Genomic DNA, 66,179 nt, shown 5'->3' on the forward strand with positions numbered 1-66,179 from the left:
GTGCCGAGTATGCAAATTAGCTAGATATGCGAATCCACAAACGTACGTCCGGCCGGCCCTTTTTTTTACGTATTTTCGGCGTAACGTTACCCCTGCTATATGAGGCGTAGCCAATGTTAAGTATGGATGTCGGGCCAGCGTCGAATTTTCCGTTGTGTACGTCGTTTACGTAAAACATTTGCGAATAGGGCTTTGCGTAGAATGACGTTCACGTCGAAAGCATTGGCTTGTTGCGGGTTAATTTGGAGCATGCGCACTGGGATACCCCCACGGACGGCGCATGCGCCGTTCAAAAAAAACGTAATTTAAGTCAGGTCAAGACATATTAACATAAAACACGACCCCATCTCATCCATTTGAATTGCGCGCCCTTACGCCGACACAGTTACACTACGCCGCCGTAACTTACGGCGCAAATTCTTTGTGACTACGGGAAATACGATGTAAGTTACGGCGGCGTAGTGTATCTGAGATACACTACACCGGACATAAAGAAGTGCTGCGCTACGTGGATCTGGCCCATAGTGTGTATGATTCACATCTATGCATTTTTAGCGTTTTCTTTTTTTTTTTCTAAAAGAATTAGATAGAATTTCCATAGTACAGTCTTTAATGAAATATAAACTTCAAACACATATAAACTGCACACTTTAATATGAGTGCAAAAGTATGCATATTACTCATTGTAATTTTTTTTACACGGTTGTTGATATTTCTTGATCAGCTGAAAATTTTATTTATATTGTTTACATATATTTCATCAGCAATAGGCTTTCTTTTACTTCCTGGGGCCAAAAACTTCTTAATTGTTGGGACTGAAGATATTCTTCCTTTGAAAGCCTGTAAAAGAAGCAATATAACAGTATATTAAAATCCATCCTTCATATAAATAAAAATGTTTGAAAAGGATGACATAAAAAGGGTATAAAACATAAACCTTGTAAACGCAAAGGCAATAATGGAATATTCTGAGAATCCGCTGTGATGTTCATGTAGTATATACAGTACAGAATAAATAATGGAAAACCACCACTTTTGAGGGGTGTAATTGACAAGACATAGTTTTCCTGTCCTGGACATTTTCCATCAATCTATTGCAAAATGATTCAGCACACGGTGTGTATTCCCTATAATTCCTCATCCTTCCTTAGCTATTAAAATCAAACCTCAGACGCAGTCAGGTCCCACTGTTTATTGCCTGCTCCCGGCAGTTTTTTCCATTCAATTTTCCCCCCAATGACTATGTTGCAGTGTGCAGGTAGGCTGCATGTTCTATAGAGATAAATAGAACAGCAAAGTTGGGCAATTTCGTTCATCTCTATAGAACTTGTAGTCATACCTGAGTACTGGCGCACAAGTGCAGGGGGAAAGTAAATAGTGCCTGGTAAAGGAGAGAGCTGGGCAATGTAGAGGAGGACAGTGTTAAGTGTGTGATTTTAATTCTAGTATAATAGCTAAGATCATGGGGGTGGTTAAAGGGTGTGGTATTTGGGGGGGGGATTATGTTCATGTGGTTTATGCTTTTCCAATGAGTTGCACCAGCTTAATCTGTATTTAGGGCATGGCAGCCCACTTTTTTGAACCAAATGAAAAGTGAACATAAACATTGGTTGTCCATGCAGAGGTTTCCACCATCAGCAATGACAGTCAACTGAAAATGCAGAGCCACCTGGCTCCCATGTCAGCAGCACCGCTACACTTCTTACCAGTCCCTCTGACTGTATTGCCCAGCTCCTCTGGTTCACTTGGCTCACTTAGCCTTTAGTGACAGCGCCTTGCTGCATGACCCAGACCTGGCAAATGATAAGTGGTTCCCCTTGATAATCCAATAGGAGCCTACCTGACTCCTGGAATGAACCCTCCTGTGTCCTGGCTGCCAGCAGGGCACCTCTGAGCCCTTGGTTGAAACCTCTTGTCTCTTTACTCCTGGCTGGGGCTCCTCTGACCCCTGGTTGAGACCTTCTGTCTCCCAACTCCTGGCTGGGGCTCCTCTGACCCCTGGTTGAGACCTTCTGTCTCCCAACTCCTGGCTGGGGCTCCACTGACCCCTGGTTGAGACCTTCTGTCTCCCAACTCCTGGCTGGGGCTGCTCTGACCCCTGGTTGAGACCTTCTGTCTCCCAACTCCTGGCTGAGGCTCCGCTGACCCCTGGTTGACTCCTTCTGTCTCCCAACTCCTGACTGGGGCTCAGCTGACCCCTGGGTGAGACCTCCTGCCTCCAGTATGGGAGCCGTCTCCAAACTAGGAGCTCTGAGCTATTGTCAGGCTTGAATATACCCCTGGGTGAGACCTCCTGTCTCCAGTATGGGAGCCGTCTCCAAACTAGGAGCTCTGAGCTATTCTCAGGCTTGAATATACCCCTGGGTGAGACCTCCTGTCTCCAGTATGGGAGCCGTCTCCAAACTAGGAGCTCTGAGCTATTCTCAGGCTTGAATATACCCCTGGGTGAGACCTCCTGTCTCCAGTATGGGAGCCGCCTCCAAACTAGGAGCTCTGAGCTATTCTCAGGCTTGAATATACCCCTGGGTGAGACCTCCTGTCTCCAGCATGGGAGCCGTCTCCTAACTAGGAGCTCTGAGCTATTCTCAGGCTTGAATATACAGTGTATACGACCCTGAACACGACCCTGTGTACTCACCCAGGCTGCAGGCACCTGGTAAAATCTGGACACAGGATTGAAGGTTCCTTCCCACCCAATATACTTTGGAACCTTCAAGCTTCAGGTCCCAATCTGGAGAAGCGGAGAAAGCTGTGTTTTTAATTTTCTCCAGATTCTGTAAGAATCTGGAGAAAATTAAAAACACAGCTTTCTCCGCTCGGAAATGACAGTCTGGAACTTTGCATTAACTGGTAATGCAAATCATGTGTCATTATCTCCTACATTATCACAGTGACAGGGTCTTGCACTATCACAAGGGTTTTTCATAAAAAGATAACCTATATTTTAAATTAAAAACAATAGCACAACTTGCACATAATGTATGTAATTTCTTTTACCTGTAAATTAGGAAAGTTTTGCAGGATAGTAGGATGTAGCTCTTCCACTGCTAAAATGACTTCCAGGAGCTGCACATCTGCTATACTAAATTTTTTTCCAACTAAATATTCCTGGTTTGCCAAAGCCTAAACAAATAAAACAGATTAGTTACACAAAAAAAGTAAATGTAATCACAGACATTGTCATGTTAGGAGTGCTTACAAAGTTTGGTCTCATTTCTCCCACCGTATAACAACCCGTCCCTGTTCTATGATCGGACAACATCTTACAATCAGAGAAAAGGGCACCAGTTGAAGTGTTGGGTGTTGAAGACACATACCTTGACCTGCTATGAGGTCCACAGTTTTTCTCTGTTCTAAAGAGGGTTCCCCCAGGAATTTCTTTGAGGATGCCTAAGAGACTGTTGTTGGAAATGACTGCTACATATCCAGAGATCTATCAACCAAGTTGATTAGCTTGAAGTGGAACTGATCCAACTGTTTCCCGTTCAAAGCATGCTGTGAATGATAACCATCACAGTTTCGCGTGCTCTCAACTGGACTGTCAAGCCATGAAATAGCTGGTGTCATAAATGAACACATTTGCAGCGCCATGGCAACTGCAAATCAAAGGTTAAGATGGCAACATTCTTGGCTGTAAAGCATAGGAGGGTTTAGTTCCACATTTATTTTATTGTTGTGCAACTGAGTGCATAACCCAAAGATCTAGATGCTATGTACTAACTTGAGATTTCAGCAAAGTGTGTCCATTCTTCATATCCAGCTGTACCAATATAGGCCCGGATTCACAGACACTGGCGCATATTTATGCCGCCGTATCGTATCTCCTTTACGCTACGCCGACGCAGCGCAGAGAGGCAAGCACTGAATTCACAAAGCCAGTGCTTCCAAATCTGCGCTGGGTTTCCAAGGCGTAAGTCGGCGTAAGTGGAAGTGGGCGTGAGCTATGCTAATGAGGCGTGAACCAATGCAAATGATGGGCCGAGCGCCAGACAGATACGTATCGCCAACTGTGCATGCGCCGTCCCGTGGGCGCATCTCAGTGCGCATGCTCACAATCACGTCGGAACAACTACCTAAGATACGTCGGATCACTGCCTACGGCGTGAACGTAACCTACGCTTAGTCATATTCACGTCCTACGTAAACTACGTAAAATACGTCGGTTTGAGTTCCCTGGTGCAGCCCTTTGCATGGATGCTGCTGAGTTACACCTCCTTTATGGGGCATAACTTTACGCCGGACGTAGGACTTTACGCGCACTGCGTCGGACGGACGGACGTTCGTGAATCGGCGTATCTCCCTCATTTGCATATGTGAATAGAAAATTAATGGGAGCGCAAATACGTCCAGCGTAAATATGCGCCCACTCTACGCCGGCGTAGGCAAGTTACGTCGGTCGGATGAAGCCTATTTTCTGGCGTATCTTAGTTGTGTGGGCACTAGGGAAAATCCGACGGCGCATATTTGCACTTACGCGGCGTATCTCGAGATACGTTGGCGCAAGTGCTTTGTGAATCCGGGCCCCAGAGTTCATGCTGTGAGAATTGAATAGAGTGCCAGTTGGGGGATCAAAACTGGGCAAGAAGCAAGGTGTTTAACAGCCAAACAGAAGTAGCTATCAAAGAGGACAACACGCCTCTCACATTTGGAAAAGAAGGGAAGAGGCCTCCTGTGATGTGCAATGAAACCAATGGGTGAAAACTGTTCTGTGTCTTCAGAGAATGGGCCTGTGTCTCAGATATCATTGATCAGAGAGTTCACAGGGCAGTGCAGGATGTATCTTGGGGCATGGGCTGATTGTGTAGTCCAGAAGCTCCCAGTGGTGTCCTAGAGGACTTACATGTGTATTGAAATCTATGTGTAATGACCTCCCCCTAAGGCTTTTTCAGGGCATAACATTGAAGTCTCCCACTCCCCAGTATGAGGCATTACAAACAAAATCATTTACTATATGTCAGGCTCATGTTTTATGAGATTGGTGAGATTTTCCCTCTATCCCTACTCAGTCTGACACTCATCACCTGAACAAAAGCAGAATCACAAAAAAAATCCACATGTCACTGAGGTCCTTATCCTTCTCTACTAATAACATTGTTTGTGTTTTTTAGTCACAGTTGGAGAATTTCCTATACTTTTCTGTTCTGTCTGAAATCCATCAAATAAATTGGAAATACAGGGAGCAATCCCTAGCGTGGAAACACAATGATAAAAACTTGACAGCAGTTTTAACATTTACCTGAAAAATAAAAGAACCCTGCACTATAAGTGAACTAGAATTACCATTAACTTTTACCTAACCTGTGCAAAGCTCAATTTTTTTTCTAGTGTTGGCTGGAGCTGGCTTTAAGTGGCACCCACTAACATCAGATGATCATGGTCATTTCTAGTCAACTTCAGTCTGACTGGATGGTGAGTGCTCTGTTTATACGTAGCAGAAGACACTGACAGTCAATTATTCTAGAAGTAATACAATATCAGTTCAGAGTGAAATTTTGCAGCCAATAATTGGGTTATGCCCTACATTAGATGGGTGCTTAGATTAGATCCCAGAGGGGAATGTTTTTTGCTCAACATAAGTGGAGTTACTCTTTAACTCACTGACCATAGAAGGTGTAGGCAGTGTGTAGTGATTGGGACAGATTTTATCCTGATTCATAATACATTATGGACAGCCTTCACATTCTTTTTAAATCTATGTAGACCATTGTTAAAAAAAAAAAAAAAAAAAATCATACCTTTTCATAAACTGGAAAATATCTGTTCAAAGCTTTGTGTTTCACAAGATCCCGTTGTTTCTGCTGTTCAGCTTCAGCCATAAAGAATAATTTAATGATCAAATCCATTAGGTCTACGATCCCCTCGGTATACATATCAATGCTGGAACATAAAAAATGCACAGTAATTATCACTTATACCAATGGACCCCTCTGTAAGTACAGCCCTATGTAGGACCGAGTCACAGAAGAACCTTGCTATTAAAGAGACACTGGGGTTTATTTACTAAAAACTAGAGAATGCACAATCTGGTGCAGCTGTGCATGGTAGCCAATCAGCTTCTAACTTTGAACGGCTTGTTCAATTAAAAGGGTTGTAAAGGTAAAAAAAAAAAAAAATCCCTAAATAGCTTCCTTTACCTTAGTACAGTCCTCCCTCACTTACCTCATCCTTCCGTTTTGCTTTTAAATGTCCTTATTTCTTCTGAGAAATCCTCACTTCCTGTTCTTCTGTTTGTAACTCCACACAGTAATGCGAGGCTTTCTCCCTGGTGTGGAGAAAGCCTCTTGAGGGGGGAGGAGCAAAGTGACAATGTCTCTGAAAATGGCCTCCTTTGTCCCTTTTACACTAATCAATGCCTGCTATTCTTTGTTGCCAGATACACCATCTTGTGCTTACAAGGGTGGAGGAAAATTCAACCTCATCTCTTGTGATAGTGCTTCTATCCAGTAGTCCTTTGCCGTGCCGAAGCATTGCCACATGACCAAGGGAGTTACACTACCACTTCCCCTGGTTGCCCACAATGCTGATTTTGGTATTGGCTGTGACAGAGGAAGGAACAGCGAGGGAGTGCAGGCAACATGAGTATAAGGGTGTGAGGGAGGCCTTTGTAGAGACATTGCAACTTGCTTCAGTAAGCGTTCTTTAAGCTGGTCACAGACACATCGCTTTTTAATTCTAATTATTTCACTTTCTAATTATACAAATGGAAGTAAACCCCTCACATATACCCAGTGAAGAGAACAGCCTCAGATGATACACAGGGATGAAACAAATCTCCCTACCTAAGTTTTACATGTATATCTGCTGTCTTCAGGTTTATTTAGACTATGGAACGCTTTACCAACCAGCATTCGGTTGGAGGAAAACCACCTGGCCTTCAGAAGACAGATTAAAACTCTGCTCTTTTGATGTCAAGAGACAGGAACCATCAAGCGCCCAGAAGCGATTCAGTTTGCATGTGCCGCGCTATATAAGTTTTTCATTCATTCATTCATTCATTTATTCTTTAGAAAGTGCAGCTCATGTTAGAAGATTTTCTCTTCCTGTTCAACACTGCAGGGAAGCCTGGACATACAGCCAAGACAGCTGATTGGAGCAAAGGCACACACCCATTCTCCTCATAGGTAGAGACTTTCAGAACTGATCATTGAATATGTCAGGGCTCTGCTAATCTATTTATAGCATCCTCCCCAACACAAAACTCAGGCTGCTTTTATCTCAGTTGACGGAAAGCTTGTGAGAAGTTGTCAGGCTGATAACAGAAGTATGGAGCAGAAGACAGCTACGGGACATAGCGCTTTGAAGGGAGATAAGAAAACACTTCAGTGCCCAGCTCAAACCTCATGAATCGGAAGACCGCCCAATGCAAATATACGGCAGCAGGGCAGCTCTATTGCGTGAAACAACGTACCTGTACATCGTTTCATGCAATGGATAGTGTGGGCGTGTGCCCGGCGGCCCCTATGTCTACCGACCACTTGCGATCGCTTCACAGAGAGGCAGAACGGGGACCTGCCTATATAAACAAGGCAGGCCCTTTTTTTGACAGGGGACAACATGGAGATCTGCTGTTCCTAGTGATTAGGAACAGTGATCTATGTGTTTTTCCTGTCAGCACTTCCCCCACACAGTAAGAAAACACCCTTCCAAATACACAAGCGCTTGTGAAGTAGGTGAAATATGTATAAATCCATTAATGGGTAAAAAGATTGTGGCCAATTAAAGGGGTTGTAAAGGAAAAAATGCTTTCCCCTAAATAGCTTCCTTTACCTTAGTGCAGTCCTCCTTCACTTACCTCATCCTTCGATTTTGCTTTTAAATGTCCTTATTTCTTCTGAAAAATCCTCACTTCCTGTTCTTCTGTCTGTAACTCCACGCAGTAATGCAAGGCTTTCTCCCTGGTGTGGAGAAAGCCTCTTGAGGGGGGAGGGGGTAAGCAGGAGTGTCAGGATACCCACTAACACACAGCTCCTTTCTCTATCTGCAAAGTAGAGAGTGTCCTTACCCTCCTGCTCGCCCCCTCCCCCCTCAAGAGGCTTTCTCCACACCAGGGAGAAAGTGTTGCATTACTGTGTGTAGTTACAGGCAGAAGAACAGGCAGTGAGGGTTTCTCAGAAGAAATAAGGACATTTACAAGCAAAATGGAAGGATGAGGTAAGTGAAGGAGACTGCACTAAGGTAAAGGAAGCTCTTTAGGGGATTTTTTTTTTACCTTTGCAACCCCTTTAAGGCTGAAGCTGCTACCACTAAACCTGCTAAACAGCAAGTATCAAAAGTACATACATAAAACAAAACAAACAAGGCAGCGCTACATATATATATATAAACACAATTATTACAGATGTGCTTTATCAAACAAAGTGTGTATGCAAAAAAAGTCTGCTCTAATTTGCAATTTATCGATTATTCCAAGCTATATATACAGTGAAAGTCCAGCCAGATGTAAAACAGATCTCATTTAACACATTGCAGTAGTGACCTGCCACCAACACCTCCACACGTGAGAAGAGGGGGGGTGGATAACTCCCTTGTGATTAAACTCTTACCAGACAATGCTGGGAAAATAGGTATCAACACCAATCTCGGATGTTCACTCTGAATGAATTTCACCTTAAACTTAGTCACAGACCAGGGGATGGATCTCATGCTAATTGGCTCATTCCTTTGCCCGTGTAACAATGTGCGTGGGCAGTTTCACTGCGGTGAAGTTGCCCTTGCCAAAGGCCCTGTCTAATTCGTAATAATCCGAGCCAGGGACGAATGGTGCCGCGGGAGTTGTGTCCCTGCTTATTTTCAAGCATTGTCTGGTAAGAGTTTAATCACAAAGGGGTTATCCATCCCCCGCTTCAAGTATTTTTGATCAAACCACGTGGTCCCCCAAAGGGGGAGGTTACTCTTTCTTAGGCTTCTCTTAGTCTGTTACTTTTTGAGTTATTGTGCATGTCATGGTAAATGTGATTGTGTCGTGTGAATTATGATGCACGTTGACTTTTCATTCAAAATGCATTGCAATGTGAGCTTACATCCCATGATTCATGAAAATTGACATATGCTTTAATACGTTTCCATTAATTTCAATAGAAAATGCATCAGGGGGTGAACCCAGCCTAAATAAAAAATAAATAAAAAAAAACAGTGTGTAGGTGTGTGTAATAGACAATGGAATCCTAGTATAACAATATGGCACAGTTGAATTTATTATTATAGGTTGTAATCGCATATGCACTCATTGTACCACGTTTGGAAATGCAATGCGTACTGTTTTAACTTTGTTTACATTTATATAAGTACCGGTATGTTATATTCAGTGAATACTTACAATAGTCTTTCTTTAATGTCCTTTCCGTATATGTTGTATTTTCCAGCTATGTAGTTCAGGATGGCTTTTGATTGTACTAGTTTCAAGCCATCCATTTTCACCATTGGAACCTGCTGAAACAGCAAATCTCCACCTAGAATGTAGAAGAACAAGTGCTGAATGAGAAAATATGAGCCAAGCTGAGCCAAAGTCAATCACTTTGATATTTCCATTGCATCACACAAAGAACATGCTTCAATCAGCCTCTAGAACAGTGGCGTTGGTGCTCAAAATTTTTGGGGGGGGCACGAACAAACTGAAAAAAAAACATCAATTGCAGCCACTGTGCCCATCAAACGCAGCAACTGTACCCATAAATTGCCACCACTGTGCCCATTAAATGCTGCCACTATGCCATCAAATGCAACCACTGTGCCATAAAGTGCAGCCACTGTGCACATCAAACGCAGCCACTGTGCCCATCAAACGCAGCCACTGTGCCCATAAATTGCCACCACTGTGCCATCAAGCGCAGCCACTGTGCCCATCAAACACAGCCACTGTACCCATAAATTACCGCCAGTGTGCCCCATCAATTGCCGCCAGTGTGCCCCATCAATTGCCACCAGTGTGCCCCATCAATTGCTACCAGTGTGCCCCATCATTAGGTACATGCTTTGTATTGAGGGGTCCAGGGCCCAAGAGCAACTGCTCAGTGAAGTACCTACTGTCATGGCATAAACTAGCCTTGGCTTAAACCTCAGCCTCTGGCTTAACTTTGATATAGACAACAAAATAGCATTGGTGGCAATGTTCACCTTTAATTTGCAGGTGTGCCCTGCAGTGCTTCCTTATTACTAAAAGAAGTACTCAGTCTTCCATTCTGAATTACAACCAACATCACTCAACCTAGAGGACTGGGGAAAGATTGTGAATGAAGGGCATCCTGAGCACAGTGCCCTGAACGTTCAGTGTATTAATCATCATCCAGGGACTGGGACTGCCCCCTGCTGAAAGAAGACCTAAAAGAAGTAGGACCTAGACAGAAAGATATCTGGTGAGCCTGGTGTTGGTGAACCTTATACAGTATCACATGTGGAGTATCTGAATTATGAGCTGAGGAGTGACATCGGTTATCATCACAAATTATTTGAGGCAGCCATCATGCAGTAAAAAGCAAAATAAAATATGAATTGAATTCTATATTTCACTGAGGGGTGTCTGACCCTTTCTATAGACCTGTGGCTGTCAGTGACCCAGCTGTGTGCTCATAGTTCTAAAATGGGACATAAATAAATATTCTTAAACCCCTAGACACTTTGCCTGCAAACCTTATCTACCGGTACATATTGAGGCCATCCATTTGTTAAATTAATTATTTAATGAAAGAGAATCAGGAGATATCATTGCTAACCTTAGTGGGTCTGAATGCTTTCTAAGCCAGAGCCTGTATGCCCATTAGAAAAGTTTAAGGAAAGTTAAAAATTCTTATCTGCATAACCACTCAGGGTTAATAAATATAAATATTGGCACAACAGAACCATGGTGCTGGCTTTTTCAGTAGAGGAAATCTCTGTATTTTTACAGGTTTACCGCTGATCAAAATCAGATTTATACAGCTTCAAAACATTGTTAAAAAAAAAACCAATAAGTTCTATTTATTTACTTTTAAAGTGATACTAAACTCTGGTAAAAATGTAATATTCTATTAAAGTATGTATTTTTAAACTAGTACCTTCTATTACTCTAAGGGCCCTTTCACACGGGGCGGATCAGTAATGATCCGCCTCCGTGTGTCTGTAATCTCAGCGGGGATCGCTCCGTATATATAAAGACCGCCCTGTCTTTTCTCCGCTCTCCCCTATGGGGGGATCGGATGAACACGGACCGTGTGTCCGTGTTCATTCAATCCGCAGACGGAAGAAAAAATAGGGTTTTCTTCCGTCCGCAAAATCGGATCTTTTCAGAGGCGGGTGATTACGGGTGTCAGCGGATATTCATCCGCTGACACCCGCAATCACATAGGGACCAATGTATGTCCCGTTTTCATCCGCAAACAGATGGATGAAAATGCGGACATACGGTCTGCACATGTGAAAGGGGCCTAAACCTCCAAATTCAATTTTTTTTTTGCTGCTGTGATCCGATTTCCTGCTAAAGGGTGGCTACGTTCGTGGGAATGTAGCCACCCTCTTCCTTACAAAGGACGTTACAAGGAGACAGAAAAACAGTAAGAGGCCATTTCATGAAAAATAGATTACAAGGCTATTAAATAGTAGATGTGTATGGATTATTTTTGGAGAATAAAGGATATTAGTGTCACGTTAACAATTGAGCAAAAGTAAAATTACATATGTGGCAGGCTACCAGCACATTAAGGCCCCATGGGATGCCAAGCCCCTGTGGGTGCAATCCTGGCGCTTTAGTGCAGTATCCAGCCCTGCTGCCTGTAGCCTGTCAAAGTCTATGGCAGACTGAAATACACTGTGTCTAGATGGGGCGGAGTACCGCACCATGTGGTACCTGCGTTTAGGGCCCTATGCTTTTAAGGACATTCTCTTTAATACATTCTTTATATTATTGACAATATTATTAAGTAACAAGGAAACAGTTCAGAGTCTAACTTAGCCAAGTATTGTTTGTGCATACCATTGATAGGATAAAAAATAATAAATACGTACTCTTTAGCAATTTTTCATACTCCTCCTTTGTATCATATAGCTTCTCTTCAAACTGTAAAGTAAAAAAAAAACAAGTCAACGACATTGGTCAATGAAACCTTTGAGTATGCTGAGAAATGTCCATTGATACCCAAGCACCCGTAAGGCAAAATGGAAAAAAGACTAGAAATTGTGGCCTCTATAATTTCCTCAAATAAATAAATACATGAACAAATGAATAATGGTTTGAAGGGCAGGCTCTACGTTTGCATGAACAACGAACCTTTCAAGTCTGTGGACAGTAAATGCCCCCTGTCAGGCCTCCTTGTCATTAAAATGGAGTTCCACCGAAAAGTGGAACTTCCTCTTATTAGTCTCCTTCCCCCCTTCGGTGCCACATTTGGCATCTTTCTTTGTGGGGTGGGCAGACCTCTGCTTTAAGAATTAAAATTTTAATGAATTGGTACACCCTCACAATTTGCCAGGTTTTTATTGCCTATCTTATTACAATTAACACAAAAAACAAACTTTTTTTTGTAGTTGGATTGTATACATATTTGGAAAGGGTGAGAAACAGAATTATACTTGACTTCTTGTTCAACATTGTGACTAAAACAAGAAGTAAAGGGAAATCCTAATTGGGGACACATAGCAATAGAAGTCAGAAAGAGGTTTTATCCTCTACCCCAATAAAAAACAAGATTTTTTTGTACTCACCTTAAATTCCTCTTTTTCAGCTCTCTTAAAGTAATTGTATATCCCATTCATGAAATTTAACCTAAGTACATCTATCTGTAGTGTTTACTTTACTCTCGCCAAAGCTATGAAGTGTGGTTTCTCTCTGGTGCTCCATTTATCTGTGATCACTGATCATGAGTCACTTTTTGACAAGTTCTCAGACACATGAGATAATAGTAGCTGAAAATTTGTGTGAGGGAGGGAGCTTAGAGGGAGATTAGCGGGGAGCTTGTCTATTCAGACTACAGCTCTGCATATTCCTTTATTCCTCTGCCTCCAATCAACTCTTAACAGTATAAGCCCAGTTTAGCTATGACTAAGCACTAGTTTCAGTGCGAAATGCGTCAGTGGCGGGTTTTATTTTATTTTGCTGTGACTTGCAGTGCTGTCCTTCTTTTAATAAAGGCTACAATTTGTTCAGAGTGCGGCTGTCCAGAGACAATTTGTATTCCTATTGATGTGGATGAGGCCCTGATACAACCTCAGGGCTAACCCATTCTGCCGTTCACTTCACTTCATATGTGAGGGTTTACAACCACTATAAAGTGGAATTCCAGGTAAAATTAAAATAAAAATAAGCTTTATTTCTATGAATAATAAAAAAAAAAAAACTTGTATATTATGCATTCTTGGAATTGCTAAAAGTTGGATTAGAAACAGTAGTCTAATCAAGACATTCAGTAATCCTCCTCTCCTTCACCGACAACAGTGTGCCTGTGCGTCTCAATGTAGCTGCTTGCAAGTACTTCCTGGTATCGTTGTTGGTGTCTGTGCAAGAAGCCAGGTTCCGATGCATACTAGCTCATTGTGCCTCTGTCTTGCATTTTGTTTTTTTGCAGAGTTTAAAACCACTTTAAGGCCTCGTTCATACAGGCTTATTACAGCATACGCCTGTGTGAGGGTCGTGTTTATCTGCATAGGGATGCATAAGTGGTTTGTGTATCCCAATGCAGGCAGACCCATTCATGTCAGTTGGGACACAGCAGTTGCATGCAGATAGTCACTACTTCCAATTTGCACGACCCCAAACACAGACATTCTGCATGGATGTAAATTTAGGAGTGGCTGCTGTGTCTTAAAGAGAAAGTAAACCCTCTTGTAAAGTGGTTTACAACCACTTTAAATGACATGAATGGGACAGCCTGTATGAGGATGTGTGGAACACCCGTAGTTGAAATCCTCTGTTCTCTGATCCCCCACCCCCACAGCTGTAATCTTCTGGTGCTTTAGGGGTTAATACAAGCCAAGGAACCTGTCACAGACATTAAGAGTGCCAATGCCTGTCCTTTCTGCCCACCTCCTCCACTCACAGAAGCTGTACAACAGCTTCCATAAAGGAAAATCGCTCTTTTGATGAAGGACTTGTGGATGAATGAAAGATTAGCCTCCTTCATTCAAAGATTGTTGATTGTAAATACAGTCCCATGCTTATTTTTTAAAAGCTGTTTGACTAAACATAGGGGTAGATTCACGTAGATCGGCGTTTCTTTGTGCGGGCGTAACGTATCCTATTTACATTACGCCTCCGCAACTTTTACAGGCAAGTGCTGTATTCTTAAAAGAAAGTTGCGGCAGCGTAAATAGGCCGGCGTAAGCCTGCCTAATTCAAATTGTGAAAAGGGGGGCGTGTGTTATGTAAATCAGGCTTGACCCGACGTGATTGACGTTTTTCCCGAACGGCGCATGCGCTGTCCGTGGAATTTCCCAGTGTGCATTGCTCCAAAGTACGCCGCAAGGACGTCATTGTTTTCGACGTGAACGTAAATGACGTCCAGCCCCATTCACGGACGACTTACGCAAACAACGTAAAAATTAAAAATTTCGCCGCGGGAACGACGGCCATACTTAACATTGGTACGCCACACTTATGCCACCATATAGAAGGGGTAACTATACGCCGGGAAAAGCCTAACGTAAACCGCGTAACTTTACTGCGTCGGCCGGGCGTACGTTCGTGAATTCGTGTATCTAGCTGATTTACATATTTCGACGTGTAAATCAGCGTACATGCCCCTAGCGGCCAGCGTAAAAATGCAGTTACGATCCGACAGCGTAAGAGACTTACGCCTGTCAGATCTAAGGGAAATCTATGCGTAAATGATTCTAAGAATCAGGCGCATAGATACGATGGCGCAACTCAGAGATACGACGGCGTATCTGGAGATACGCCGTCGTATCTCCTCTGAGAATCTGGCCCTTAGGCTTTACAGTGATAGGAGCATTTTAAATTCCCTATGGTATTTATTACAGCTGCTAGTTGAAGGGTCACTGATATAAACAAATGTGTAACGCTACTCTAAGTATCTTAAGCACAGAGAACCCCCCAGAGACTCCTCTAAAATAACCCCACATCTCCAAAGTGGAGGAGCGATTTTCCACCATGTTCCATGTCAGGCATGTTACTTAAATCAGTGCAAATAAAAAACAGTTAGCACTTCAGCAGAGGCAAAAACAATGAAGGCGACCCCCTGCCTACCACACCGCTAACTAGGTCAGCATACTGAGACTCTACTTGGAAGAGGAGGAAGATGCAAGTTGCTGCACCCAGAGCACTGCTCATCTGAGAGGGACACTGTGACAAGACAGCCCCATGCCAGCCAGTCATATGTGTCCCTGGCTGTTGCAGCCAGCCCTGCACTGAGCAAGAAACTGCATGTACTTGATGGCAAGGATCTGTATTATCCAGTGTGTCTCCAAGCAGCAGCAGCTTGACAGACGATCAGCCTAAGTAGTAGAGATGAATAAAAAGGAATTCTATCGGGGGGGGGGGGGGGGACTCAAACACAGCTTTTTTCTTGTTCGTTCAGCAACCCGATGAACTGGCTGAATTTTAATCCCTGTATGGGCAGCTTCAAGCAGACAAAAAAGAGGCCCTAACGTCTTTACACTAGGCCAGCCTTTCGCAACCTTTTAAACATCTTTTGTGGTCTCAGGGAACCCCTGCTAAAAATGACTACATCTACCTCATGATACATTCATAGGGCCGCCATCAGGGGGGTACAGGCAGTACACATGTAAGGGGCCCGGATGGCAATCCCCCTTTTTTTTTTATAAAAAAAAGATATATATTTTTTTAATATATTTTTATTTTATTAAAGGGCCAATTTTTATTTTTTTTAGGGGTCCGGAGGTCCCCAGGGGCCCGGAGATCCCCAGGGCCCCGGAAGACAACCCCCCCTTTTTTTTTATAAAAAAAAACTTTTTTTTATATATATTTTTTTATTTTTATATATATTATTATTATTATTATTAGGCCCCGGATGGCAACCCCCCTTTTTTTATAAAAAAAATATTATTTTTTTTATATTTATTTTTTTCTTTTTCTTTTTTTTATATATATCATTTTTATTAAAGGGCCCAGAGGTCCCCAGGGCCCCATGTGGCAAACCCCCTTTTTATTTTTATAAATGTTTATTTTTTTATTTTTGTTTATCTATTTTTTTTTATTTATTTTTTTTAATAAAGGGCCCAGAGGTCCCCAGGGCCCTGGATGGCAACTCACCTTTTTTTTTTTTTTTTTATAAATATTTTTTTTATTTTTTTTTATTAAAGGTTCCAGAGGTTTCTTTTTTTTTAATTAAAGGGCCCAGAGGTCCCGGATGGCAACCCCCCTTTTTTTGTAATTTCTTTTTGTAAAAAAAATAATTATATATATATATATATATATATATATATATATATATATATATATATATATATATATATATATATATTTTTTTTTTTATTAAATTAAAGGGCCCAGAGCCCCAGATGGCAACCCCCTTTTTTTAAAAAAAAAATATATATATTTTTTCATATATATTTTTTATTTTTATTAAAGGGCTCAGAGGTCCCCATGGCCCCATTTGGCAAACCCCCCCCCCTTTTTTTTTATAAATGTTTATTTTTTTATTTTTGTTTATCTATTTTTTTATTTTTATTAAAGGGCCCAGAGGTCCCCAGGGCCCCCCCTTTTAAAAAAAAAATATATATTTTTTTTTTATTTCTTTTTTTCTTTTTATTAAAGGGCTCAGAGGTCCCCAGGGCCCCCAACTTTTTTTAAATATATTTATCTTTATTTCTGATTTTCTTTGTAAAGGGCCCCCCCTACTTCTCAATTTCAGGCAGCAGCCCCCCCCCCGCTCTCTGCTCCAGGGGGCCCATGCCAGAAGCTGTGTAAGGGGCCCCATAACTCCTGATGGCGGCCCTGCATTCATGTGATGGTCAGTGGGAAGAATGCTCCTCACACTTGTGGTCACTGGAAGAATTACCCTCTTACAGATAGCTAAGATCAATGGTGTCAGCGGGAACTTTTCTGAAAGTTTTTGACAACTTTTGAGATTACACCAACCTCGACACCAACTGCAGCAAGTGCCCAGCGGATAGACTCCATTTTCCCCCTTCCATCGAAGTAGTAAAGCACCGGTTTATCAGACATGATTGCAGTTCTAGATTAAAAAAAATATAGATATATATATAAAAACAGTCATGAGAAGCTTACATAATACTCGTCTGATGCAAAATCTATATGAAATGATAATAAATGTAAAGTCTTTTCTATGTTCTTTTTGGAGTAACATACAAGAGAAAAACCCCGTGCTTGTCAGCATTACACAGTGATTGTGCACACACAATGAGAATAATTCATTTCCGAGCATGCATGGTCTTGGTCTACCGATTTTTTTGAATACTGTACTGATTAAAAGAAAATAGTTTGTTCTGGTATCATCCCTTCAAATAATTTTGCATGAACTCTCATGATCGGCTCTTGAAAGCTGTGTACTAATGATCAGATTATCGTACAATCGTTTAGAAAGCGCTATTTTTCATCCTAATTACTCATTGTATGTAATAGGCATAAGTGCTCCTTCCCACAATTTTAAACCATAGGATCAACCCATTGAAAACATTTCCCTTTCTATGTGAATGATATCTTATCTCAACAATAAAGAGAACACTACACTGAGTTACCTTCAGCTCCCTCTAGTGGCTTATCCACAAATCTCCGTATTTAATATAACAAAATTTACAGATGAGCCAGCCCAGAGGCGATTTAGTTTGCATGTGCTGCGCTATATAAGTTTTTCATTCATTCATTCATTCAGCAATAGCAGTAAACTGTGAAAGGAAACATTAATCCAAAGTTCAAAAACACTATTTTGTAATTGAAAATTTATTATACTTAAGAGAGAGAGAAAAGGAAAAAGGGGAGTTAGAGATAGAGAGAGAATGAGAGAGAAAGATGAAAAGAGAGAGGGGGGAGAGAGATGGGGATAAGAGAGAGAGAGAGAGAGAGAGAGAGGGGGAGAGGGAGAGGGGGAGTGAGAGAGGGGGAGGGAGAGAGAGACGGAATATGATAGAGAAAAAGAAAGAGAGAGGAGAAGGGGAGATAGGGAGAGAGGAGAGAGAGGGGGAGATAAGGAAAGAGAATGAGAAAGAGGGGGAGAGAGAGAATGTGAGAGAGGAGAGAGAAAGAAAAGGAAAGAGAGAGGGGGAGAGAGAGAAGAAAAGAGAGAATGAGAGAGAGAGAAAGAGACAGAGAGAAGGAAAGAGAGAATGAGAGAGAAAAGAAAAGAGAGAGGGAGAGAGAGAAAGAATGAAAAAGAGAGAGAGAGAGATAGAAAAGGAAAAAGAGAGCGGAGGAGAGGGAGATAGAGAGGTAGAAGGAAAAAGAGATAAAGAATGAGAGGAAAAGAGAGAGTTTAATGATTTCACTGGGGGGGTGTGATTAACCCAAGGTTATAATATATTCATACAAGTGTTTTTACATTCTACACTGGTGCACCTCAAGATTTTGAATACTAGGGCCGATTCACACCACATGCTGTCCAGTGCGTTTTTTCCCTGCATCAAAGTAGGTTATATGGTATTCAATGGCATAGCTCACACCAGTGCTTGCAGTTCCAGAAAAAAAAAAGTAGAACATTTTTCCTCCACTGGACTGTACTGGAACACTGTAAAATGCATCATTAACACACTGGAACACACCTAAACGCACCAAAAAGGCACTGGAACACACATGTCCTTATGTAAGTGTAGCGCCCCCTTACTTTCAGTATGGGCACTACGCTAAAGTTAGTGGGGAATGGGAGAGTTATATTGCTCCCATTCACAATTTGCTAAATTTGGGCTGCTGTCATTCCTGAACTGTCCTGTAGGTCAGTCTGCGCTCCAGGGGTGTTGTTTCCATCCCTGGGTGACAGCTGGCGCTATAGGGGTTCTGGCAGAGCTGCTTTTCCCCAGCAGCCAATTGGAGGAGTTTTCCCTTGCGGGGCATGCTGGGGGAGAGTATATCTGTGGCAGACGCCATTTTGTGAGGTCGTTCACGGGTTCCAGGTTCCAGGTGCGGCACCCATCTTCAGGGTGTGCGCATCCAACGGACCCCGGTGATGGCCCACCAGGCCGGGGTCATGCGCTACGCGGAGCTACATGTTCCTGATAGGGACCCCAGTGACTTACTGGGTTCCCAATTCTGTTGAGGAGATCCCAGGCAGGATGCCGTTCGATGGGGGGGTCGGCTTGAGGAGCACCGGAGGCAGGTTGTCCAATAGGACTTGAACGAACCATCGGGGATATGGTGACCAGAATGCTGACAGATACACTATTGCTGTCATCCGGTAACCTATGCTTAATCTACTGGGAGGATTCGCTCAATCTCAATCTGTTCATTTAGCTCATTCAAGTAATTGGCCTGTGGCAGAGGCCCTAGAGCCAGGTCTGTGGCAGAGGCCTGTTCCTCCCAAAAACCTAAAGTGACACTTCGGCTGCCAGGCTCGTGGCGGGAGTCTGTCCGGGGGCACTTCACCCACTCTGGCTGGAGTGGCGACGGATTGCAATTGATACTACTGAGAGCAGGATTGCTCGGTTCTTATCCAGGCCTGATACTGCAAAGTTCTCTCTTGCTTTATCAACCTTTTCTCCTCATTTGATGTTGGCCATGTTGGGCCTGGAAATAAAGCATTTGAAAACCTTTATTCAATGACTGGACATTCGCTCACTACTCTAAGCTACTCTACTTATCAACTGCACCCCTAGACAACACTGAAAGGGTAACTTAATATGCCGATCCCAACAACAACCAGCGGCTCCTGAGGGGGTAGCGCTACATAAGGTTAAGAAAAAAAGAGGAGAAAAAAAATGCACTGGACAAAAACGCACCAAAAACGCATATTCAGAAAAGCATCTGGAATGCATCTGAAATGCATTTCTATAGATTGAACTGGTCCATAAAGTGTGCCACGACATCTGGTAAAGGCTCTATTCCCACTAGAACTGACAGTTACCGGAGCACTTTACCTGTCTGGCAGCTGTTCGCTCCCAACTGCACAAGGGGGCAGTGTGGTGCGCAATCATGTGCCCCACACGACTCCCTTTTTTTTGTTTTGCACAATCTAACTTTATTTGCAGTGTACAAGACATGCACTTCTTTCGCTTTACAGAGCTGTTGTATAGTGCCATGTGATTCTGTAAAATGCTGCATGTCTGCATTTTATTGCAGCACGCTCCAGTGCAGCTCTGGACTGCATTGCAGTGTGAATGGGAGACAATGCAAACAATTGTTTTCTGTGTGTCCTTGCAGTGACAGACAATGTACAATGCAGTAAAATGTCTGTCACCACACACTGTGTGAATTAGCCTTTACACTGTGTCCAGTGGAGTCCTGTAATGCAGGGCACAGGGGCACTCCCCCCCCCCCCATCTATGCGTCTGGCCTGAGGCTCTAATTGGCCTAAAAAAAGTGTCGGCTAGGGCTGATCGCCTCCGTCCATCTATCTCCAATTAGGGGGAGGGCGGTGGAGTCATTTTGCCGCCCCCCTATCCCCCAAAATATTGAGCACCAGCCGCCACTGACTGTCGCTGGAGAACAGTGCTTGCTTTGTCACACTGAGTAGGCAATTCAGTAAACTCAGAGGGCCTGGGCCAGGGTCTGTGTACAAGTATCCATTGGAGAAGTACAGTATGTCAAAATGTGGGCAGTTGCTCCAAAATCTTCTGAATTTACCCTCTCAGTATGTAAATAAAGATGTGAAATAACCATTTAGCCACTTGGAGTATCTTGGTGTGCTGTGCGAGTATCGTGGCACGCTGTGGGAGTATCTTGGCGTGCGGTGGAAGTGGAGGGTTCTACCCGGGGTGAACAAATTTTCATCGGGCCCAACCTTACCAGGTTTCTCTGATGTGAACATCATCATAGAGATTAATGTGATTTCCACTGTTGTACATTGCAGTGCAACAGCAGACACACCAGAAATTGCACTAGTGTGAACCCAACTGTGTTTTTCTGCCTTCTTGTAACATCCTCTGTGAGCTTCTGAACCTCTCCTTTTCCTGTAGAGAACCGTGGTTGTCCAAGAGTGGAGTGTGGTGGGTGGAGGAAATGATGGACCATTTCTTGTTTTAGTGCCCTTTCAATGTAGAAGTATAAAAAAAAGGTGGGTGGGGCTCTGGGTATCCCTTTTCCTTTCCTGCTCATACGGAGTCCTTCTTGTTGAGTAGGTGGTGCACAACATTCTGGGAAGATTCTGGGTCTTGAGAGGGACAGGTGTCGGCTGGGGGCCTGGACAAAGGTATGGAGGAATGTCGGGTCCCTATAGTTGAAAAAAGGCTGCATGCATGTGTTAAATGTTTAAACATTTCTAAAGGCTCATACACACGATCAGACTTTTTGACAACAATTGTCCGACGGATGTGTTTTATCTGACAATCCGACCGTGTGTATGCTCCTTTGGACAACAGTTTACGTTTTTTCGCTGTGAATGCTCTCAAACGTTTCGCCAACAAATGTCCGATGGAGGATAATCCAATCGTGTGTACACAAGTCCATCGGACTAAAGTCCAAAATACAAACACGCATGCTCAGAACTAATGCTAAAGATCAGCCAACAATAGCAGAATTTGCCCAAAGGGTGGCGGTAAAGAGCTGAAAAAACATGTGATTTGGTGAAAGTTGGCTGAAAATGTTCTGCCGTGTGTATGCAGAACAAGTTCACGGCCAACGCCCATTCGCACCAAAATCCACGGAAAAGTCAGATGGAAGTCCGATCGTGTTCCTCGTACACACGACCGAGGAACTCGACGGGCGAAACACATCGTTTTCCTCGTCGAGTTCCTCGTTAGACTGTCGAGGAACTCGACAAGGCAAGTTTCTCCATTCCCGTCGAGGAAATAGAGAACTTGCTCTCTTTTTGGCTCTTCAAGTTTCTCGACAGAAAATGTACACACGACCGGTTTCCTCTGCAAAAAAATATCTCCCAGCAAGTTTCTTGCTGGTTTTTGCCGAGAAACTCGGTCGTGTGTACGAGGCCTCAGGGTGTGTTTGGTTGAAGTAGGGCTGTGTTTTGCATAATTTAGTAGTTTACAGTTAATAAAATTATGTTTCTTTGTATATAGTTCTATTTATGTTATTTTTGGAATAAAGTCATTTTTTTCTTTTGTTTTTTTGCTGATGTAAGCTTGTTTGTTTTTGTTTATTTATGTATATCTTCATTGTTATTTATTTTTTGTTTATATGCAAATGTTTTTTAATAACAAGTTGTATGTTTGCAACATTTTAAATAAACAAAAAATCCCAGCATAGCTAGAACTCACCACAGTGTTTTCTCCTGCTTGGTGTGGTCAGTTTTTAATAGGAAAGCAGAGGGACTGGCAGGATCACCAGGGATTTCACATAAAGGAAGCAACACAAAGAGAACTAGAGGCTCTCATACAAGTGCATGGTACGGCAGGCACATATCAGGAATATGAAATATTGGGTTAACAAACACTTTAAAGAAGTTATAAACCTTGGGAAAAAAAACAATAAACCCTGTAAGACAAAGGCATAATGAGCTAGTTTGCATCGCATACTAGCTCATTATGAAACACTTACCTCAGAACAATGCCCTGAATCAGCGTTGGCACTCCGAGTATATGGCTGACATCTTCCACCGGAGTTACTTCTGGGTTCACGGCTCCAGCGCTCTGATTGGCCAGAGCCGCGATGACGTCATTAGGTTTCTTGTGCACACATCTTGAATATCTAATATCTAAACCTAATATATTAGGTTTCTTGTGCACACACAGGGCCAGATTCACGTAGAGCGGCGCAAATTAAGTTACTCCAAACGTATGTCATTTAATTTACGGCGCCTTAATTTTGTGTCGTAAGTGCCGTATCCACAGCGCATTTGCGCCCAAATTTGCGCCAGCGTAACTTAAATCCTGAGGTGTAAGGCGGGGTTATTGCAAGTGGGAAGGAAGTGGGCGTGCTCCATTGTAATGAGCCGTGACCCCATGCAAATGAAGGGCCGGCCGTACTGCGCATGCGCGCACGAATCTGCACCTCACTGGGCATGTGCAGAACTCGGCTCGGCGCAATCAGTGAGATAGGTAAAAGGCCAAGCGTACTTAGTTTGAGAATCGCCCTGACTGTGAATATCTCCTAAACTTGCACAGTTTAGAAGATATTCAGTATATGCGCTGCTGCTGACAAGCACTGAAGATATTCAGTATATGCGCTGCTGCTGACAAGCACTGAAGAAACCGGCGGCTCCCGTGCACATGCGCTGGAGCCGCCGGTTTCTTCAGTGCACATGCATCGATGATGTCAGCAGCAGCGCATATACTGAATATCTCCTAAACTGTGCAAGTTTAGGAGATATTCACAGTACCTACAGGTAAGCCTTGTTATTGGCTTACCTGTAGGTAAAAGTGGTAGTACAGAGTTTACAACCATTTTAACGCAGCACCCAGAAAGGAAGAACAGTGAATACAGCCTAAAAAAACTTGACTTAAAAAATAAATAAAATTAGCTGAGAGTGTATTTTTGGGGAAGTGTGTCTAAATAAATATGGTTAATCTCAGTTTAATTTAGCTTAGGTTAGGATTGGATTGCCAGGTTGAAATAAAGTAAAATAAAAAGTGTGCGCAAGAAACCTAATTTGGCCGCCACATTTAAAGACCAGTACTCTGCAATACTCTCAATTGTTATTATTGGTTTAGAAATACTTTAATATCCCACCACCTTTATATGAACCGACACTCACATTTTATATACCTTTCTATCATGTACCTGATTTTGCCTATAGTCAAACTATAGTGGATAGGTCAGGGATCTTCAAACTATGGCCCTCCAGCTGTTGCGGAACTACACATCCCATGAGGCATTGTAAATTCTGACATTCACAGACATCACTAGGCATGATGGGAATTGTAGTTTCCGAAAAAATGGAGGGCCGTAGTTTGAAGACCCCTGGGATAGGTCAATTTACTGAAAAAGTGTAATGTTTTCACTTAAAGTTGCCCTTGATTTTTCAGACACAAGTAAAACAGTAAAACACATCCATCAGCATAAAATCTTACCCGGTGCATTGCTGCTATCAATCATTGTCCTTGAACTGTAGCAAACCTGTATTAGGTGCTCTGATATTTGACTAATTGCACAATGAAATATTTCTCAATGCAGATGGAGCTTAGAACTTGGATTTTGATCATGTTGGCCAATTGATAAAGAAAAGATCAGCAGCACTAAATCCCAAAACAATAAAAAAAAAAAAATCTATCTTCACCAGTTTGCCCAGCTTATAGTTTGTGAATGAGCTTCAGACTTAAAGTGGAGTTCAACCCTGAAAAAAAAATTTCCTCCAAAAATATAAAAAAAAAGAAAATGAAAAAAAAAAATTTTTTTTTACTTACCCTAAATAGCTGTTGCTATGCGGAAGTCCCGAATCTGCCTCTTCATCCTCCGCGGTGGATTCTCTTCCTCCTCCTACTCTCGGTTTCTTCTTGTGAATGGGGCGCGCTGCATTCTGGGAACTGTGTGTATCCCAGAAAGCAGCCGGCCCATTCACAAAGCGCCGCGCTGCTCGCACATGCGCAGTAGGAAACGGGCAGTGAAGCCCCTTCATGACTAGACCATTTTTTGCTATGCGGCACTGCGCAAATTTAACTGACAATTACGTGGTCATGCAATGCTGTACCCAAACTAAATTTATATTATTTTTTTCACGCAAATAAAGCTTTCCTTTGGTGGTATTTGATCCTCTCTTGGTTTCTTATTATATAAAACGGAAAAAAAGACTGACAATTTAGAAAAAATGTATTCTCTGCTATAAAACATATCCAATAAAAAGTTTTAAAAAATAAAATCTCTTAAAAAATGTTGATGAAAATGTACTGTTTTCTGCTACATGTCTTTGGTAACAAAAATCCCAATAAGTGTATATTAATTGGTTTGTGTGAAAGTTATAGCATCTACAAACTATGAGATATATCTATAGAAAATTTACTGGCGGAGCACATTTTTTACTGACAACCTGAGAAATTACAGAACTTCTATTGAAAACTAACACAGTGAATATTTGAACAGTATTAACATGATATGGAAACAGTGCCGTAGCAGTGAAAAACATACAAACATCGAATCTGTCATCGAAAGCTTATGGTGTCTGTCGAAAGTTCTAAGAAGATTCGACAAGCAGCTAAACTGTACGACGCCGCAATTGTACATTTCCGGTCGAATGTTCCGCCTACAAGCTATAGAAGAATTCTAATGTTGTATGACACTAGTAATAATTATTTTTATAAATTATTATTACTAGTCAACTAACATTCAAATTCTTCTATAGCCCATGGGCTGAGCATTTGACCGATAATGTATGATTTTGGCGTCGTACAGTTTAGCTGCTTGTCAAATCTTCTTAGAACTTTCCACAGACACCATAAGCCTTCAATGACAGATTAGACGTTTGTATGTTTTTCTCTGCTTTGTCGAATCTTCGTCGTTCATGTCAAATGGTCTACCCCAACAAGTGGCGGCTGGTGCTCAAAATTTTTGGGGGGGCGCAAAAAATAAATAAAATTGCAGCCTCACTGTGCCCATCAAATGCAGCCACTGTGCCATCAATTGTCACCACTGTGCCATGCCATCAAACGCAGCTACTGTGCCATCAATTGTCACCACTGTGCCATGCCATCAAACGCAGCCACTGTGCCATGCCATCAAGCCCAGCCACTGTGGCATCAATTGTCACCACTGTGCCATGCCATCAAATGCAGCCACTGTGCCATCAATTGTCACCACTGTGCCATGCCATCAAACGCAGCCACTGTGCATCAATTATCACCACTGTGCCATGCCATCAAATGCAGTCACTATGCTATCAATTCGCACCACTGTGCCATGCCATCAAACACAGTCACTGTGCCATGCCATCAAACGCAGCCACTGTGCCATGCCATCAAACACAGCCACTGTGCCATCAATTGTCACCACTGTGCCATGCCATCAAACGCATCCACTGTGCCACTCAATTGTCGCCACTGTGCCAATTGTCACCACTGTGCCCTTTAATTGTCGCCACTGTGCCCATTGTTGCCACTGTGCATGTCACTGTGCCCTTTAATTGTTGCCACTGTGCCCATTGTCACCACTGTGCCCTTTGTCACCACTGTGCCCATTGTTGCCACTGTGCCCTTTGTCGCCACTGTGCCCTTTGTCGCCACTGTGCCCATTGATGCCACTGTGCCCATTGATGCCACTGTGCCCATTCATGCAATGCATGAATGTATGTTATTTGCAAGAGCCAGAGGGGGCGGCGCTGCAGAACGAAATTTTTAAAGTCTTAAAGGGCCCGTTTTTTTTTCTTTTTCTACAGGAGGGGGGGGGGGGCGGCGCCCGGGCGCCCCCTATGGACGGGCCGCCACTGACCCCAACACTGTCTCTATAATGTCGAATCTTTCCTCTCTATGTAGAATAATCTTGGACTAATAGAGTTAAGGTTAGGCACATTCAACCACAGGTTCGATAGACACAGATTGCTATTGTCAGCGTCATGTTGAATCTCCTATCTATATGAAACTGTTGTAGCAACGAAAACAAAAATAAATTTTTTTTTTAATGTCGGATCTTTTGGATTTCTGATTCTGCAGTTCTGCGAATACCCAAAATTCGGACGAAAACGAATGCCTAATAAACATACTATGGAAACAGTGCCAATACATATAACAAAGTAGTTTGCTTGATTTACACTTAAAAAGTAGTACGCAGCATGAAATTATCGGCCCCAGATATTTACTGTAAAAAAATTACTGATTTTTACAAACTGTCAGTAAATTTACTGGTGGTTAGCAACCCTGTTACTTTGCAATGGACATTTTCGTAAATCAATTAAAATGTTACTTAAGTGGATTAAAAAGAAGAAAACTACAAACATATGGGCAGCCTCACAAAACTCTGGTAAAATTAATACATTTTTAGCACTTACTTTTTTTGCCATTGGTTACAGCAAGATATTAGAATAACAATGTTACCAAAACTGACAAAGTCTGTCAGGCAAAGAGAATATATTACTAAATATCATTGTTGGTTTCTTAATTCTGACACAACTACATTATATATCCAGAGGGATATGTTCTATGTTTTCATAGAGGACACTTTAATTACAGAGCAGGGAGTAGACCAGATGAGCCGTGTAGGTTCATCTCCATGTAACGGCACACTTGTAATTCGGGATATACTGTAAATGTTGTGTATTTTAAAAAGCAATCCAAATTAAAGGCAGCTACCAATAAAAAAGTATATATATATATATATATATATATATATATATATATATATATATATATATATACTTTTTTATACTTTTTTATCGCCAACATATTTTCCAAAAGTGAAGTTTTTCTTATATATCTTACAACCTTAATTTTTTTTATATATATATATATATATATATATATATATATATATACACACATATATATATATTTAAAAAAAATTAAGGTTGTAAGATATATAAGAAAAACTTCACTTTTGGAAAATATGTTGGCGAAATGTTTTAAATGTTTTACAAATGGAAAAGCTTTAATATAGAATATTTAAATGTAAACTACACATTAAATTATATACTTCACTTTTGTAAAATATGTTGGCGAAATGTTTTAAATGTCTTACAAATGGAAAAGCTTTAATATAGAATATTTAAATAAAAAAATGCACATTAAATTATATACTTCTCTTTTGTAAAATATGTTGGCGAAATGTTTTAAATGTATGTCTTATAAATGGAAAGGCTTTAATATAGAATATTTAAATAAATAAAAAAATAAAAAAAAAGACACATTCAATTATATACACATAGTAAAACAGAAAATACACAAACTCTAGTAAATGAGTAATCTGCAATTCTAATCCCATCTTTGTTCTTTCAGTAAAAGTCTTACCCTACCTCCAGACAAAAGGAAGCCCAGCAATTCAGATATCAATGACCCTCTGCTCACACACTAAAGACCCAGCTGCCTATGTATAGCATTAACATATGAGGGGGAGGAGTCTTTCTTAACCAGTCCTGTTGCTTTTTTTTTGTGGATTTGCATATTTCAGGAAAGTGCTTAGATTCCTTGAATTTTTATATTTTCGAAGTAATAAATATGAAAAAAATGATGATGGAAGGGGGAGAGTACAACTAGTAATAGTTAAGTAGATATTGGCTGCAATGACAGCGGAAAAAAAAAAAAAAGTGCAAATAAATGTTCTCTCCATAAGTTGCGGGGAACAAATTTTTCCTCCCTATATATATAAAATGCAGCAGCATCTAATAGTGGATGTGAGGGCGATTTGGTATGATATCTGTCACTTCATTGATCGCTAGTGACTGTTTGAGCAGATCTGATTGTCTAGGCAGGTGTCCCTTTCCCCCCTCATCCATATATAGCTCTCCTGAAGCCCTGCGCTCAGTGGTGTAGAGCAAGGGGTTCACTGTAGAGGAGTAGATAAAAAATCCTAGGAGCAGAGTTCTTCGAAACACATCCAAGTTGTGGCGCTGCGTGTAGCAGTATGCCCTTCTTTTATATATACATATTATGACTTTGTGTTGTCATAGCATTTTTATATATACATATTATGACTGTGTTGTCATAGAATTTTTATGCCCTCTTTTTTAGCATTTTTATGCCCTCTTTTTATATATACATAATATGACTTTGTGTTGTCATAGCATTTTGATGCCCTCTTTTTTAGCATTTTTATGCCCTCTTTTTATATATACATATTATGGCTTTGTGTTGTCATAGCATTTTTATGCCCTCTCTTTATATATACATATTATGGCTTTGTGTTGTCATAGCATTTTTATGCCCTCTTTTTATATATACATATTATGACTTTGTGTTGTCATAGCATTTTTATGCCCTTCTTTTATATATACATATTATGACTTTGTGTTGTCATAGCATTTTTATGCCCTTCTTTTATATATACATATTATGACTGTGTTGTCATAGCATTTTTATGCCCTCTTTTTTAGCATTTTTATGCCCTCTTTTTATATATACATATTATGACTTTGTGTTGTCATAGCATTTTGATGCCCTCTTTTTTAGCATTTTTATGCCCTCTTTTTATATATACATATTATGGCTTTGTGTTGTCATAGCATTTTTATGCCCTCTCTTTATATATACATATTATGGCTTTGTGTTGTCATAGCATTTTTATGCCCTCTTTTTATATATACATATTATGACTTTGTGTTGTCATAGCATTTTTATGCCCTTCTTTTATATATACATATTATGACTTTGTGTTGTCATAGCATTTTTATGCCCTTCTTTTATATATACATATTATGACTGTGTTGTCATAGCATTTTTATGCCCTCTTTTTTAGCATTTTTATGCCCTCTTTTTATATATACATATTATGATTTTGTTTTGTCATAGCATTTTGATGCCCTCTTTTTTAGCATTTTTATGCCCTCTTTTTATATATACATATTATGGCTTTGTGTTGTCATAGCATTTTTATGCCCTCTCTTTATATATACATATTATGGCTTTGTGTTGTCATAGCATTTTTATGCCCTCTTTTTATATATACATATTATGACTTTGTGTTGTCATAGCATTTTTATGCCCTCTTTTTAGCATTTTTATGCCCTCTTTTTATATATACATATTATGGCTTTGTGTTGTCATAGCATTTTTATGCCCTCTTTTTATATATACATATTATGACTTTGTGTTGTCATAGCATTTTTATGCCCTCTTTTTAGCATTTTTATGCCCTCTTTTTATATATACATATTATGGCTTTGTGTTGTCATAGCATTTTTATGCCCTCTTTTTATATATACATATTATGACTTTGTGTTGTCATAGCATTTTTATGCCCTCTTTTTAGCATTTTTATGCCCTCTTTTTATATATACATATTATGGCTTTGTGTTGTCATAGCATCTTTATGCCCTCTTTTTAGCATTTTTATGACCTCTTTTTATATATACATATTATGACTTTGTGTTGTCATAGCATTTTTATGCCCTCTTTTTAGCATTTTTATGCCCTCTTTTTATATATACATATTATGACTTTGTGTTGTCATAGCAATTTTATGCCCTCTTTTTATAAATACATATTATGGCTTTGTGTTGTCATAGCATTTTTATGCCCTCTTTTTATATATACATATTATGACTTTGTGTTGTCATAGCATTTTGATGCCCTCTTTTTATATATACATATTATGGCTTTGTGTTGTCATAGCATTTTTATGCCCTCTTTTTAGCATTTTTATGCCCTCTTTTTATATATACATATTATGGCTTTGTGTTGTCATAGCATTTTATGCCCTCTTTTTAGCATTTTTATGCCCTCTTTTTATATATACATATTATGACTTTGTGTTGTCATAGCATTTTTATGCCCTCTTTTTAGCATTTTTATGCCCTCTTTTTATATATACATATTATGGCTTTGTGTTGTCATAGCATTTTTATGCCCTCTTTTTATATATACATATTATGACTTTGTGTTGTCATAGCATTTTTATGCCCTCTTTTTATATATACATATTATGACTTTGTGTTGTCATAGCATTTTTATGCCCTCTTTTTATATATACATATTATGACTTTGTGTTGTCATAGCATTTTTATGCCCTCTTTTTATATATACATATTATGGCTTTGTGTTGTCATAGCATTTTTATGCCCTCTTTTTATATATACATATTATGACTTTGTGTTGTCATAGCATTTTGATGCCCTCTTTTTATATATACATATTATGGCTTTGTGTTGTCATAGCATTTTTATGCCCTCTTTTTATATATACATATTATGACTTTGTGTTGTCATAGCATTTTTATGCCCTTTTTTTATATATACATATTATTAGCCAGATTCAGGTAGAGTTACGCCGGCGTATCAGTAGATACGCCATAGTAACTCTGAATCTGCGCCGTCGTATATTTAAGCGTATTCTCAAATTGAGATACACTTAAATCTAGCAAAGATACGACCGCCGGCGCCGTCATATCTTAGCTGTCTATTTACGGCCGCCGCTAGGGGCGTGTATGCTGATTTACGCCTAGAAAGCGTAAATCAGCGAGATACGCCTATTCACGAACGTACGCTTGCCCGTCGCAGTAAAGATACGCCGTTTACGTAAGGCGTTTTCAGGCCTAAAGATATTCCACCAAAAAGATGGCGCAGCCAATGTTAAGTATGGAGGTCGGAACCGCGTCGAATTTTTAAATTTTTACGTCGTTTGCGTAAGTCGTCCGTGAATGGGGCTGGGCATAATTTACGTTCACGTCGAAACCAATAAGTCTTTGCGGCGTAATTTGGAGCATGCACACTGGGATACGTCCACGGACGGCGCATGCACCGTTCGTTCAAAACGTCAATCACGTCGGGTCACGATTCATTAGCATAAAACACGCCCACCTCTTCACAATTTGAATTAGGCGCGCTTAGGCCGGCACATTTACGCTACGCAGCTGTAACTTAGGACGCATCTGCTTTGTGAATACAGCACTTGCCTCTCTAACTTACGGCGGCGTAGCGTATATGAGATACGCTACGCCTGACTAACGTTAGGCACATCTACGTGAATTCAGCTATATGACTTTGTGTTGTCATAGCATTTTTATGCCCTCTTTTTGTATATACATATTATGACTTTATGTTGCCATAGCATTTTTATGCCCTCTTTTTATATATACATATTATGACTTTGTGTTGTCATAGCATTTTTATGCCCTCTTTTTGTATATACATATTATGGCTTTGTGTTGTCATAGCATTTTTATGCCCTCTTTTTGTATATACATATTATGACTTTGTGTTGTCATAGCATTTTTATGCCCTCTTTTTATATATACATATTATGACTTTGTGTTGTCATAGCATTTTTATGCCCTCTTTTTATATATACATATTATGACTTTGTGTTGTCATAGCATTTTTATTTCATGCTATGAATGTTATCCATCTGGTAAATGCTGCACGACAAATGGCGCAATCACGCATTATAATGTTTTTCTAAATGCTGATGGCACCACTGACATCTGCAGGCTTATTGGAAACATGTGGAGAAGAGGGAGGACTGCCATTGCAGATCTCCTTTTGAAAATGTAGTTAGCTCTTCATTTGTTATAAGCATTACTAATGAAAAAAAGGTGTAATAATGGCTGCAGCATTTTTTGCCCACTTGACTTCCAGAAGATTTTACCACCTTCATGACCAGGCCATTTTTTGCTATATAGCACTAAGCTAATTTATCTGGTAATTGCGCGGTCACGCAACACTGTACCCAAACAAAATTTGTATCATTTTTTTTTTTTTACATAATGACAGCAAAGTACAAATTCCCCCCCAAATTACCCCTTTTTGGAAAGCAGACAGATTGAGGCATTTAGTAAGAGGCATGGCGACTTTTTTGAAGATGTAAAAAAAAAATGTCAAATCATTTTTTATTCAAATTATTTTTTAATAAACTCTCATCGGAGTACAGGCATACCCAAATTTTAATTACACACTGGGGTTTATTTACTAAAGCTGGAAAGCACAAAATCATGGTTTAATTCTGCATAGAAACCAATGAGTTTCTAACCCCAGCTTGTTCAATTAAGCCTGGTAATAAAACCTGGAAGCTCATTGGTTTCTATGCAGAAGTGATCCTGAGTTTGCGCTTTCCAGCTTTAGTAAATAAACCCCATTGTGTACTTAAAAGTGGGGTATGCCTGTAGTTCAGTGGCACCATAGTAACACTGTACTACTCTGGGGGTGATCAGAGGTTTTTTTTACACTTTGACTGCTGTTAAAATATTGATCACTGTAACAGCAATGTTTTAAACTGTCATGTTACGTTTAAAATGGCTGTGATTTGTGATCTGTGATTGACTACAGTTATCACATAGTACAGGGTGCTTTGATTGGCTCAGGTATCATGTGATAGCTGTGGGCTCCTCACAACATCACTCAATAGGAAACACAGCTGTTATGATCATGGGGACACCAGTGGCGGCTGGTGCTCAACATTTTGGGGGGGGCGCAAACAAACGAAAAAAAAAAAACATTGTAGCCTCACTGTGCCCATCAAAAGTAGCTATTGTGCCCATCAATTGCCGCCACTGTGCCCATCAAATGCAGCCACTGTGCCCATCAAACTCAGTCACTGTGCCAAAAAAAATTCGCCACTGTGCCATCAAATGCAGCCACTGTGCCCATCAATTGTCGCCACTGTACCCATCAATTGTCGCCACTGTGCCCATCAATTGTCGCCACTGTGCCATGCCATCAATTGTCGCCAATGTGCCATCAATTGTCACCACTGTGCCATGCCATGCCATGCCATCAATTGTCGCCAATGTGCCATCAATTGTCACCACTGTGCCATCAATTGTCACTACTGTGCCATCAATTGTCGCCACTGTGCCATCAATTGTCGCCACTGTGCCATTAATTGTCACCACTGTGCCATGCCATCAAACGCAGCCACTGTGCCATGCCATCAAACGCAGCCACTGATATGCTGCAACGATGAGCACTGATAGGCTGCACTGATGGATTCTGATATGCTGCACTGATAGGCTGCACTGATAGTTTTTCCCTTTTGGGCACTGATGGGCACTAATGAGGCCGCTCTGATGGGCACTGATAGGCTGCACTGATGGGCACTAATTAGGCTGCACACTGATGGGCACTGATGAGGCTGCACTGATGGGTACTGATATGCTTTATGTTAATATTGTTAAAGTTGTTGTTGTTGTTAATATTTATTTTTGGAACTTAATTACGCATGAAACATTTAACAGTGTCATTTCATGACATCATTTATGAGGCCGTGTTAAGAGGTGGAATTAGCAGCGGGCAGGGTAAGGGTTGGGTGGGCCAACTGGTGGCGAGTAACTCATAAGGCCTGGCTAGTAGCTCAGGACTTGAAACTTTGAGCCGTGGTGCACACTGTTCGCCTTCTCATTTTGTCTGTAAAGGTGCTTCCTGAATGGCACTCATGCCAAACAAGCAACTTCCTGTGTTCACTAAGCTGGAAGGAAGCCACTGGGCATAGAACCTGGAAGCTGGCTATGATCATAGTATTGCAATGATTACTACAGAGAGTTCCAGCTTTCACTGTGATGTCACAGGTATAGTACATACCAAACCGGGCCTATGTAACTATGCAAAAACATCCATACAGTACCTAAACTTCAGCTTTTAATGATATAAGTACATTGTTACAACAGAGATTTATAGTCCCTCAGTGCAAAAATGTAATGATTACACACAGAATTGTGCCTCAAGCCCTTCAGCAGGAACCAGCTGAGGTTTGAAGGCTGTTATAGCCTCTAGCAATAGTCACTGGGGTAGATTCAGGTATCTCCACCTAAAGTTACGGCGGCGCAGCGTAGTGTATTTACGCTATGCCTCCGCAACTTACAGGAGCAAGTGCTGTATTCAGAAAGCACTTGCTCCGTAATTTGCGGCGGCGTAGCATAAAAGGGTCCGGCGTAAGCGCGCGTAATTTAAATGATCCGGTAGGGGGCGTGGATCATTTCAATTAGGCGCGTTCCCGCGCCGAACGTACTGCTAATGCGCCGTCCTTAAAATTTCCCGACGTGCATTGCGGTAAATGACGTCGCAAGGATGTCATTGGTTTCGACGTGAACGTAAATGGCGTCCAGCGCCATTCACGGACGACTTACGCAAACGACGTAAAATTTTCAAATCGCGACGCGGGAACGACGTCCATACTTAACATTGGCTGCGCCTCCTAATAGCAGGAGCAACGCTACGACGAAAACGACTTACGCAAACGACGTAAAAAACTACCGCCGGGCGCACGTACGTTTGTGAATTGGCGTAAGTATGTAATTTGCATACTCTACGCTGGCAACTACGGAAGCGCCACGAGCAGCCAGCGTGAGAATGCACCCTAAGATAAGACGGCGTAAGAGACTTATGCCAGTCGTATCTTAGGCTAATGTCGGCGTATCTAGCTTTCTGAATACAGAAAATAGATACGCCGGCGTAGCTTTGAATTTACGCGGCGTATCTATGGATACGCCGGCGTAAATCGTTCGTGAATCTACCCCACTGTGTTCTCCTGGCAGGAACGGCTTCCCCCTCCCACCTCACAGGGAGAACACAATGGCTACACAGGAGGGATTCTACTGTCTTTGTTGATGGGGGAAGCAAGGTGGTTGCAGGAAAGAAATTCTCTCCATCTATGGCTGATCTTAGTCATAACTGAGCTTCCATTATCAGTCACCTCAGCATTTCATTTAATGTATCCACCCAAAATACACATTATTGCAATAGGAATTTCAGCAGTGTCCTATCCATGGCACACAGTATGTGTTTCAGTTATCCATGAACTACTTTTTTACCTCAGAATCTACACTCCAGTGAACTGCATTATTGCGTTATAGCTCAGCTGCCATTTGTTGCACTTTGGACGTCTAATAGAGACTGTTTGTGTAGTTTCCATGTATTTGGAATTCATGTTTGTTCTTTATTCATTCACAATGCATTTTATTATGACATTATCATGGTTATATTTGAAAAACATTTTATTTGATAAATAGTTCATTTCATTTTAAACTAATAAACTCCTATCATGTACACTCCTCCAGGTTTAAATGAACTAATATAGAAATGCATATCTGTTCATGTTTGTGTTGTAGCCCTGAAAAAAAGGGGAGATGTTAGAGCCCCCGAAAAATGTTGGCTGTTGTGCGTTGTAGTTTGTGAATCAATACTATTAAAGGTTTTTAGACTCTCAGATGGCTTGCTTGGTGCGCTCATTGCAGTTTGCACATGTGAATCTTCAAATCTGGGCCACTTTTTGAGAGACACCCTGTCTGGCCTTGTTCACATGTGGTGTGCTACAGTGTATGCCCGTGTGAGCCCATGTTTACCTGCACGGGTGCATCACCATGCAGGCAGTCCCATTGATGTCAACTGAGATGCAGCAGTTGTACAGACACGGCCACTGCTTCCAATTTGATATCTGTGTGGGTGTAGGTGGGTGCGTGTCCCCCAATTTACACTATGGGGCATTCAGGGCTGTGCACCAACACAGTTATCAAATTGGGAGCTGCAGCTGTGTCTGTGCAGCCACTGCATCCCAGTTGGCATCAATGGGATTGCCTGCATTGGGATGCACAGAATACGTGTGCACAGGGTCAGATTAACATAGGGACTTTTGGAGCTGTAGCTCCAGGCCCCTACCTTTAGATGGGCCCAACCCAGTGAGTCACTAATGCTGCTCAGCCTTGCTCTGTGTACACATGATTGATATAAAAATTGTGGGCTGTATTGATATGTAAATCGCAAGCGGCAGGCCGCATTGACATGTAAATTGTGGGGCCGCAGGTGGCATTGATACAGAAATCGTGGTGCATTCATAGGGGTATTAAACTCCCCTCAGCCACGGTCCACCATCACCTTTGCTGAATGCTGCCAACATTGGGGATGTAAACACGCCCTGGCTGCCACTATCGCTAAACCAGCCATCAGCCTGTACTGCAAAGGTGAGCAGATGGAGAGGGATGTCCGAAGGTAGCAGAGAAGGTATTACAGTTTGGAGTGCAAACATGAGCAAAGAGGAGGTGTGCAGGTGGGTGCTGGGGTGCAAAGATGAGCATAGGCACGTGGAATTCACTTTTCTCCTGCACATACTAGCCTCCTCCATACACTCCACACTCCTCTTCTGCACATACTACCCGTCACTATACACCGCACATACTATGTACACTATATTGTTCATTACACACTCCTGCACTATAAACCAATATATTGTGCATTGCACACTCCTGAACAATATACACTATATTGTGCTTTGCACACATCTGCACTATATACCACTATATTGTACATTACACACTCCTACACTATATTGTACATTATACACTCCTGCACTATACACACTATATTGTACACTATACACTCCTGCACTATATGTACACCTGGTTGATTTACTAATACTGGTGAGTGCAAACTCTGGTGCAGCTGTACATGGTAGCCAATCAGTTTCTAAACTCAGATTGTCCAGTTAGGGCCCTTTCACACGGGCGGATCAGTAATGATCCGCTCCGTGTGTCCTCAAAAGCTCAGTGGGGATCCTCCGTAAAATCCCCGCTGAGCTGGCAGCTGACAGGGCAGTCCCCGCACACTGTGCATGGACCACCCTGTCTTTCCTCCGCTCTCCCGTATGGGGGATCGGATGAAGACGGACCATGTGTCCGTGTTCATCCGATCCGATCCGATCCGGCAGACGGAAGAAAAATAGGGTTTTCTTCCTTCCGCAAATGCGGATCTTTGCGGAGGCGGACAATTACAGGTGTCAGCGGATGGTCATCCGCTGACACCCGTAATCACATAGGGACCCATGTATGTCCCGTTTCATCCGCAAACGGACGGATGAAAATGCGGATATACGGTCCGTACATGAAAGGGCCCTTAAGCTTTGACAATACAACCTAGAAGCTGAATGGTTTTTATACAGACAAAACAAGAGGAAAATAAATTTAAATGAAAATACATATAAATATATAACCTAGGCAGCGCTTATGTATATATATATAAATACACATGTAATATAACTCTTATTAATAAATGTTCATGTTGTGAATCACAGTTGTACAAAGATAGATGTAAAAATAGGGTATGAGAGTCCGCTTAATCCCAGAAGGAAAATTAGTCTTGTTGTAGACAGCAGATATCACCTCCACACATGTCCTCACAGAGATAAACTAGGGGGTTTGTGTGCATAGGTACCCCCTCTCGTGTAAACTCTTACCCCAAAGTGGTTGAATCACAGCATATAGTAATTAGTAGTAGGACAATCTCAGCAGATGGCTCCTAATCAGCAAGATCTGGTTACTCAGTGATTACCGTGTAAAGAGGGAGCGGACATAGCGTGACTCCGTTTTAAAACTTTTATTCACACAACGCTAAAATTCATCAAGGTGTACACTCACATGTTAATAAAGATCAATCAGCTTTGATCACAATATCCACATTAGCACCGTGTCAGTAAACATAGACTCTCTTACCACACACCGCTTTCCTTGTTAGCGAGGTCTGCTAGGATGGGTGTCCCTGCTTCTGACAGCGTCTGACGTCACCACTTGCGTTACTTGGTTCCACCCTGACTAGTTTCGTTGTATAGACATCATCTGTCTATACGATGAAACTAGTCAGGGTGGAACCAAGTAACGCAAGTGGTGACGTCAGACGCTGTCAGAAGAAGGGACACCCATCCTAGAAGACCTCACTAACAAGGGAAGCGGTGTGCGGTAGGAGAGTCTATGTTGGAGTGAGTGAGTGAGTGAATAACTTATATAGCACTACAAATGCGAACTGAATCACCTCAAGGCGACACGGTGCTGGCTATGGATGCCAGATACAGGACTCGGGAGCGCCTGCCCGCAAGGTAACCCCCTTGGGAGAGTGCTTCCCAGGGGGGTTATCAGAAGCGGGGAGGAACTGAGACAGCCGCCGAGGGATCCCAGAAGATGTGGATCGGGGCCACTCTGTGCAAAACAAGCTGCACAGTGGAGGTAAGTATAATATGTTTGTTATTTAAAAAAAAAATTAAGCTTTACAACCACTTTAAGTTATCACCCAATACCAATACTTTCTCTGAACTTGACTCAACCGATCGACTTCTGTCGAGAGGTGAGGGCCACACATTAATCAAAATTAGACTGGTCTTTGCTGAACCATCTGTATTTCAGTTAAACCGGGGACACACTAACAGTTTTTTTTTTCGTACAACCCACACTGTACTCACCATGCAAGGTTGGTCCAGTGATCTCCCCCACTGAGCTGTTGTGTTCTGACAGTGGGACGACTCCCCCGCCAGAACACTCAGATCAGTGCTCTCTGCCATTGGCTGAGAGCACTTATCGGGAGTCGGTCGGCTGCTGGTTTTCCAGCATGCACGTCTGATGCATGGGCGTCCTCAGGCAAGGGGCAAGGTGTTGGCACACGGACATTTAGGGGCCAGGCTGATCCTGGGTTGAGGCAGAGCCAGCGCTAGTGTAGCGCTACCCCCCAAAGGAGCCGCTGGTTTGATTTTTTGGGCCTACTCTCTGATCTATCCACCCTTTTAATAAGCTCGAACCCTCCCTGGCACACCAGATAGATGCAAATATATTGCAAGTCCCCTTCTTGACCGGGATCACAATAACACATGTAAAATATACAGTAATGTTATTACCTTTTCTTGAATGCAGTTCTCAGGAGCAAATACACCTCACACAATTAATGTAGTAAACCAAGAATAACTTTACTTGGCAATAAAAGGGGTAAATGAATAAACAACAGATTAAACACACATAAACATGTAGCGCCCCCTTACTTTCAGTATGGGCACTACGCTAAAGTTAGTGGGGAATGGGAGAGTTACTTTGCTCCCATTCAAAATTTGTTAAAATTGGGACTTCTGTCACTCCAGAAACGTCCACTGGGTCAGTCTGTGCTCCAGGGATGCAATACCATCCCTGGCCAGCAGTTGGAACCATAGGGGTTCTGACAGAGCAACTTTCCCTAGCAGCCTATCAGAGAAGTTTCTCCCTCGCAAGGCATGCTGGGGAGGGGTATATCTGTGACAGGTGTCATGTGCTAACCGAGTTTCACGGGGTCCCAGTTCCAGGTGCGGCATCCACCTTCAGGGTGCGCGCATCCATGGACCCTGCCAGCGAGGCCCACCAGGCCAGAATTGCAGTCTACATAAACCCTCAACCTGAGGTAAAAAGGGACTCCAGTGACTTACTGGGTTCCCGGTTCTATTGAAAGGATCCCAGGCTGGGTGCCGTTTGATTGGGGAGTCGGCTTGAGGGGAACCCGGAGGCAGGTTGTCCAACAGGGCTTGAACGAACCAATCAGGGATCTGGTGACCGGAATGTGACAGGTACAGTACAGACCAAAAGTTTGGACACACTTTCTCATTCAAAGAGTTTTCTTTATTTTCATGACTATGAAAATTGTAGATTCACACTGAAGGCATCAAAACTATGAATTAACACATTGGAATTATACATAACAAAAAAGTGTTACAACTGAAAATATATTTCATATTCTATGTTCTTCAAAGTAGCCACCTTTTGCTTTGATTACTGCTTGGCACACTCTTGGCATTCTCTTGATGAGCTTCAAGATTTAGTCACCTGGCGCAGCACCCCATCACTCTCCTTCTTGGTCAAATAGCCCTTACACAGCCTGGAGGTGTGTTTGCAATAGCAGCCAGGAGTGTGTGGACTTTTGTAAATCCAAATGTTGGCTGATTACTTCCACAACTGCTATACTGTGACACTCTGGGATTTTTCGTCCGAATTCCGATTAAAGCTGACTTTCATCAGTCTTGCATACACACTATCAGACTAAATTCCAACCATGCCAAAACGCAGTGACGTAAAACACTATGATGAGCCAATAAAAATTAAGTTCAATGCTTCTGAGCATGCGTTGACTTGATTCTGAGCATGCGTGGATTTTTCTCTGATGGAGTTCCACACAGACGATCAGAATTTTTTTTTTTCATCTGAAAAATTTAAAACGTGTTCTATTTTTTTACACCAATGGAAAAAAGTCCGATGGGGCCCACACACGAACAAGTCTCTCCGATGAAAAAAGTCAGATGGACTTTTTTCATCGGAAAAACAGATCGTGTGTAGCATGTTTACATTTAATGATTGTGTGTAGCAATATGTTTACATTTAATGAAGGTACAACATTTAGCAACTTATTGCTACACTTAGGCCGCGTACACACGGTCGGACCAAACCGATGAGAATGAACCGAAGTTCAGTTTCATCGGACCAAACCGACCGTGTGTATAGCCCATGGGTCTGTTTTCCTTCGGTCCAAAATTTTAAAACATGCTTCAAAATCGAACCGATGGACCGCTGCCCGATCGGTCCAAACCGATGGTTAGTACAGAAAGCATTGGTTCAAAACCCGCGCATGCTCAGAATGAAGTTGATGCATGCTTGGAAGCATTGAACTTCGTTTTATTCAGCACGTCGTGTGTTGGACTTCACCGCGTTCTGACCCGATCGGTTTTTGGAACGATGGTGTGTACGCACATCAGACCATCAGGCCACTTCAGCGGTGAATCGATGGAAATGGCCCTTCGGACCATTGTCAACGGTTTGGAACGATCGTGTCTACGTGCCTCTCTTCTCTTTTATACCCTGTAAAAAAAATGCTTTGATATACAAGTGCTTTGGATTACAAGCATGTTTCTGGAACGAATTATGCTCACAGTCCAAGGTTTTACTATAGTACATTTCTTTAATTCACCAAACACATAAAACAACTTTTCTTTTCATAACTGAGCACACTTTTTCTAGTGTCTATTGTCTACTATTTTGAAAATACAGCATGAGTTGGCATTTAGAAAAAGATGTTTATTATGGACATTTGTGGTCAGCATCGGTCTATAGTTTTTGCTCTCTCAGTCTGTAAATGCTGCATCCTTACACTAGGCAATCATACTAAATGAAACCAGGCATACAAACATCACATATGTTCAGTCCAGAGATGAGACACATCGTATTTATTGCCATCCAGTCATCATGACTAAGCTGAAATAGTAGAAATAGGATACAGGGAGAAATGAGAGGCTTATGGATTTTGTGTGTGAACATTAGAAATAAAGGCCATATTGCAGTATTACCAAAGGAATCAGAGCATAGAAATACACCATAAAATGGGGGCAAGAGCTCTGGTATAATGAAGATGGGGGAGGGTGGGGGGAGAATCGGGATATGTAGTGAGGAAATTGATGGCGGGGAATGTTCTCTCAGCAGATAACTATATCTAAAGTGGACTCACTCGGATAGATTGAGGTTAAAGGATGTCTTAAATGGGAATAGGCTATGCCAATTAGAAGAACTACGTGAGAAATACGGAACATCGCCGTGGGATGGCTGGAGATATATGCAGCTCCAACATTTTACTGAATCCCTTCCAAAACCCCTTTGAAGTATTGAAAGGTTAAATCCCTGGGAGAGATTAATCGACCAGGGAGGGATGAGCAGAAAAGGGACGATTTCTAAATCAAAGGCCTCGTACAGACGAGCGGATATCCGATGAAAACGGTCCGCCGGACCGTTTCCATCGGATAGGTCCGCTGGCGGATTTTGATCTTATGGCTGTACACACCATCAGATCAAAATCCCCGCGGAAAACTTCCGCGGTGACGTGGCCGCGCCGTCGCCGCGACGATGACGCGGGGACGTGCGTGACCCTGGAAGGTAAATACTTCCACGCATGCGTCGAATCACTTCGACGCATGCGAGGGATGGGGATCGGGCGGACTTATCCGGTGAGTCTGTACAGACGACCGGATAAGTCCGAAGGACAGGATTCCAGCGGATAGATTTCTTAGCATGCTAAGAAATTTTTATCCGCTGGAAATCCGTCGGCTGGATTTTTATCCGCTGGAAAATGTCCGCTCGGGCCTACACACGACCGGATCTGTCCGCTGGAACTGATCCGCGGATAAATCCCAGCGGACAGATCCGGTCGTGTGTACGGGGCCAAACAGTTCCAGAGAGGCTGAAGAAGAGGGTTATGGACTATGTACACTCTACCTCAAAGGATACAAAAGTGAAAGAAATTAACTATAAACTATTGACCAAGTGGTACTATGTCCCCACTAAAATGTATAAAATAAGCCACGACGCATCACCTCTCTGTTGGAGGGAATGTGGGGAAGAAGGAAATCATGCCCATATTTGATGGCAATGTAGATTGATCCAAACGTACTGGGTGGAGGTTAGGGCTGCGCATCTTCACCGGTCTCACGATTCGATGCGATTACGATTATCAAGTCCACGATTCGATTCCAACTTAAAGAGGAGCTCCAGACTGACCCCAAAATACTACAAGAGAAGGACAGAGACTGCAGACATGATACTAGAAAGGATCAGAGACTGCGGACATGATACTAGAAAGGATCAGAGACTGCGGACATGTTACTAGAAAGGATCAGAGACTGCGGACATGATACTAGAAAGGATCAGAGACTGCAGACATGATACTAGAAAGGATCAGAGACTGCGGACATGATACTAGAAAGGATCAGAGACTGCGGACATGATACTAGAAAGGATCAGAGACTGCAGACATGATACTAGAAAGGATCAGAGACTGTGGACATGATATTAGAGAGGATCAGAGACTGCGGACAATGATACTAGAGAGGATCAGAGACTGCGGACATTGTCCCCATAAAGTCCTGCCAAACGACAATGTATGCCATGTCATAAATTATGGTTTATGTATTTCTTATTGTCTTGGTGATTGATTCACATCAAAACTTCATTGATACCTTGGGGCAAATCCACAAAATCGTAGCCTAACTTAACTTTTACCATTTAAGTTACACTGGCGGAAAATTTCTACCTAAGTGCCCGATCCACAAAGCACTTACCTAGAAATTTTCGGCCGTGTAACTTAAATGTCTCCGGCACAAGGCGGTCCTCTTCTGCAGGGGGCGATTCCAATTTAAATGAGGCGCGCTCCCGCGCCGGCCGTACTGCGCATGCCCGTGACGTCATTTTCCTGACGTGCATCGCGCGAAATTACGTTACGCCAGGTTTTGTGGATTGCGACGGGACAATAAAGTTGCGACGGGTAAAAAAAAAGATACGGCGCGAAAAACAAAAATCTAAATTTAAAAAAAATCGTGGCGATCGAAAAAAAGGTCTGTTTTTACAAGGTGTAAACAGTTTACACCTTGTTAAAGCAGAACTAATTTTACGTATGCAAACGTAAACTTACGCAGAAAACACAAAGCTGAAAAGCTTTGTGGATCTCCGTAAGTCCTCATTTGCATACGCTAGGCGGCATTTCGACACTAAATGCCCCCAGCGGCGGATGCGGTACTGCATCCTAAGATCCGACAGTGTAAGTCTCTTACAGATGTCGGATCTTCTGCCTATCTTTGGAAAACTGCTTCTGAGGATCAGTTCCAAAGATAGGCACAGGGATACGCAGGCTGAACAGCAGTTCCGCCTGCGTATCCCTTTTGAGGATTTGGCCCCTTATTTTAAATTTTTTTGTATGATTTTTAGTTTTGTTCATTACTGCCACACACGTGCAATGCATGGCTGCATGTGTGTGGCAGTGATGAGCAAAAGCAAAAATCATACAAAAAAAAAATGGTATCAATTTTAAATTAATGAAGTTGTGATGTTAATCAATCACTAAGACAATAAGACATACATAAGCCAGTGTGCCATCAATTGCTGCCAGTGTGCCGTCAGTGTGCCAATGCCATCAATTGCTGCCAGTGTGCCACCAATTGCTGCCAGTGTGTCCAAATTGCCCATTAGTGTGCCACCAATTGCCGCCAGTGTGCCACCAATTGCTGACAATCAGTGTGCCATCAATTGCTGCCAATCAGTGTGCCATCAATTGCTGCCAATCAGTGTTCCATCAATTGCTGCCAATCAGTGTGCCATCAATTGCTGCCAATCAGTGTGCCACCAATTGCTGCCAATCAGTGTGCCACCAATTGCTGCCAATCAGTGTGCCACCAATTGCTGCCAATCAGTGTGCCACCAATTGCTGCCAATCAGTGTGCCATCAATTGCTGCAATCAGTGTGCCACCAATTGCTGCCAATCAGTGTGCCATCAATTGCTGCCAATCAGTGTGCCATCAATTGCTGCCAATCAGTGTGCCATTAATTGCTGCCAGTGTGCCATCAATTGCTGCCAATCAGTGTGCCCATAAATTGCCGCCAGTGTGCCCATCACTTGCTGCCAGTGTGCATCCCCCAAGTACCTGATGATGATGGTCTCTGACTCCTGTCACTGTTCTGCTGCCTGCAGTACTCGGCCGTGTCGGGTCTCCCACAGCAGCCTGTGCAGTGTGCACAGCGTGAGGTGAGCCAAGAAGGAAGGCTCCGGGGGGTCGGGACCGGGGACACTCGCTCCACGTGTCTCTCGCATGGCGACGGGCGGCTGGGAATGCCGTCAGCGGGGGGCGGGAAAGGAGGCTCGGCATCTTCGGCTGCATCAGCAGGGGGGCGGGAAAAGAGGCGCAGCTTAAGCCCACGGCTCCCTTAGCTGCATTAGCGGGGGTGGGAAAAGAGGCGCGGCTAATGCCCACGGCTTCTGCTTTGAGACTCGAAAGGCCTTTAAAGCGGCGCGCAGGTGACGTCATCAAAAATCGATTAATGCAAGTCGTAGCATCGATGCAGCATCGTGGGTGGTCGAATCTCGATGCATCGATGCTACGATTAATTTCAACACCCCTAGTGGAGGTACTAGGTCTAATGAAACAGATAGAAGGGAAGGAGATAGGATTAGACCCCTGGAAATGCTTATTCCACGCAACGGAAGACTAGAGAAAAAAATACAGAGCCGCCCTTACCCCGTTTCTATTAAACGCAGCAAAAGCATTAATCCCCAGATATTGGAGAATGAAGGAACCACCAAGGATAAAGGAAGGGTTTAGAGAGGTAGACAAAATAAGGGTAATGGAGGAATTAATACATTTTCAAGAGGATGCAGAAATAAGATTTCCAGAAACCTGGGGGAAATGGACAAACTTTAAGCAATCTCCGACCTATTTGGAGATTATGGGGAGTGAAGAAAATTTATAGGCTGGCGCCTAGGAGGGGAATTTTTCAATTTTTTCCCCTTTTCTCCCCCCCCTTTTATTTTATTTTTCTTCACATAATATGAAGTGATAAGGGGGAGCACAGAAAGTCCCCCACATCACTTCCTTAAAAATAAGGGTACACATATGGGCACTGGGATAGGTATGGGATACACTATAAAAGGGGTAACCTCCCCCTTTTTTTTTTTTCTCTCTCTTGGTCTGATGACAAGAGACACATAAGTACACATATAAGGTTATGGGTTGGGCGCAGGGGGGGGGGGGGGGGGCCCGGTACGGACTATATGTAAGTACTCGGATAGATCCCCCTCGCTCCTGCTCCCTTTTTTCACTAAACATTTTTAAATTTGAAGAACTTTTTTTTTTCTCTCCTTTCCCTGAGATTAATGGGAGAGAGAGAGGGAGAAGGGAAAGGAAGGTGCCATGATATAAAGAGTCCCACTATAGATGTATGACTATTAGGATGGACCTATCTCTGTACCCACACAAATGTTTTTTGTATTTATGTACTATGTAATATGTATATGTATATGTTAATGTTTTATGTATGAAGAACTTATGAACTTTATAATGGATGCTGATTTTTAAAAAACGTTTTAAGAAAGTTTGTAAAGTTTTTTCTATGTGAAAAGAATAAAAATAATTTAAACATAAAACAACTTTTCTTTTCATAACTGAGCACACTTTTTCTAGTGTCTATTGTCTACTATTTTGAAAATACAGCATGAGTTGGCATTTAGAAAAAGATGTTTATTATGGACATTTGTGGTCAGCATAGGTCTATAGTTTTTGCTCTCTCAGCCTGTAAATGATAGGCAGAAATACTAAATGAAACCAGGCATACAAACATCACATGTGTTCAGTCCAGAGATGAGACAAATCGTATTTATTGCTATTCAGTCATCATGACTAAGCTGAAATAGTAGAAATTGGATACAGGGAGAAATGAGAGGCTTATGGATTTCGTGTGTGAACATTAGAAATAAAGACCATATTGCAGTATTACCAAGGGATCAGAGCATAGAAATACACCATAAAATGGGGGCAAGAGTTCTGGTATAATGAAGATGGGGGAGGGTGGGGGAGAGTCGGGATATGTAGTGGGGAAATTGATGGCGGGGAATGTTCTCTCTGCAGATAAGAGGATACAGAATTTACTATTACACCTATGGTAATGAGGGGGCCTGGGCAGACCTAAGTGTAATACTATCATTACAAGGTGACATGGTGTCATTGTGTCATGGGGGTGTCAGGGGAGAACTAATGAGGGACAGGAGGTGTCACTTCTGCAGGGTGACCAGGAATGGGGGTAGTACTATGGGGTGGAGAGGAGGGAGTGCAGTGTCAGGGCTGTGGGGGATGCTGGGTGTATGGATGTGGGGGGTGCAGTGTCAGGGCTATGGTGGAATGCTGGGTGTGGGGAGGGTCCACTATCAGGGCTACGGGGGGTGCTGGGTATGGGGGGTAGGGGGTGGTGTCAGGGCTATGGGGGGGGGGTACTGGGTGTGGGGGGTGCCGTGTCAGGACTATGGGGGGTGCTGGGTGTGTGGAGGGAAGGTAGAGTGTCACTATCACTTTAAGTTCTGTGTTATCTCAAAGAGTGTAATTGGTCCCTCTTGGACTACATAATGGTAAACAATTGTAGGGAGTAGGGGGTGGGGAGGGTAGTCTCAGGGCTATGAGGCGGTACTGGGTGTGGGGGGTTGCCGTGTCAGGACTATGGGGGGTACTGGGTGTTTGGAGGGAAGGTAGAGTGTCACTATCTCTTTAAGTCATGTGTTATCTCAAAGAGAGTAATTGGCACCTCTTGGACTACATAATGGTAAACAATTGACCTTTATTTTGTGTGGTACGAGGATCTGAGTAGTTTGGCAAGAGAAAACTGGGCAGGGCTGACACCAATCAGTCCACAGAATGCTACATGTTGTCAGTCCACAACAGGACTTTAGCCGACCATAGAGTGTTCGAATCTCAGCCGGTACAGCCACGAACAATATTCACTGTGTGTTCTCCTGGCAGGGGTGGCTCTCCACACACCCATGCTGGGAAAACACAATAGCTCCATAGGAGGGATTCCTCCATCAACACTGACTGTGTTGATGGAGGAATTGAGATTTTTTCTTTCCTGCAACCAAAGAAAATCGCACCATCTATGGCCAGCTTTAGAAACTGTGCATTACGAGCAGATCAACAGCATTCCTCTCAACTTTCTGAAATGATAAAGAAGGACACCTTTTAGCACACAGTGGGGAGGATTTATTAAAACTGGTGTGTGAAATATCAGCTTCCAGGTTTTATTGTCAAAGCTGAACACACTGAAGTTAGAAGCTGATTGGTTACCATGCACCATTGCATCAGATTTTGAGCGCTCCAGTTTTAGTAAATCTCTCCTAGTATGTATGGCAATAAACACATTCTGGCCACAGTTCTGGTTACATGGACCACAATCTAATATGCAGAAATTGATTGGCTAAACTACACAAGGAAACCCCTGAAAAAATCTTCCAGAGCACAGAAAGGGAGATTTAAATTTCCATCCTGAATATTTATCACGCCCTAGCCAATCCCTGGAGAGAAGTGTCCAGAAGGTGGCCAGGGAGGTGATAAATAGAGATTGTTCTTTCCTTGACAGAGAGCTGGTCTCTGAGGTCTCAGCAATGGCAGAGCTAAGGACTTGAAGTGATCTTTCTGAGAAGTCAGCTGTATGACTTCAGAATAAGGGAAGTCATACAGAAGGACTTTCTCCTTCACTGTAACGTGTCCGGAGGAAACTTGAAGATGTGCAGCTGTCCTGGGGACTTGTGAGTACTGACCCTGAATTGTGATCCCTGGTGACTTTGTGCTTTTGGGATCTAAGTGCCAGAGGTAGCTGTGGAATGAAACAACTTTCATAGGGTCTCAGACCGCATTCACACTACAGTGTTCTGAATCGCGGGCAGATTTAAGGATGTCTTTTTGAACTTTTCCAGCTTGCAGGAGAGGGGTTAGGGCCATGTGATACTCCAAAATGCTGCACAGTAACAGAGAACAACTTTCTCTAGCCTCCCACTCCAAGATTCTGCTGAGGACAGAAGAATGGGCAGTACTCTGAGGCTGCATTCACACTACAGCATTTTGAATCGATTTGGAAAGCGCCGATGTGTGAACGACAAATTGCGGGACTCGCATTCGAGATGCTATTCATTTGCATGACACTTCAAATAGCGATGCGGGTCTGCCACGATTGTCGCACGATAATCACCGTTAGCATGTTGCTCAAAAATTCAGGAGATACTTTGGGGTGACATGCTTCCCACGACGTGGATTGCTGAAATTTCCGAAATGCGGCAGACCTGCAACGCGATTTGAGGTGTCATTCAAGTAAATGGCATCTCGAATGCAGGTCTCGCGATTTGTCATTCACACATCGGCGCTATCAAATCATGGGCAGATTTGCAGATTTAAAACATTGTAGTGTGAATGCAGCCTCAGAGTAATGCCCAATCCCTTGTCCTCAGCAGAATCTTGGAGTGGGAGCCTAAAGAAAGGTGTTCTCTGTTACTGTGCAGCATTTTGGAGTATCCCATGGCCTAACCCAGGGGTGTCAAACTCAATTTCATTGTGGGCCGCATCAGCATTATAATTGCCCTCAAATGGGCCGATTGTATCTGTAAGATTAGATGTCCAGCGCATCCCCCTCCCCTTACATTAGATGTCAAGAGCCCCCCCACCATCAGAAGTTGAGTCCCCCACCCTCCCTTACATCACAGTGCACCCCCTTTCCTTATGCTGCTGCTGGGAAAAAGCTGGATGCATTGCTTGAAAGCAGAAAGTAAGGGTCTGGAGAATGACCAGAGGAGGGCTGGAGCTATCCTGCAGCTGCAGGAGAGGTGCGAGGGCCACATGAAATGGCCTGGAGGGCCGTATTGGGCCCGCGGGCCTTGTGTTTGACACCTGTGGCCTAACCCCTCTCTTGCAAGCAAGAAAAGTTCAAAAAGACATCTTCTACACTGATTTATAAAAGCCGGAGTGCATTAACTGGTGCTTGTGGTGGTGGGCAGTGTCTGTAATATCAGGAAAGAACCAGCTATTATCAGCAGCCCCTATAGGGGTAGTGCTATATTTGCTATAGGTGTGATCAAAATATTGAATTCCTGTGAAGAAAAGAATGTATGTATGTGGCTAGCATGAAACAGCTGTCTAGGGCAGCATGTAGATTAGGGGCTGTGCGCATTGGATAAGGGGGGCGTCACCCCTGCGCCACGTATGGACGGGCCCCTATGTTATGAAGATGAGGAAAGAGATATGTGTTCAAGTGGCCAAAGGTGACAATGCTGCTTCTGCATAGATGCAGTACACTAAATGACAATTGTCACCCTAGGTCAGTGTGTTACTGGAAAGAAACACAGAGTGAAAATAAAGAAAAAAAAGCAAGCACATCTACAGACTGGTAAGCTGTGATATATTATTTTTTGCTCTCGGCTTTAAAGTGAGTTTACAGAAAAGTATCCCACATGCAAGACATTTTTTTCCACAAAGCTCCTGAACTTATGCTGAGTTTAACTAAGTCTGAAGCTCATTCACTTAACTATGAATTGGACAGACTGGTGAAGGTAGGTTTTCTATTTTATTGTTTTGGGATTTAGTGCTGCTGATCTTTGCATTATCAATCTGCCAACATGATCAAAATCCAAGTTCTAAGCTTCATCTGCATTGAGAAATATTTCGTTGTGAAATTGGTCAAATATCAGAGCACCTAATACAAGTCATGTTTAATAGCAGAAATGCACTAGATAAGCTTTCCAAGGTCTTTGTAGGTATATTGAGCAAGGCAATTTAATGATTAGTCAATTGCGTTGACTTAAAGTGGAGGTTCACCCAAAAACTCAATTTTTAACATTAGATTGAGGCTTATTTTGTGAAGCAGAATCGGGTGTTTTTTTTAAAATCGAAGCAGTACTTACCGTTTTAGAGGTAGATCTTCTCCGCCGCTTCCGGGTATGGGCTGCGGGACTGGGCGTTCCTATTTGATTGACAGGCTTCCGACAGGCTTCCGACGGTCGCATACAGCGCGTCACGATTTTCCGAAAGTAGCCGAACGTCCGTGCGCAGGCGCCGTATAGAGCCGCACCGACGTTCGGCTTCCTTTGGCTACTCGTGACGCGATGTATGCGACTGTCGGAAGCCTGTCAATCAAATAGAAACGCCCAGTCCCGAAGACCATACCCGGAAGCGGCGGAGAAGATCGCTCTCTAAAACGGTAAGTACTGCTTCGATTTAAAAAAACCCACACGATTCTGCTTCACAAAATGAGCCTCAATCTAATGTTAAAAATTGTTTTTCGGGTGAACTCCCGCTTTAAAGTGATTGTAAGGCTCCATGCACACTGGCATAATAAACGTTGCTTCTACAGGAGTTTTGTGTTCTGCCTGTAGAATCAACTCAATGTTATCCTATGTGTTCATACACATTATGACTGTTAGGCCTTGTACACACGAGAGGATTTCCGCTGGAAACGGTCCGCCGGATCGTTTCCAGCGGATAAATCCTCTGGCGGATTTTGATCTGATGGCTGTACACACCATCAGATCCTCTATAAGTAAGTATACTTACTTCCTCTATACAACTACCCGGAAATGATTGCTTACATGATCATTACATGAACCTGATCGTTCCAGCGATGTGCATGAGCCCAGCGACTCCAGCCACTGTCTTGGGTCCTCATTGGATAGATTGATAGCAGCAGGAGCCATTGGCTCCTGCTGCTGTCAATCAAATCCAGTGACACAGGAGTCGGGGGTGAGGCAGAGTCTTGCTGTCTGTGTTAATGGACGCAGCAGCAGGACTCGTGTGCCCCCAGGGAAAGCGTCTCTCCGTGGGGTCACCCGATGAAGAGGAGGAGCCAGGAGTGCCGCCGGGCACCCCAGAAGAGGAGTTGTATAGAGGAAAAAAAAGAATATATATGTAGCACAAAAAGATATACAAAAAAGAGAAGATCGTCACTTGAAAAATAGATGGTGTGATAATTCGCAGACTTGTCCCTGTTAAGGGGTGGGGGATCCTGGAGTCGGGTAACAAACTGGAAAGATCAAACCTGGATAAAGAGATACTAAGATACAAGATGACTCCAAATGGAAACACACTGCGATGTAAATATCACAAGGTAAAAATGTTTATTAAAGCGGAGGTTCACCGGTAGAATATACCTTTTCCCCTTAGCTTCATGCTCGTTTTGTCTAGGGGAATCGGCTAGTTGTTTTAAAATATGAGCTGTACTTACGGTTTACGAGATGCATCCTCTCCGTCGCTTCCGGGTATGGGCTGCGGGACTGGGCGTTCCTATTTTGATTGACAGTCTTCCGAGAGGCTTCCGACGGTCGCATCCATCGCGTTTCCGAAAGAAGCCGAACGTCGGTGCGCAGGCGCAGTATAGAGCCGCACCGACGTTTGGCTTCTTTCGGCTACTAGTGACGCGATGGATGCGACCGTCGGAAGCCTCTCGGAAGACTGTCAATCAAGAAGGAACGCCCGCTCCCGAAGACCCATACCCCGGAAGCGACGGAGAAGATGCATCTCGAAAACGGTAAGTACGGCTCATATTTTAAAACAACTAGCCGATTCAACTAGACAAAACGAGCATGAAGCTAAGGGGATTGTTTAAAAAAATATATTAATGGGTGAACTCCCGCTTTAATACAATTGGAAAATTCCACAAATAAGCAACCTTCACCACACCATGATAAAACTATTCAAGACAACGTTGTCAAAAATAACTTAAAGTGAGTTTACAGAAAAGTATCCCATATGCGAGCCATTTTTCCCCCACAAAGCTCCTGAACATATGCTGAGTTTGACTAAGTCTGAAGCTCATTCGTTAACTATAAACTGGGCAGACTGGTGAAGATAGATTTTCTATTTTATTATTTTGGGTTTGAGTGCCACTGATCTTTGCATTATCAATCCAAGTTCTAAGCTCCATCTGCATTGAGACATATTTCATTGTGAAATTGGTCAATAGGATTGACCAATTGCAAAATGTCATTGTGTAATTGGTCAATTCAGGTCTGCTACTGTCCATGGACAATGTTTAGTAGCAGCAATGCACTAGGTAAGATTTCAAAGGTCTTTGTAAGTATGCTGATCAAGGCATTGAGTAATCATAGGGATTAATTTACTAAAGGCAAAAAGAATGTGTGCAGTATAAGTGCAGTTGCACTCCTTTAGCCCTTAGTAAATGTAATGTGGTAAAGCTTTACTTTGTAAAGAATACCCAGTTTTGCTTGCACATGATTGGAAGATGGAAATCAGCAGAGCTTTACTACAATTACTAGGTTCTGGGGAAAATGAGTGCAACTGCAATTAAAAACTGCACAATCTATATGCCTTTAGTAAATCCACCCTATTGCACCTGTCATACAATATGGTCATGTGTCGACACATATAATTACTAAAGTGTTACTATTACAGTAATGCTCTGGGGAAAATGAGTGCAACTGCACAGTCTATTTGCCTTTAGTAAATTCACCTAACTGTGTCACCTCTGGGGCAGAGGATCTGTCAGCTCTGCAGGGGCAGGTTTAGAGGTGGTTGATGCCACGCCAGCTTAAGCCAGGAATGGTGGTTTGCGACAATGGCACCAACCTCCTCTCCGCCCTACGACAGGGACAACACCCATGTGCCCTGTTTTGCTCATGTCCTAAACTTGGTGGTGCAGCAGTTCTTGGGCAGGTACACAGGCTTACAGGATGTCCTGAGGCAGGCCAGGAAACTCTGTGTGGATTTCCGACGGTCATATAATGCCAGTGCTCGGCTGGCAGACCTCCAAAAGGAATACAACCTGTCCAAGAACCGCCTAATCTGTGACATGCCCACCAGGTGGAACTCTACGTTGGCCATGCTGCAGAGGGCCATCAATGAGTATCTGTGCCAATATGGCACCAGGACAGGGTCAGGGGAGCTTGTTTTTTTTCCCCCACGCCAGTGGGCTATGATCAGGGATGCATGCACTGTCCTGTCACCATTTGAGGAGGCCACGAGGATGGTGAGCAGTGACAGTGCATGCATCAGTGAGACTGTCCCTCTTATTCACATGTTGGAGCACACGCTACGTGGAATAATGGACAGGGCCCTTGAGGCAGAACAGAGGGAGGAAGAGGAGGACTTCCTTACCTCTCAAGGCCCCCTTTATCCAGACAGTGGTCCTGCTTGCCCGCCTATCACACAGGAAGAGGACGAGGAGGAGGAGGAGGATTGTGTGAGCATGGAGGTGGAGCCTAGCACTCAGCATCAGCAGCAGTCTTCAAGGGATCAATTACAGTCCCAAGAAACCCATGGACTTGTACGTGGCTGGGACGAGGTGGCTGCGGATCCAGAGGACCAACCAACCCACACATCATATGCATATAGATCCAGACCAAAAACACCCAGCGAGCCAATGACCAATCATAGATAGACTTAGGTAGTGTCATGCATAATAGTCATAGATGAGATTTAGATAATCGTTCATTCGGGTAAAAGCTCATTTAAAGAGGCACCCATTCTTAGTGTCTACATAAAACGACCGTGTAGAAGTATTCAAAACAAAAAATTAGTTTTGAACTTACGGATCAATCGAATTTCAAAAAATATCGATCCAACCACTGATAATGGGGTAAGGAATGTGCAACGCTTTTTACCTAACCAGCCTCCTGGGCATGTGGTAGGTGCTCTGAAATGCGCAGAGAAAGAAAAAGCAATACCTAAATGACAAGGACATATTATGCAAAATAAATAAATAATTGGCTCACCGTTGTGTGTAGAAGTCAAAAGGTTGGGCTATAACACAAGCTGTTGGTAAACAGTGAAAATGGATAGGCGTGAAGGCCCCGACCAAAATCCCTCTGACAAACCCTAGGCTTGAATAGACTCAAAATAACAGGTTGCCAAATGGCCAAGCATTGGAGAGGAGGTAACCACCTCAGCACCGACCCACAGAGAGGTAGTTCTATCAGTGGGTATGACGGTGTCTGCGGGAAGATGGAAAGTTAGGTTGCAGGGGGAATATTTGTAAATATGGCTACCAAAGGTAGCCCATTGGTGGCAAGCCGTAAAAGAGTTACCTGATCCGTCGCAACAAAGTCAGCCAGGGGGAAAGACCAGAGAGCGGAGGGGGTCTATGCACAGGCACCGCAATCCTGTGTGTAGCAGGGCAGTGGCGTTTGCCGTTCTTATGAATATCCTCACCAGAAGTGCGTCACTCCAGCCGGAAATGACGTCACCCCGCGGGGGGTCATAGTTAAGCGTGCATGCGCCGATGACATCAAAATGGCGGCGTCCATGAAACCCCACACCAAAGGGGAAGGGGAAACAGAGGGCCGAATAAAAACGGCAGCAAATGCCTGACCAGAGAGTGCAATACATATATATAGGAAGCATTTGTGCAAAATGCTTCCTATAGATATGTATTACACTCTCTGGTCAGGCCTTTATAAACCCTAGACCACACCCTTGTTCTAATTTTCCCTTAACTTTATACATTTTATCACTTTTTTCACCTATTAGTCACTCCATGTAGAAGTGTATTCTCCATTCCCATATTTACATTTATATTTATTCTCATTATCATTCCTATCTTTAAAAAAAAATCCTATGATAATGTGTACTCCATGCATCCCGCTTTTGTATATTCTAATAATTTCTCTTCATCCCCTCACTGAAGCACTTCACCCCTGCTCCAGCTGTTTTGTTAATGTTTTTTTCACTATTATGAACTTTTTGTGCACATTCACATTCTTTACACTACTGGATGCGCCGCATTGCCCACGCCGTTACGGGATGGGGTTAAAAATGTGTTAGGACCATATTCAGTTATTCAGATATCTATTTATATACGTATGTGTCTTTAATCATTGTATTTCAACACACTACGCACGTTTTTTAATTGTTGGTGATCTGCTATGTTTGTGTGTACACACTATATGTAATTGGGAATTTTGGGCCAGATTCACAAAGGAGATACTCCGTCGTATCTCAGATACTCCGTCGTATCTCTCAGAGTATCTATGCGACTGATTCATAGAATCAGTTACGCATAGATAGCCAGAAGATCCGACAGGTGTAATGGACTTACACTGTCGGATCTTAGGATGCAATACCGTGGCCGCCGCTGGGGGGAGTTTGCGTCTTAAACCAGCGTCGGGTATGCAAATTAGGAGTTACGGCGATCCACGAAGATTTTTCCCGTCGTTACGTCGTCGCAAGTGTTAGATATCCGTCGCAAAGATAGGGCACCTTTAATATGGTGGAAAAGTACTCCATCATGTTAAAGTATGCCCGTCTTTCCAGCGTCACTTTTGATTTTTTTATTTTTCCCGGCGTAAGTCATTTGATCACGTCGCGATTCACAAAACGTTGGCGCGTCGTAATTTCACGCAAAGCACGTCGGGAAATTTGCGACGGGAGCATGCGCAGTACGCGGGAGCGCGCCTAATTTAAATGGTACCCGCCCCATTTGAATTGGACCGCCTTGCGCCGGACGTGTTTACGATACACCGCCGCAAATTTCCAGGTAAGTGCTTTGTGGATCGGGCACTTAGACTGAAAACTTGCGGCGGTGTAACGTAAACGGTTTACGTTGCGCTGCGCCGCGGGTATGTGAATCTGGCCCTTAAGATCTGGAACCCGAAATCTAGTAAAATCCAAACCCCTCCCCCTCTGCCCTGGTCATTTTTTATTATTAATATATATATATATATATATATATATATATATATGTATATATATGGAGTTATAATGTAATGGGTGGATTCTTTCCATCCATATGATTTATTTGTTTTTTATTTACAAGTTTTTGATGCTGTCTATTTTGTTGTTCATGCACAGCGAGGACCATGGATGCCTGGTCCTCCAACCTTCCTTTGCCCGTTTTTCTGGAGCTAGCTCCCTCTGCTGGTGTGCTATCACTGGATCACGTCTTTGCTCTTTACATGGGCTGGGCGTTTTTATTACGTTTTTTCCCCCCCTTTTGGTTGGGTTTGCTGTGTCCTCTTGGTTATGTATGGCGCGCCTCTGTGATTTTCTGAAGTTTTTTACTCGGCCCTCTGTGTCCCCTGCCCTTTTGGTGTGGGGTTTCATGGGCGCCGCCATTTTGATGTCAACGGCGCATGCACGCTTAACTATGACCCCCTGCGGGGTGACGTCATTTCCGGCTGGAGTGACGCACTTCCGGTGAGGATATTCATAAGAACGGCAAACGGCGCTGCCCTGTTGCTACACACAGGATTGCGGCGCCTGTGCATAGATCCCCTCCGCTCTCTGGTCTCTCCCCCTGGCTGACTTTGTTGCGACGGATCAGGTAACTCTTTTACGGCTTGCCACCAATGGGCTACCTTTGGTAGCCATATTTACAAATATTCCCCCTGGAACCTAACTTTCCATCTTCCCGCAGGCACTGTCATACCCACTGATAGAACTACCTCTCTGTGGGTCGGTGCTGAGGTGGTTACCTCCTCTCCAATGCTTGGCCATTTGGCAACCTGTTATTTGGAGTCTATTCAAGCCTAGGGTTTGTCAGAGGGATTTTGGTCGGGGCCTTCACGCCTATCCATTTTCACTGTTTACCAACAGCTTGTGTTATAGCCCAACCTTTTGACTTCTACACAAAACGGTGAGCCAATTATTATTATTATTTTTTTTTTGCATAATATGTCCTTGTCATTTAGGTATTGCTTTTTCTTTCTCTGCGCATTTCAGAGCACCTACCACATGCCCAGGAGGCTGGTTAGGTAAACAGTGTTGTACATTCCTTACCCCATTATCAGTGGTTGGATCGACATTTTTTGAAATTCGATTGATCCGTAAGTTTAAAACAAATTTTTTGTTTTGAATACTTCTACACGGCTGTTTTATGCAGACACTAAGCATGGGTGCCTTTTTAAATGAGCTTTTACCCGAATTAACGATTATCTAAATCTCGTCTATGACTATTATGCATGACACTACTTAAGTCTATCTATGATTGGTCATTGGCTCGCTGGGTGTTTTTGGTCTGGATCTATATGCATTTGATGTGTGGGTTGGTTTGCGTACTGCATGGACAACAATATGTTAGCAGCTTTTTAACATTTTATTTGTGATTTTTATATGTGTTTTATGTATAAACTGGTTTGACTAATTGACATCTTTTGATGTTTTTCTGTTTATGTCATGTATGTCTGTTATTAGACTCCTATGCTCCTGATGAAGCGTCTTGTACGCGAAACATGTCGAGAGTAAAAGCAAGATCTACTATTACGCATATTGGATTCAGCTTCAAACACTAAAGCCCCATACACACTATCAGTTTTCCTGATGGTTTTCTCTTCAGGTTTACCAAAACCATGTAGTACAAGGACCTGCCTGATTGCATTCAAATTGAAACGCTTAAGGTTTGACCTCATATTAGATGGTTTTGGTAAACCTGAAGAGAAAACCATCAGGAAAACTGATAGTGTGTATGGGGCTTAAAGGAGTTCTCTGAACTAAAACTTTTAACCCCCGCTGTGCCCGGGCTGTAAAACTATACAAAATAAACTTTCACTTACCTGCCTACGATCCCCCGTTGTTCCGATATCGCCGTCCCGTTCTCCGGTCCCGGTCTCTTTCCGCTTCCTGTGTGTCGGTGACTCATAGTGCGCTCAGCCTATCAGCGGCCGCAGCAATGTCCCGTCGCGGCCGCTGATAGGCTGAGCGCACTATGAGTCACCGACACACAGGAAGCGGAAGAGACCAGGGACCGGAGAACGGGACGGCGATATCGGAACAACGGGGGATCGTAGGCAGGTAAGTGAAAGTTTATTTTGTATAGTTTTACAGCCCGGGCACAGCGGGGGTTAAAAGTTTTAGGTCAGAGAACTCCTTTAAGGGTTTTTTACATACCTTTCTGATGCTATGCGTTCTTATGTTATGAATGTATCTGCATAAGTATAAACCCTTCTTTTACTTTGTGTTAGATGGACTGATATCACATGCTGACATTGTCTTATGAAATTGTGTATACAAGTTTCTAACTATGCGTTTTTTATAAATATATATAGATCTTTTACGTTAATTACCTGTACCACCAAAAGTCCAATTTATTAGTCCATTAATTTCCATGGTCACTTTATCGGGACGTTGGTACACTAAAATAGGTGCATTCACAGTGATTAGTCGCCCTGTGTTTTTATGCAAATTTGGCAAGACCCATTTAAATAACCCCATTGTGTTTTTTTTTTTGTATAATATTTATTTTCAGTTTTTATATAGTATTGACAGTTGCATAATATTGCATCATCAAACAAACAAAAAGCCAATACAAAAATAAAGACAAGAACCAAAACAGGGGACATAGTGAGGGAAGGGGGGGGGGGGGGGGGAACACAGGATAAGAGGCCATGGGGGGGGGGGGGAGGGGAAGAGGGGGGACTCCTTAGGGGGGGTGCATCAAATCCGAGCTCAGGCAATCGTTAAACTGGGAGTAATAGCCCGCTTCAGTCCAGGGACACGAGGACACACCGCCCGCCCAGGACAATCGGTCCACTTGGGCAGGGCACCCCCCAAAATAGGGGGCTGCGTATCCAAACGTCCCCACCCTAAAGCAAGCGACACAACCGCTCCCACTGTTACGTGTCCATCAATACAAGCCTGAGGCAACGGGGCTAGCCATACAAACTGGCGGTTGCACCAGTGGTCCCAATACTAACACAAAAAAAAAAAAAAAAAAATTATGCATCAGACATTGATCATTGGGGAGGGGGGAGGGGAGCAGTGAGCAAAAGTATGAAAGAGCAAAGAGGTAGGAATAGAGAAAAGAAGGAGAAATAAGAAGACAAGTGAACCAGCACTCACCCGACTCACCGACTTAATGGGAACCCCATTGTGTTTATTTAAAAATCCTAAGCATATTACTTGAGGAAAATAAAAAGATGCTTTCTATTGTAAAGGTCATGTTAGATAAATCATAGCTGTGTGGGTGCAAATGTGTGCTTACACTGAGGCTAATCTGCATACTGTGGTTTTATACATTTGATATATACACTGGATTAATGTAGTGTATGTATACTGGGTGTATTTCTTAAAAAAAAGGATTAGAGGCTACAGGTGCAAGTGGATATGTCAGTCCACTGAGTGGATTAATGAAATCCCTTCTAAGGCTTTTATAATAGAGATCGATTTCATTTCTTCATTTTTATATATACAGTGATGAAAATAAGTATTTGAACACCCTGCTATTTTGCAAGTTCTCCCACTTGGAAATCATGGAGGGGTCTGAAATTGTTATCGTAGGTGCATGTCCACTGTGAGAGACATAATCAAAACAAAAAAAAATCCAGAAATCACAATGTATGATTTTTTTTTAACTATTTATTTGTATGATACAGCTTCAAATAAGTATTTGAACACCTGAGAAAATCAATGTTAATATTTGGTACAGTAGCCTTTGTTTGCAATTACAGAGGTCAAACGTTTCTTGTAGTTTTTCACCAGGTTTGCACACACTGGAGGAGGGATTTTGGCCCACTCCTCCACACGGATCTTCTCTAGATCAGTCAGGTTTCTGGGCTGTTGCTGAGAAACACGGAGTTTGAGCTCCCTCCAAAGATTGTCTATTGGGTTTAGGTCTGGAGACTGGCTAGGCCACGCCAGAACCTTGATATGCTTCTTACAGAGCCACTCCTTGGTTATCCTGGCTGTGTGCTTCGGGTCATTGTCATGTTGGAAGACCCAGCCTCGACCCATCTTCAAAGCTCTAACTGAGGGAAGGAGGTTGTTGCCCAAAATCTCGCAATACATGGCCCCGGTCATCCTCTCCTTAATACAGTGCAGTCGCCCTGTCCCATGTGCAGAAAAACACCCCCAAAGCATGATGCTACCACCCCCATGCTTCACAGTAGGGATGGTGTTCTTGGGATGGTACTCATCATTCTTCTTCCTCCAAACACGGTTAGTGGAATTATGACCAAAAAGTTCTATTTTGGTCTCATCTGACCACATGACTTTCTCCCATGACTCCTCTGGATCATCCAAATGGTCATTGGCAAACTTAAGACGGGCCTTGACATGTGCTGGTTTAAGCAGGGGAACCTTCCGTGCCATGCATGATTTCAAACCATGACGTCTTAGTGTATTACCAACAGTAACCTTGGAAACGGTGGTCCCAGCTCTTTTCAGGTCATTGACCAGCTCCTCCCGTGTAGTCCTGGACTGATTTCTCACCTTTCTTAGGATCATTGAGACCCCACAAGGTGAGATTTTGCATGGAGCCCCAGTCCAAAGGGAGATTGACAGTCATGTTTAGCTTCTTCCATTTTCTAATGATTGCTCCAACAGTGGACCTTTTTTCACCAAGCTGCTTGGCAATTTCCCTGTAGCCCTTTCCAGCCTTGTGGAGGTGTACAATTTTGTCTCTAGGGTCTTTGGACAGCTCTTTGGTCTTGGCCATGTTAGTAGTTGGATTCTTACTGATTGTATGGGGTGGACAGGTGTCTTTATGCAGCTAATGACCTCAAACAGGTGCATCTAATTTAGGATAATAAATGGAGTGGAGGTGGACATTTTAAAGGCAGACTAACAGGTCTTTGAGGGTCAGAATTCTAGCTGATAGACAGGTGTTCAAATACCTATTTGCAGCTGTATCATACAAATAAATAGTTAAAAAATCATAAATTGTGATTTCTTTTTTTTTTTTTTGATTATGTCTCTCACAGTGGACATGCACCTACGATGACAATTTCAGACCCCTCCATGATTTCCAAGTGGGAGAACTTGCAAAATAGCAGGGTGTTCAAATACTTATTTTCCTCACTGTATATATATATATATATATATATATATATATATATATATATATATACCGTATTTATCGGCGTATACCGCGCACTATTTTGCCCTGAAAATCAGGGCAAAATCGTGGGTGCGCGATATACGCCGATACCCGCTTTCCCGCCATGAGTTTGAATACTGCGCCCGCATATAGCGAGCGCAGTACACTTGTGAATCTTCGGCCAGTCTCGGCGCCTCTCGTACTGACGTCCTGAGCGTACAGGACGTCAGTGCGAGAGGCGCCCGAGCCTGCCCGAATATTCACGAGTGTACTGCGCTCGCTATATGCGGGCGCAGTATTCAAAGTCGTGGCGGGAAACGAGCGGGAGGACGCCGCCGAAGATGGACGCCGGACCCGCCGAAGATGGACGCCGGACCCGCCGAAGATGGACACCGGACCCGCCGAAGATGGACACCCGACCCGCCGAAGATGGACACCCGACCCGCCGAAGATGGACGCCCGACCCGCCGAAGACGGATGCCGGACCCGCCGAAGAGGACACCCGAAGCCGCAGAAGGACGCCGGACCCGACGAGGCCGCAGATGGACGCCGCGCAAGACATCAAAACTGTAAGTACAAAAAAAACAAAAAATCTTTTTTTCCCACAGGATTGGGGGCCACTTTGGGGGTGCGCGGTATACGCCAGAGCGCGTTATACCGCGATAAATACGGTAATTATTTTTTTTCAATTCTTTATTTAAATTTTTTTTTCACATGGATAATCATTATACATCTTTACAAATAAATTAACTTATGCATACATTCTGCTTATTTTACTCTTGAACACATTTAATTTCTTCTATCCCCCTATTTGCTACTTTATCTTTAAACTTATATTATTTTAATTATATCCTTGTAATTTGACTATCCTTCTAGCCTTTCCACTACGTACTTCCCTCCCCCCCAAGAAAGAAATAAACCAAGAATATCGGTTTCATCTTAGAATAATTAAACCAAAGAGAAAAAAAAAGAAGAACACAGTCTCTCCCCCTCCCCTCTCTTGCTCTCCTTAAATCTTCCCTTCCTGTTGGTTCCTACCTCCGCTCTCTCTTCTCTCCTCACCCCACCCGCTCCCTATATGCAACGTATGGAGCACAGATCTGTCGATACTTGTCCTCCTGCTCTTTCATACTCCTAGTAAGGTTTTCCATTAATTGGACTTCTGATATTTTTGCCATCCATTGTGCTTTACTTGGAGCGTCGTTATTTTTCCAGAGAGCTGGAATGCATGCTTTCGCCATCGACAGCAGATGTCTCAAAAAATGTTTTTTTATATTTTTCCGCTGACAGAGGAATATCAAAGAGCAGGAAAGCTGCTGGATTATCTCCAAGTGACACATCTATAATTTCCTCTATTGTTTCTGAAACCATTCGCCAAAAATTCCTTATTTTTGAGCATTCCCAGAAAATGTGTATCATAGTGCCCACAGTCTCTTGGCACCGCCAATAGAGATTTGAAGTCTGTGGATATATCCGCTTAAGTACTTCTGGAGTTCTGTACCACCTGCTCAAAATCGTATAGCTTCCTTCTTGATACCTAGTTGCTATTGACACCTTATGTGTAAACCTAAATATCATATTTTTTTGTACTTCTGAAAAATATAATTTTTTTTTTCCATGAAGCCGCCACTGGATTTCCCGCGAGCTTGTGCTTACTTATTTGGGGCAAAGTGTATTTTAACAGAACAGTGGCTTCTTTCTTAAAAGTAAAAAATCCTCTTATTTTTTTAACTGGATGAAATGAGCAAAGAATATCGTGCTGATGAGGCTTCTATTTTGTAAAGGTATTATACAACAGCAAGGAAAGGTCATTGCCTCATACCCATTTCCTAATACTGCAATAATACTGTATAATGACATTGTACTAATAATCCTGTTTTCTTTCTTTTAGGTGCAATGAAAATCAATATTGATGTTCTCTAGCCCGATTGGGAAGAAAAATACTTGTTTCATAAGATATTTGTAGTGCCCTCCTAGTTAGGCTGCTGGGGAAATTTCATTTTTGGCTTCACTGTAGTGAGTGGTGATTGATTCATTTCCATCTGTTCAGGGTTTCCTAAGCTGGGTGTTTGATTTCTCCCACCTGTCTTTGGAAGAAGCTTCCAGAATATAGGGCAGAAAGATACAGATGACCAGTATGGATATTTATCTTGCCCCAGCCAATCCCTGGAAGGAGGTATTCAGAAAGAGGCTGGGGAGGTGATGAATGTTTGGGAGGCTCTGGTGAGTATCTTCCCTCTTTAGGGAGAGTTCTAGTCTACTGGGGGGTCTACTGCCTCTAGCAGAGAGTTTCTGAAACAGGAGTTTGCAGTCTGGGTGTCAGCAAGAACGGGATGAGGGCCCAGGGAAGACTGCTAAAGGAATGTACAATGGAGGGCAGTGTTCTTAACTCCTGGGTCTGGAAAGGATCTTTTTATCTCCCTCAATGAGGAGATCTACCTAAGGACATAGTAAGTAATGACCTTGCTGTAGACTTTGGGTGTTCTTGCGCTAGAAGGGATCTAAGCACAAGAGGTTGCTACAGGGACTTGGGCTGCTCTAATAGAGTCCTAGATATTATAGCCATTCCCTGGTACCTCCAGGAAAGGCTGCTGTAAGAAGACTAGTGGGAAGTTTGTTCTCCCATTATTCCTATTGATCATTTTGGAGTATCTCATGCCCTTAGCCTATCTTCTGTTTAAAGTTTCTTGAAGCAATGCATCTTAAAAAGACATCCCCTAAGCCCTGGAGCCGATGTAAGTGGACTGGTGCTTACAGTGATGGCAGCCTTTACTTCCAGGGAAAAAAAATTTTATTACCAGTGGCCCCTACGGGGTTAGTACTACATATTACTATCCCAATGGTTGAGGAACAAATGAGCAGCTATCTTGCATTACTGTATGCAGAGTACTTAGGAGAAGGCTGTTGTCTTAAAGCGGGAGTTCACCCATAAAACATTTTTTTCAAAGAATCCCCTTAGATGGATGCTCATTTTGTCTAGGGGAATCGGCTAGTTGTTTTAAAATATGAGCTGTACTTACCATTTTCGAGATGCATCTTCTCCGTCGCTTCCGGGTATGGGTATTCGGGAGCGGGCGTTCCTTCTTGATTGACAGTCTTCCGAGAGGCTTCCGACGGTCGCATCCATCGCGTCACTAGTAGCCGAAAGAAGCCGAACGTCGGTGCGGCTCTATACTGCGCACCGACGTTCGGCTTCTTTCGGAAAATCGTGACGCGGTGGATGCAACCGTCGGAAGCCTCTCGGAAGACTGTCAATCAAAATAGGAACGCCCAGCCCCGCAGCCCATACCCGGAAGCGGCGGAGAAGATGCATCTCGTAAACGGTAAGTACAGCTCATATTTTAAAACAACTAGCCGATTCCCCTAGACAAAATGAGCATGAAGCTAAGGAAAAAAATTGTTATGTACGGGTGAACCCCCGCTTTAAGTCAAAAATTGTTTACCTACTAAGCTAAACAAGGACATTGGTCTATTGATAGAGTATTATCTTTCAACCTGAAACGTGCAAGTTATGTAATCTAGGGGAATGACGAAAGCAAGACTAATGCCTTGTCAAGGCTAATACAGTGCCTTGAAAAAGTATTCATACCCCTTGACATTTTCCACATTTTGTCATGTTACAACCATACATTTAAATTCATTTTATTGGGATTTTATGTGATAGACCAACACAAAATGGCACATAATTGTGAAGTAAAAGGAAAATGATAAAAGTTTTTTTTTTTTTTTTTACAAATAAATTTGTATTCAGCCCCCCTGAGTCAATACTTTGTAGAACCACCTTTCACTGCAATTACAGCTACAAGTCTTTTTGGGGATGTCTCTACCAGCTTTGCACATCTAGAGAGTGACGTTTTTGCCCATACTTCTTTGCAAAATAGCTCAAGCTCTGTCAGATTGGATGGAGAGTGTCTGTGAACAGAAATGTTCAAGTCTTGCCACAGATTCTCAATTGGATTTAGGTCTGGACTTTGACTGGGCCAGTCTAACACATGAATATGCTTTGATCTATTCCATTGTAGATCTGGCTGTATGTTTAGGGTCATTGTCCTGATGGAAGGTGAACCTCCGCCCCCAGTCACAAGTCTTTTGCAGACTCCAACAGGTTTTCTTCTAAAGCCTCATACACACAATTCAATTTTCCGCAGACAAAGCGTAGGACTTTTGTCTGAAGGGCATTGGCCATGAACTTGTCTTGCATGCAAACTGCAAAGAATTGCCAGCCAACAAACATGTTTTTTTTCCAGCTCTTTAGTGCCACCCTTTGGGCAACTTCTGCTAATGTTGTGCTATGGTTAGCATTGCTTCTGAGCATGCGTGTTTGTACTTTGGATTTTTGTCTGAAGGACTTCTGTACACACGATAGGATAATCTGACAACAAATGTAAAGCATGCTATCCATCATTTGTTGGTGGAAATTCCGACAACAATTGTCCGATGGAGCATACAAAAAGTCAAATTTTCCGACAACAGCCTGCCATCACACAATTCCCTTTGAAAAATCTGATCGTCTATACAGGCCTTAAGAGTGCCCTGTATTTGGCTCCATCCATCTTCCCATAAACTCTGACCACCTTCTCTGTCCCTGCTGAAGAAAAGCATCCCCATAACATAATGCTACCACCACCATGTTTCACAGTGGGGATGGTGTGTTGAGGGCGATGTACAGTTAGTTAGTTTTCCGCCACACATAGCGTTTTGCTTTTAGACCAAAAAGAAAAATTTTGGTGTCATCTGGCCTGAGTACCTTCTTTCACATGTTTACTGTGTCTCCCACATGACTTCTCACAAACTGTAACAGGACTT

General features: G+C 42.8%; 1 protein-coding gene across 1 annotated transcript; it reads right to left on the reverse strand.

The window, feature by feature from the left end:
• Positions 1-592: 592 nt before the first annotated feature.
• Positions 593-27,982, reverse strand: GSTA5 (glutathione S-transferase alpha 5). The gene is made up of 7 exons (XM_040349819.1): positions 27,876-27,982; positions 17,024-17,120; positions 11,977-12,028; positions 9,317-9,449; positions 5,736-5,877; positions 2,998-3,123; positions 593-840 (listed from the first exon to the last, which is right to left on the reverse strand). Exons 2-7 carry the CDS (start codon positions 17,108-17,110, stop codon positions 721-723), a joined length of 660 nt encoding a protein of 219 aa, XP_040205753.1. The 5' UTR covers positions 17,111-17,120; positions 27,876-27,982; the 3' UTR covers positions 593-720.
• Positions 27,983-66,179: the final 38,197 nt, after the last annotated feature.

The sequence above is a fragment of the Rana temporaria genome, chromosome 4 (genome assembly GCF_905171775.1).
Source record: "Rana temporaria chromosome 4, aRanTem1.1, whole genome shotgun sequence".
NCBI lineage: Eukaryota > Metazoa > Chordata > Amphibia > Anura > Ranidae > Rana > Rana temporaria.

Coding starts and splice junctions, on each gene's coding strand:
- GSTA5 (XM_040349819.1), bottom strand. CDS start 17,110: ATGTCTGATAAACCGGTGCTTTACTACTTCGATGGAAGGGGGAAAATG. Junction 12,029..17,023: donor TTGCTGCAGTTGGTGTCGAG/GTTGGTGTAATC, acceptor TTTACTTTACAG/TTTGAAGAGAAGCTATATGA. Junction 5,878..9,316: donor GACATTAAAGAAAGACTATT/GTAAGTATTCAC, acceptor TTTATGTTCCAG/CATTGATATGTATACCGAGG.